Genomic DNA, 72089 nt, shown 5'->3' with positions numbered 1-72089 from the left:
AGTTTTGAAAATTAATTTTATAAGGTCACTTTCAGTCAACAACTCTCTATTTCAGTTGTGAAGTTAAATGTTTTTTCCATGAAACTAATGCCAAAAGTTTGACTCACTGGAAATAAAACATTACTTTAAAGAGCCACTCATTATCATTTGTTTTACAGTAAAAAATAAATTTCATGAATTAAGATATAAACCATTTTGTCACATAACAACATGCTGGGAAAGACACTGAAGGTGACCTGTACACAAATAGTTCTTCCATCATTGCCAAGTTCCCAACTACTGTTACACTTGCACAATTCACATGAAAAGCCATTGGCTTTTCATATGCTCAGACTTTGGATTTCTATAAAATTTCCCCATCTCCAAAACAGAAGCAATCATCACTGGAAAATTTGGGTCAAGAAAAAGGCCATTGTGGGTTTTCATGTTTATTGCCCCTCAATGATTTCCGTAGTAAAAGTGCTCAATTGAGAAGTAGCAATCTGCTTTCTCTAACTGCCAGTACTCTCAGTTTGGATGCTTTGTGGGCTCCTGCCCATCATCACTAGCAATTATGGTAGTATTAGTCCCTCACCATTATACCTCTGAAACCGCACATTCTATGCTCTCAAGCTCCAATTCAGCACAGCACTTAAGCACATCCTTAACTATAAGCAGTGCACAAATTAAACATATGCTTAAGTGCTTTCCTGATTAGGTGTGCTTTCCTGAATTAGAGCATCTGGCTGGAACATTTCTGCTGATAATGCACAAGGAGGATTTGAATCCAGTTCATGCAATCCTAGCTGTGTTAGCTTTGCCAGGAATAAAAATGCAGAAAAAATATTGTTCTAAATAGAGTTAGCAAATATGACTCTGAATACACAGAAACAGGCCTGTTGAGCAAGATGGTATAGTTTTTACATCATCACTTTTCACAGTAGAACCACACTTTAAAGGAAAAAAATAATTGAGGAAATTCAATACTAAGGATAAACTTAGAAGAAGCCCACTGGGGGCTGATAGGGATTATAATATTTTGTTATGTTACTTCTGATGTCATAATACCATGCACAACAATCAGCTAAGCAGTTGGTAGGGCAACAGCAGATGACTGGCACAGAGGTCCCAGATACCGAGGATAGTTTAATTGATGAGGGTGTAAGCAAGAGAGAAAGATCACTGCCTAGTACTCAGTCTACAGAGAGGACAGGAAATCTAGTATTTGTCTCAGTCGGAAAGATCTCATCTAAGTTTTACAAGCTTTTGTTTTTTAATTGAAGAACCAATCATCTAATCCAGATCCACATCTTTGTGGATTATCTAATAATTGTGTCTGCAATCTACAGCACTTGGGTTCATTACAGATTGATTGGATTTGAACTCTGGGGAAACCACAGATGAGTGTGTATGTGAGAGTGTGATCATTTGCCTATTATTATAGTGGCTTGCCCACAGAGCAGATAAGGGATCTTACTAGTAGTGTGAGCTGTGTTGTGTCCTCGAGTGGTAGAGACTTTGGCTGGTTTGAGGACCAACACCTCCAGAGTGCACCTTTATAGAGCCCAAATGCTGTGGGTTTACCAGGGTTGAGTGTATTTTGCCCACCGACTGCATTATTCACTTTCATATTCAATTAAGTAAAAACTTCTGTTGTTAAATTTACATGAAGATGCTGCCGGATTGCCAGTCTGCTGCAGAGTCCAGGGAGTCTTTGTTCTCTGTTTGCCACAGAGAATAGAGGGCCTTCATGGAACCTAGTTTGCAATAGACTGATTTTATAAATGTGTGTTTGTTTGTGTAGTTATATGTGTGAATTAAATATATAGTACATCAGAGAACCTAATTAAATTGTTGCAGACCGTTATCCTTTGCATTCATCAAACCTTGAAAGCTTGTTGTTATGTTTGCATTCTATAATAAACGCCAACTGATTCTAATAAACAACAGTATAATGATTAATAACTAAAATAATCTGGCTTTTATTTTAGCAATAGCTTTTATTTGGGAAGTTTAACAAACCCACTCATCAGACAACTGAAATCTTAACTTCTCACTTTGTCAGGTCACCTACAAAGCACCAAAGATTTATGTGGGCAAGAAATGTTGTTGCTATTTTAGGTGGTGGCGGTTTTTTAAGCAGTGTATTTCTATTAGAAATTTAGTCTCATAGTGCATACAAAGGGCTTTTGCTTTGAGAGTGTTTGGTATGAACTGGGTCAAAAAGGCAATTAAAAGTTGTAAACCAGATGTATCATGTCTGTCCAATCCCTTTTATTTGTGTCAGAGGGTGAAATCGTCGCCTGGCATGCACTGGTGCATTTTGTAATTCTAAAACTGGAAGCGATGTAAACCCCCAAAAAGCAGCTCTCTCTGATTTTGTAATAGTGGAATGGAAAAGATATTTATTCATATACATTCATCTCCTTGAGGTGGGTTTTCATGTTTCCATCAGTATAATCAGTGAGTATCCATTTATTTAAAACACATAATTTTACTTTAACGTGAGCAGGATTGGGCTCCAAATAGATATTTTCTGCTTCAATGGACGATCAATTTTAACAAATAGGAATAAATGAACCATTTATGTGGATTACACACTAATAAGCAACTCAAGTCAATTATAATTCTGTTGCTTTTGGCAAATATCTAGTGCTGCAATATTTACTCTACTGTAATAATTTGGTGAGAGCTCTAACCCTCTTTTGAATCACACTTACTATGCATAGTTCAAAAATTATAAACATATTGGAGTGAGGTTCTTGGATTCCATAGAAGGTTTATTAGCTACTTTGCCAACTGCAACAGAGGAGAGTGAAGGTTCCCAAAATCCCATACATGCCCCAAATTTCTGCAATAGAAGTATTTAATTGTAACATAGCTATCTACACCAGTTGAGGAAGGGTCAGGATGTGGGACTATAAACAGCATTTGTACAGCAACCAGAGAGGGCTTCTTAGTAAAATAGCCTGCCTCTTTCCAACCCAGGATTGGTGGTAGGGACTCTTGTTGCTCCTTGAATCTGCAAGGGGACTGCAAATGGAGGAGTGACTCTGTAGGGCCATTCTTCACTCCCATGTTCACATGTGGGGCTTCTTCCACATGTGAGTGATATAGTCATGGTTGTTTTATGGTGAAAATAACATGTGATCTCTATGCAAGTTACTTTCTTTGAACATCCACACACATGCAGCAGATATGCTTTTACTTCACCATGTTAGTATTTTTATCAGAGGAAACTGTTAGGGCATTGAAAGTTATTTATTTTCTCCTCTACTTTATTGGGTTATTTCCTGTTTTTCTTCCTGTTCCCTCACTCTGTCTGATTTGGCAGATTGATTTTCTTCTTGCACTTTTCTCCCTTTCTGGCTTGTTCTCCCTGATCTACTCATTTCTCTCTCTCTCTCACACACACACACACTTTGAAATTTTCATGTTTGAGGTTAAAACTTAAAAAATAGAGCTGATCAAAATGTTCAAATGTTATCATTTTGAGGTTTTTCAGCTCACTTCAAGCTTTAAAAGTTTTGCAGAAAGTAGGTGTAGTTTTTCAACCTGATCTATTAAGAAGTAATTTCCTTTATTTTTGCATATTTGTTATTTAACATTTTCTTTAGATTTTGTTTCTCCAGCACCTACACTACCCACTTCCTTACCTTTTTCCTGCTCCCACTGAACTTAAAAGGAATAAGATTGGCCCAGTCTAATGCCCATTTTATCTACTTTAGGAACATATATGGACTTCATTACCATAGGATCTGAATGCTTCACAATCTTTATCCTCACCACACCCATGTGAGGCAGGGAAGTGCTATTATACCCATTTTATAGATGGGGAACACAGAGCCTAAGCAATTTGCCCAAGATCATAGTAAATCTGGGGTACAACAGGGAATTGAACCTTCATCTCCTGTATCCTTGGCTAGCAGCCTAACTGCTGGCTGGATCATCTCTTCTTTCTCCATCAATTTCAGTAAGCATGCCCTATCTGAATAATATTCATTTTCAGCCCAATTGACACAAACTTCAGCTTTGACTTCTAGCTCCCTCCTCTCTGCTAGATGTTGCAGATTTTATAATGATGGTAGGAAGTGAAAACTGCTCATTATATTGAGGAAATGAGCCAGTTTCTCCAATCAAAAGATGAGTTTCCCAACCTGCTCTCAATAAACCTTATTTCACCAGTTTCTAATGAAATACAACATGTTTCAGGGAAATAGTCACTCTGAGCAGTAGTATCCCTTTGGATTGAGATACATTGAACAATGTCAACTGGATCTACTCCATCACCTCAGGGAGAGAGACCATTAAGCTCAGCTCATAAAGGAAAAGCCCCAAAGTGCTTGATCCTGGAGTACTTATTCAGGCTAAGCACAGACACAGCACAGCAAAAAATCCTAAATTTGGCATACTCAGACTATTGTTTTGAATTCCCAGATGGCCCTCAGATGTACTGTTTTGGAACCCAGAAGCTATGTATTCTGTGGTTAATCTCACTCATCAGCTATATTAATAAATCTTCCAGGAAAGGGGGTGCATTACTTTAATCCAAGGACTTTGTTAAAAAAAATCAGGTATGGATTGTTCTAACTCTCACAATCAAAACAAAAAAAATTGATTAGTTCTAATAATACAGAAACCAACAAATATATGAAACAGGCTTACCAAAACATTATCACTCCAAACCCCAAAATGAGGAAAATTGATTTATTTTAAAGAAATATTTAGTACTAATTATATTCTGTTCACCAAAACTGGAGCGGAAAACTCCTAACATAGTGTTTTAAACTGATTAAAAAAGCAGTATCTAAATTTCAACATTTATTCTAAGTAACTAAGCAAAAATGTAATATAGTTTGATAGGAAGAAATAGATTACAGAGACAAAAATATGCTGATATTAAAAGCAATGAAAAAAATATATTTTTCATGCCAAAAAAGAAAAAAATCCTTGGAGTATGACCTGGAAGTTTGAACACTTGAAGAACAAGGGTTCAGCATATATTTATTTTTTTGGCACACTCTCTGTTCACTCCAATTTACTGCTCATGTGTTTGGACACAGACTTCAACTGTCTCTTGTATCCAAGGATAATGACCTAGCACTCCAGTGATTTAGTAAAGCTCAACTCTGTGTAGCCACTCGATCAATGATGGGCTAATCCCTTAATGGCCATTCATGTCCTTCCAATGCCTCTCAAAGAATTCTGCAACACTCCAAATTGTGCTACGTGGAATTACGTGCATGTCTTCCACCCTCGTTATCTTATCTGGTAGCTAATTCCCACAAATTATCATGCAGTTTCAAGTAAAAATAAAATTGCTGTTGAATCATAAATTTGTCACTCTTCAGACAGCTGCTAAATCAGTAAAATCTTGATCAAGTGGGGATTAGTCACTGGATTGAACAATTAAGACCGGTAAGTGTATTTGGCGTTCTGTCAAAGAAATGTTTATTGATAAAAAATAGTTTATGTAGAGGTTTAAAGTGTTATTAATTCTTAAGTGGGGCATAATCCTTTATCTGGTATATTGTGACTCATAGCATGCTATCCCACTAAAGTCTAGTTCAACTCAGTGACTGTTTTAAACAGAGTCTTTTGAAATAACAATGTTTGAGTCTTTATAATTTACCAGAGCATAATGCAGAGATGTCATTTACTGAAATTGTTTGGTTCAGCTTTTAATGTGTAAAAGGAAACTTGATTCCACATCATCATTTAGCTGTATTTCTTAATATAGTTCTTGTACATATTGGGTGAAAGACTTCCTGCACAAAGAAAATGAGTTATACAGTGAACTCTCTCTCTCTCCCCAACACCCGTCAGACCTATTTTAAAAATATGTTAGGGTACAAGGTGCTATTGAAATATCACTTTATAGTGATTTTTATTTTATAGAAACAGCTAAAGGAGGTAACCCCTTTTCTTCAAATTAGCAATCTCTGCTCAAAGCTTTGTTACTTAAAAGATTTTTTTTTGCCATTTTTTATCATATCTGAATAAGGTATATCTGAATAAGGGTTTGTATACTTATATATTACTGTAATTATTGAGGTTTGTGATGTGAACATTTGTCTATTGAGAAAAATGACTTAGACCACCAAGCATATTTCACACATATACCTTGTGGCAACTTGTTGCTAGAGTAATAATAATTGCATTGCACCCTAGATGAAACTTCCACCTTGTGCCCTCCCCCCCCCACCCATGCCCCGAGGTGCCCCCCCACCCCACCCCATGGCAGCTCTCCCCCTCCACCCTGAGGCACCCCCCCGTGACAGCTCCCCCCCTGCCCTGAGGCACCCCCCGCCCCAGCTCACCCCTGCTCTGCGCACAACTTTTGATTACTGTTGTCCAGGGCTGGATTTGAGCCAACAACCTAAAGTTAAAATGATCCAGAGTACAGCCTATTACCAAACCAGAGCACCATTCAAAGCCGTGTTTAAATAGCACCTTAGTAGATTCATGCACATGTTCTGGAGAATGCTTTTTTCCCCTATTGTAGTTGGCATCAGCTGACTAATTAGACTCTTCCAATATAACTGATACCTTTTTCTGGTTTGCATGGTGTAAGGGAAATAGCATGGTGTGATTATCTTTTTGGGTTAATGTCTGGTTTAATCAATTTCTTGAAATGTCTGTAGTATTCAATGATTTTGAAAATGATTCTTTAGAACTACCTTAGAAATGTTATTTATGTTACAGCCAAGTGTGTTTTCTTAATAAAAATAGTGTTGAAACAGCTCAAAAGCCACATTAATTTAACACTTAACCTCCCACACCAGATAAATGGCTTAGTATGTGCTAGGGAGGGAATTTACATCTGTTATATTAAGACATTAACAATATTTTTCTTCTTGGTTCTGTACAGCACCAAACACACAGTCACGTGCAATAAATAATAATAATAATGTTTAGCCATATAAATCATCCAGAGCATTTAGATGGAATTAAAGGCATGTATAATTTGGGCTGTTCATAATTATGTAATGTATCTTTAAAATACTATCTGCCTGGGCATTTAATATAGACTTGTTTATGGCCGATGCAAGCTTGAAATTAAGGAAGAAGAGAAAAAGAAGAATTAAATTTTTTTTAAAGGATCTATAACTCTGGAGAAATATTTTTAGTCTGACAAACAAACACTTAAATATAATACAAATAAATAGTCTAGCAGAACTGTGAATGTGATAGAAAAATGGAGGCCCCAGCTCAAACATAATAACCCTCTTATATAAAGTGCCTCTCGGCCCAAAAGATCCCAAGGCATGTCACAAACATAAACCCCTCTTCTGCAACCTCTGCCAATGCAAGTAATCCTTACCCTTTAATTTCACTGGGCCCACACACACGAGTAAGGGTTGGAGAATTATGCCCTTAACAAACTAAGCTGCAGAATTTACAAAGGGCTCCTAAACTGAAACGCCTATTTTACATCCAACAGTGAGATACAGTCACCTTTAGGGTGAAATTCAATAATTGTTTAGGATAGGTAGAAAGAGTACCATGCCTGACCAACTGAACCTACAAAGGTACGTGGGTTCATCTGAACTAATTATTATTACTCTAGCAACAAGATAGATACTTCTGTTATCATTTATGCACTAAGCAGGAGTCTGCAGACCTCGTATATTTTTAATGCACAGATTGCAGCAAGGATGTTTTGCACCCTAGACGAAACTTCCACCTTGTGCCCTCCCCCCCCATGCCCCGAGGTGCCCCCCCACCCCACCCCATGGCAGCTCTCCCCCTCCACCCTGAGGCACCCCCCCGTGACAGCTCCCCCCCTGCCCTGAGGCACCCCCCGCCCCAGCTCACCCCTGCTCTGCGCACAAGCATGAGCACCCCGAGCACATCGTGGCTGCTTCACTTCTCCCGCCTCCCAGGCTTGCGGCACCTAAGCTGATTGGCGTCGCAAGCCTGGGAGGTGGGAGAAGTGAAGCAGCCACGGTGTGCTCGGGGAGGAGGCGGAGCAGGAGTGAGCTGGGGTGGGGAGTTCCCCTGCATGCCGTCCCCTCCCTTACTTGCTGCAGGCAGCCCTCCCCGCGCTCCCCTGCCCAGCTCCCTCCGCCTAAATGCCAGCGGAGACTGGGGCGGTCAAAGATCCGGCCGCCGCGGTCACTGCCGAAGAAAATGGTGCCCCCCAAATCCTAGCACCCTAGGTGAACGCCTAGGTCACCTAAATGGTTGCACCGGCCCTGGAGCAACCCCTTTTTTATGCTCACTGTTAAGAGCTGTATGTAAAGAGTGATGCACAAGCAGCCTTCTGCAGTGTACAATAAGAAGTTTTATTGGTCCAACAAAATCAAGGAACAATGCTGTATGTTTTTGAGTGCCATCTACAGAAATGGTATCTATTAGCAAACTATTAAATCTCTTACAGAACTCTGCTGTAACAGTTGTCAGCAGCTTTCTATTAAACTCAGGTAAGTTCCAGTCTTTTTTTTTACCTTCCTCCCTTTAATTTATATATCTTATATGGCCCCATCACTGTCGTAGCCAACATGGGTGATTTTATTGCACATCTCATGCTAGCTGGTGTTTTTCTTCAAGCCACCAGCTCTTGGAATCTTCCGTTTTCAAAAGAATCATCAATGTAATTGTTTTAAAAGTGTATTTCTAGTCCTTGTGCTCATGGTGAAAAGCTTGAAAATGTGATCCACATGAACCGAAAAGCCTCAAAATCAATAGGCAATAAAAAGAACTTAACATTTATTATTTCAAATTATCCTGATTGTTAAACCAATAGCATGATTTTGGGGGGCTTGACTGATGATTATTGACTTCTTGGGGCTGGTGATACTGAAGGTGTATGTGCGGATTTTAACATAATTTCTTTGGGCTAAAAATATTTCCTTGCAGGTCTCAAGTAGGACAAACACAAGCAGCTTTTATTGGGCTTTATCCACATCATATGCACCTTTTACAAACAACAGTGGTTTTGTTGGTTTGTCATACTAATAATTATATTTTAACTTTCTTTTGTAATTGTTGTGGTCTTTTGGACCCTCCCTATCAGATACTACTGTTTCTTCTTCTGGCTACCCATGTTTCTTTTATATGAAGGGGGAAAACAATATAGCACAGCACAGTTGTTGCCACCCTCTGTCCAAATGGAAGAATTGTGTGAGTGTGGATGTGGGAGATAACTACCGTAATCACACACACAGGTAGTTCACTATGGATTTCTTCACAAATCAGAATGAAAATGCCTGAGTCCAGCCATTGCCTAAGAACATAACATAAGAACGGCCGTACCGGGTCAGACCAAAGGTCCATCTAGCCCAGTATCCTGTCTACCGCCAGTGGCCAATGCCAGGTGCCCCAGAGGAAGTGAACCTAACAGGCAATGATCAAGTGATCTCTCTCCTGCCATCCATCTCCATCCTCTGACAGAGGCTAGGGACACCATTCCTTACCCATCCTGGCTAATAGCCATTAATGGACGTAACCTCCATGAATTTATCCAGTTCTCTTTTAAACGCTGTTATAGTCCCAGCCTTCATAACCTCCTCAGGTAAGGAGTTTCACAAGCTGACTGTGTGCTGTGTGAAGAAGAACTTCCTTTTATTTGTTTTAAATCTGCTGCCCATTAATTTCATTTGGTGACCCCTAGTTCTTGTATTATGGGAATAAGTAAATAACTTTTCCTTATCCACTTTCTCCACATCACTCATGATTTTATATACCTCTATCATATCCCCTCTCAGTGCTATTCAAATAACATCCAGAAGCATAATTTAATAAGTACTTAAAATGCTACATTAATGGGTCATGATAAATTCTTGCTTGCCTTGTCTACAACTGATTAATGCGAATTAAATTTCATGCTAATCAGCCCAAGCAGTTTGCATGCTGTTCAGATAACCACTATTTTACCTAGAGTGCAAAAATATTTTCACTGTTATTATTAATGATTTCAAAAAGGTCAGAATATTAAGGGCACTGGTTTCAAAAAAGAGGATGTGGAAAAAATGAAATCATGCTAACCCTATATCTGAAAATATGATTTAAAAAAATATACTGAGTTACTAATTAATTTTCCTGAATTTAGTGTGTGTCAGAGCAATGATATTTAACAAGCATAAAAATAATTGACCCTCATGAAGATGGGTTTTCTAGGGGAAAAAAAAAAGCCAGGAATGCAGTTAGCTATATCCAGCAAATGGTTAAGTTAAACATGCCATGACAAAGGTTTCAGTCAATTAAAAAAAAATAGTGGTACATTTCATACTCATTCCAAGTAGGGGGAAAAAAAGAGTTCTTTTTTTCTGTTGCCTGACTTTTTAGTAGCAACGAAAGTACTTCATGAGATATATTCAAGCATATATCAAAGGGAGTAGTATCCTTCTAAATTGAATGACTCATAGCCTATAGAGACAATGTGAAACCACTTCCCTATTCCTAGTAACTCATCCACAAACTATTTTATGGTTCATCCTCTAAAGCTGGTACTAATCCATACGCTTTGGGTCAAATTCTGCAAGTTCTTAGGCAAAATTCACATTGATCTTGGCTGCAGGGAAATGGGGCGCTTTGCCCACTTCTCAGCACAGGGATGTAGCTAGCAAGGCCTATTACTAAAATTGTACTACGTTTAAACTACAGTACAATACATTTATTAACACACTGATACCTCATCATAAATGGCTAAAATGACAGTTCTCAAAATAAATTCACATGGTTCTTTCTGTAATGCGTAGTCTTTGCTTTTAGTGTTTGTTAACTCACAAAATTTACTGATTTGCAGTGATTCTCCCAATTACCATCAATACAAAGTTCCAACAAATAATATGCCCAAAGGTGTGTAGTTTTCTAACTCCCATTGATTTCAATGGGACATGGGCACCTAAATACCTTTGGGGATCTAGGCTTGTGTAGTCATTATGAGGGTCTGTTGTCCAGGTTATAGGCACTTATTAAATATAAATGATGCATCTCATGTTAATCATTTTTAAGTTTTCAGCACAATCAACTTTGAATCTGAGTGTGGCATATTTCAGTTTAAATAATCATCACTGGGGTACTAAATGTTTCAAGAATTACATTGGACTATGGAGTATTTCACTTTTAGGATCACTGTGTTTGAGTTAGCCCAGGCTAATAGTAAAAGAACTTTGGTACCATTTGATGGATGATCAGCGATTTATGTGCAGTAAGTATTGTGGTTTCAGTCCAGCTCCTAGTGGACACATGATCAGCACATACAACCACTGCATCTGCAGATTACACCTTGTTGGCAGCCTAAGCACGGAGGCCAAAGACTGGCCTACTATCTCTCCCCACTAAAAATGAACTTTCCAGAACAGAGTTGAGGCACATCAGTAAAGCACTGCAGTGAAACTTACACTGTTACAACCTGTTTCCTACTTGTGCTATGGATAAATAAAGGGCCCCATTCCTGCAGGCTGGCATCTTTCAAGAGCACTAATTTAACTCAAAACTTTTTCCATGTGTTTAGATTGCATAGAAAAAACTCTCCTGTAGTTTATTCAGCTTTAGAAAACTGGAAATTTCAGAAGACATAACTATTAGACAGCTCTGGCTCAAGTGAGAACCAAGAGGTTAACAAAACTCTAATCACGTGTTGCCATCAAGCAGCAGAGAGTAGCAAATGTACTGGACATAAATAGGTGATAAAAGCTGATAAGAAAGATGACAAAATTAAGAAAATAAAGAACGCTGTTCTAAAGATTTATAGGTCAGCTAAAGCAGAGCAAAATAAATGATAAACACTGATAAAAAGAAACGGGGCATCAGCCATATAAACACACAGGAAACTTCAATACTTCTGTATAGTACTATGACACTGATTTGTTTACATCAGTATTGACCTTTTGCTCCCAAAGAAGTTTATTAACCATCTTGGCCTTCTTTTGTATTGCTTTACTCATCAAGAGAAAGTTGTACAGGGTTGATTCTGATGAATGGCTTTTTCAGAAAGTCAAGTTATCCTTGACTAGATGCAGATGGCCCAGTAAAAAATGAATACTGCCAGCAGACATTGTCTTTATCAGTTGTAAAAGTTCAGCAGGGACTAGACTTCCTCATCTCTGGCTAGAGAAACATAGCCTTCTGTTTCAGCACCATATCACATATTGTCCTAATGAATTCTTGTAACACACTGCAGCCCAGATAAATATGCTTATATTAATGTTTTTGGCAGTCTGGGGCATGGTACAGAATTGACACAAGTGTTTGGATTCTGCCTAAAGCAGACATCAGGAATTTATACAGCTTAAGAATATTAGACTGTTAGATTGTTTGTCCTGTGTGATGACCCTCAGTATCATAAAATGTGGTTCATGCTCCCCAAAGTGTCTTCATATGGGGGAAGTCTGCATCACACTTGTGCTGAACTCCCATAGCTCAATCACAAGAGGGTGAGAAATCAAATCAGTCACTAGGAGGTTCCATTCATTCCAAGGACAGCACAAAAGATTAGAGATATGTTTTCAAAGAGGTGCACAGGGATTTAATGGGTTGTATTCCATTTCAGTCAGTGCAAATCACGATGCTAAGCCACTCTAAAGTGCTTTGAAATGGTCACATGGCCCCATACCTCATATTGTTCCTTCTAAAAGAAGCAAAACTAATCTTCATCTCTTTCCATCTCAGAATAACTGAAGGATTGCAAGACATACTTAGAATGTAAACTCCTTGGGGAAGGGATTTTTTTTTTTTTTTTTTTTTTGTATATGCATGCAGCATCTAGCACAATGGGGCCTACCCAGATCCTTGCTTTCGGCTTCTAGGCAACACCAAATATCAATAAACAACCAACATATTTAAAATTTGGTCTGTGTAACTACCAAATAAATTCCAATTTTATAATATTTCATTATTAATTAATAATAAGCATTCAAGCTCCGGCTGCTGAATGTGTTATACAATATCATGCAGCTCTGATTCTTCCATTGTAAGAGGCATAATTTTCTGTTTCAAGTTAGTAAATTCCTCCATGTGTTAAGAGTTAATTGAGTTTCCTGTATGTACATTGTATTCCCAGTAATGTGTAATAGTTCATAAAGTGAATAAGTCATCTAGGTTGAGCCATCTAGTAGCTAAAAGGTTTTTATACATAAGTAAGAACATTTTAACTTTTTGCTAGTCTAAAATTAGTTCTTTGCTAGGCTGGGTTACTTACCTTTTGATGGATTAAAATCCTCCATTGGTGCATTATATGATATACTTTTAGCATGCAGCCAGGCCTATCATTTAATTTACAGGCTTCAGTGATTTAAAAGAGACTTTCACAGGCAGAAATACACTGAAACTTGTGCAATTATTATAGTACTAGTAGTTGCCCAAGGGCATATTTAGTTTTTCCAGGGAGACCTGAGGCAGAAATTTTTGAGGAAGAGAATTTAGTGTCATGCTTTTTTAAATGTTATATCTCAACATTTCATTCATATTGTGCACAATGAAAATAAGTCAATGAGAAATAGCCTAAACATTTAAACAAAACAAAACAAACCAGTACTCTCTCTCTCATTTTATTCTTGGGTACTTCTTTGGCTCCATTATAACAATATCTGGGCACCTCACCATATTTAATGCATTTTCCCCTCACAATGGCTCCTGGGAGGTAGGGAAGTTCTTCTTTTCAATCCTCTAGTACTATATCAAGCACTATTATGACCCAGGGGAATGACAGGCAGATTTGTATTAGATTTATCTGGAAACTTACTCTCTTAACACATTCTGTTTAGTCAGTGACATTAGTGAGTATTGTCTGTCTAGTACTGCTTCAGCGTGTTGTGTAGTGTAGTGATTACTGCTGTGCAAAACTTCAGTTAATCAAATGTCAACAACATGTTACAGATTTGTGTACAGTAATGTGTACAGATTACTGTTACATCAGATGAAAAACAATGATGTAACAGTATTAAGATATTTGGCATTCTGTTACCAGAAATGAAAAATCTCTCTTTGAAGCTATATTTTTAATCAAGTATTTCAGTTCCTTTAAAAAACAAACAAACAAACTCTTTGCATACCACAGTTAAAAAGAAATATTAGCTTATCTTTCCTTGAGAGTCAGTGAAGTCCAGCACACTGAGTACAGAACTGGGGAGAAGGGGGTCAGCTCTGCCACTGATTTGCTGTGTGACCTTTGTCTAGTCATTTAATCTCTCTGTGCTTCACTTTCCTCACTGGTATAACAGGGAGAATACCTACCTTTATAAAGTCCTTTGAAAAATACAAAGGAGAATTATATTTTTGAATATTCACCTTTGTTATTACATTGTAATAATATTACACTTTTAGAAGATTTCTTCATTCTGTTTAAACAAATTAGCTGTGATAAACTCAGAATAGCTATACTGCTGATATTTTGTAGCAACAGATTGATAGCTATGATGTGAAAATTGGAACTGCAAATGATGAGAGGAAAGATGGCTTTGAGGTGATGACATGGGACTGGAAATCAAAAGATATGGGTCCAATTCTGGATGACACTCTTCCAGTATGAATTTAGGCAAGTCATTAAAGGCCAGATTTTCCAGTGGGATATTGAGCATTTTTAAAAGTCTGGCCATTAAACACTGTGAAAAACAAAAATAATCTTTTCATTCTCCAATGTTTTGTCTGTCTTGTCTATTCTGACTGTAAGCTCTTAGGGGCAAGGATTGTCTCTTACTAGGTTTATTTGTACAGTGCTTACCTTGTGAATGAGGCCCTGATAGTAATTCTAGGTGAAACTGTAATACAAATAACAAATAAGTTCAAAATTAAATAGATGTCACGTTAACAGAGGCCCTGAGTACTCACGGTCTTTTTTTTTTTTGGGGGGGGGGGTGTTGTTGTCTTCTTTTTTGAAGGAGTAAATTACTATTTCTGCTTTGGTCAAATTTCAATTCCAAATTCCAATATTTGGTAAAATTCAAATACTGCATTCTGCTTAACTAAATGTACTAACCCATAACAACTGGATGTGCTATTCCTGATGTAAACCATTTTAGAGTGCTGCTGTCTCTGAGAGACTGTTGCTGCACTTAATGATCAGTCCATTAACACCAGGCTTAACTATGCCCCCACTTACGTCAATGGGAGTTTTGCCATAATTTCTAGTGGGAGCAGCTACAGACTCTGTTTACAATGTGGTTTGGGACCCTTTGGATTGAATTATGTTATGAAGATGATAATCTTATATAAAGGTGTATTTTCTTGTACTTTGAAACATGTAATGGGCATCTTCTAGTTCAGGAGTAGGTAACCTATGGCATGCATGCCAAAGGCAGCACGTGAGCTGATTTTCAGTGGCACTCACGCTGCCCGGGTCCTGGCCACCAGTCCGGGGGGCTCTGCATTTTAATTTAATTTTAAATGAAGCTTCTTAAACATTTAAAAAACCGTATTTACTTTACGTACAATAATAATTTAGTTATATATTATAGATTTATAGAAAGAGACCTTCTAAAAACATTAAAATGTATTACTGGCACTTGAAACCTTAAATTAGAGTGAATAAATGGAGACTCGGCACACCACTTCTGAAAGGCTGCTGACCCCTGTTCTAGTTCATAGTGCTCTTTCCTGTCCTGCAGACATTCTTAGTCATTTAAGAAAAGTTGATATGCTAAAATAAGAGGGTATTTCTATCCGCTCCCCACATCATGGACGAAGAAGCTAACAAAGACCCACTTGCATGGGTAGAAATTCTTCACCAAGTTTGTGCTTTCATGCTAACTTCTTGTAGTGAGTCTGCCATAAGCATCGCATTAACGAGGCTGCAGGCAGCAATAATGAGCAGGGCTGCTGATAGCATACAAATTCCTGTCTGTGAGACTCATCTTCCCTTCAAACCATTCTGGCATTTTACTTTCAGTCTTCACATTTTTTGACATGTATGTGAGGCTCCTCCAGAGATCCGATAGCCTTCTCAGCTACTTTACAGAACTCCTGCAACTCACAGGCACACTATGAATTATAGAGCCACTTGGCCCACCAAGCCTGTCCTCCAAGTTTATCTCAATTCTTCCCCGTTTTGTCACCATATCCTTCAATCCCCTCTCTCCCCATTAAAGTGTCTTGCTGTCTCAAACTCACTTTCCCATTTGCTTCTTTGACCTCACTTGGCAACTTATCCTTGTATTTATTATTTGGGGTGGAATAGTTCTGGCTGCATTCCTGGTTTTCCTCTTAATTGTCTAATTTTTAGATGGTCTTATTGTGGTTGGGATTTTTCTTAATTTTATTATTTACTCATCACTATTGTGACCAGTTCCATATTAACAAACTCCTTGCCAGTTCTAACTTTCTTCTATCTTGAAAAGTTCTTTCTTTTATAAAACTAAGGTCAATCCCCTGGGTCTTGATAAATATATATATATTCATAGGGCCAGATTCTCTGACCTACTAATGCCATTTTGCGCTGCATAAGCAATGCAAAGTTGCCTTAAGCGAGCAGGAAATGACCAGTGGAAAATTCCCACTGTGCAGGAGAATTCCCCACAAGTAGAACACTGGAGGAGTCAGCTCCACTACATCCTGAGCCAGCATCTTCTCTCGCCTCTGCCCTCCCCCCCCAGGACCCGTGACATAATGGGAAGAAGGCAGCACATTGGGGCAGGCATGGCCAGGTTAGGGAGGAGTGAACTACTCCCAGTCCTCCACTGGCAATTTCCCTGAGGGTTGTTCTTTGCAGCCCTAATTTGTACCAGGCTCAGGCACCCCTGAATCTGGGAGCTGCAACCAGCTCCTGTGTGCCCCCCGCTCCACTCTGCCCATGTGCAGCTTGACTAGCCTGTTGAACAAGAGTCTAATATGTTTGACCCAGCCCAGCAGCCCTCTTTGACACACTCACATTGGTTCCTGTTTGAAAGGCAGTATGCTGAATATAGTTGGCAAGATGAGGTTTAACTAATGCCTATTCAAGAGGAAAAAACCTTTGTTCAAAGTACAGACCTCTATCTCCAGGCCTCAGTTGTCTTTTTAAGGCTGGTTGGTAGAGGAATGAAGTCAGTGCTAGTGGCATCCTGAAACAGATAGAGATGATTGTAGGACCATCTAAAAATACACACACTTTACCTGGCCCAAAGTGAGACATGCAAATAGCTATAAACTCATTCCTCACTACTGTCTCTTCTCAGATGGATGTAACTAGGACTACAGGCTAGATTATTCAGAATTGTACTCTAGTCCCAGCAAAATAAAAACTTCTTTGTACCTCATCTTGATTTACCATAGCCCATAGCCTGAAAGAATAAGATGCTACCCAAAAATATGATAGTGTGATTAAATACAGGACATTTTAAGTTATTTCTTGTCAAAAAAGAAAGGCACTTTTAGCTGTATTCAGCTGTCTTCAAAAAAGATTTAAGTGATCCCCTGGATCTCAGCAAATGAAATAAGAAATAGGAGAGACTAGGCTGTTTACCACTATCTGTATAGAGTTTGCATCATAATGCAACCAAATAAATGGAATGGCAGTGAATTGTGAATCTATTTTATGTAAGGGAGATATTACCTCACCCACCTTGTCTCTCTCCAATATCCTGGGACCAACATGGCTACAACAACACTGCATACCTTATGTAAGTAACACGCTACTATATGGTGGATGGCTACTTTTTCTTCCAGGAGTTACTGAAGCTACATAGCAGGAATGCTAAACTAAGTACAGTAAAATTCATAGAAAATGGTCAAAATAATACAACTCAGTGTTTTCAGTTTAAGAACACAAGGCAGACGCATACAAGATTTTCTCAATTAATTGTTGCACTGACAAGTTTTCCAGAGACCTCAGGCCACGTATTACATGCCTAAAATATAGACTACAGCCTCCCTGCTGCCCATCTTTCCTATAGAGGGCTGACCTGCAGACATTTACCATTGAACAGTTTCTGTGTGGCTCAGGAGGTAGCACTGCATGCTTTAAGTAGCCGTGTTTGTGGACTACATTTGTACAATTCAATTAGTAAAGCACCTCAGTAAAATAATCTGACATAATCTTTAGAACAAGAATGCAATAAGAGGAAAGGACATAAAAGTCCTCTTTTGACAAAGACTGTAAGAAGACTAGAAATAAAAAACAGTGCGAAATTTAAACACTATTCTCATTGCAGTCTGAATGTTGCGGATATGGTGAACGTCATAGGTTACTGTACCAAGGGGCACTTTCATAGAAAAAGTGGCTACAGTCAAAACACAAAGGAACAGATATTCAGCCCCCCATCAACCCAGCCTTCATTTTTTGCTTATGCAGTTATGTATCCTTCTATTATTATTTTCCCTGCAATTCACTACAGGAGGGAAGCTGTGGACACACCTCTTTTCTGGACACTGAAAGTCTGGGCCATGTTGTACTGTAGTTTTGGTTACATTTCAGGGATATAGTTTTATTTATGTTTGACTAATGCAGGCATAACTTGAGGTTGGATTTTTTGTTTTGTTTATAGCATAAACACATCTGGCAGATCTCTCTTTTGGGTGCAGACTGAAAAACAACCTGTTTTGTACTCAGAGAACACTATTGGGTAAATCAAAGAACATTCTTTCTAATGCTTAATGTTGCCAAAGGACAAGGCGGGGCTGTTTTATTTATTTAATACCGCATAGTTTTACACCCACCATTCGCTCCAAATATTTGATGTTTGCCACACATGTTATGGGTTTCTCCAGAGAGATGTGGTCTTTTAGCAGCAAAAGATAAAAACTGACTGATATAAACTAGTCACAGTACCTTAACAGTAATTAACTATGACAGGGCCGCCCAGAGGATTCAGGGGGCCTGGGGCAACGTGGGGGAGCTATGGCACTTGTACTCACCTGGCAGCGGTCCAGGTCTTTTGGAGCATTTTGGCAGCAGTGGGCCCTTCAGTGCTGCCGAAGTCCTGGAGCTACTGAAGGTCCCCCTGCCTCCGAAATGTCGGCCGAAGACCCGAACCGCCGCCAGGCCAGGGCTCACAGGGCCCCTGTGGGGTCCAAGGCCTGGGGCAAATTGCCCCACTTGCCCCCCCCAGGCAGCCCTGAACAATGATGCAATATCCACGTGAAAAAGAAAACTTAAAAAATTAACTTAAGTTTTCTTGAGGATGCAGCTGCCAAAAGCTTAACCTAACATAGCTAGAGTGCCATTGTGTTGCATTAAAGAGAGAAAAAAAATCTTGGAAAGATTAAAAAATAGTTAATGTAAAGGGAAGTAGGATACAATAATTTTACAAGGTCAAAATCTGAGCCTGATGGCACCAAATCAGGTTGTATTTATTTACAAAATAAAAATCATACCAGATGACAAAGTAACCATTATTTTTGTCCTCATTTTCACACTCCACCTTCTAGAAAAAATGAGTGTTTTTTTTCAACCTGCTCAACTGATTTAGTGCACCACAGTTGTAATTTAAGTCTTACTTGGTATCCAGCCTATGACCTCCTAAGCTAAAAAGGTATGCATGCAAACTACTACATGTGATTCTATAGAAGGCAATATTTTCTGTTTCAAAGATTTTTTACTAAGCTGTAGTGTTTTCACTCATATTGTGTTGGTCTAACCCACTAAAAGACAAACTATTGTAAGAAGAAAAAAAATAAAGATTGAAGCAACTGTTTTATAACATATGAAACCTGATACTGTTTTCTGTTTCCAGTACAATTCCCCAGTGAGATGGATAAATTGTGGTCAAGACCTGGACAGGTTAACTAGTGGTCATCAATGCTGGTGGTACCTTTATATACAAAAAATGGAAACTATTGGACATGGCATGTGAAATCTAATACCAGCCATGAAACAAGACAGCTGTTGGACTCATTTTTTTTCTCTTTGAAGGGGCTTTAATTGAAAGCTTGGTGAAAAATGCAGGTTACATTCTTAGTGTTATTGATAATTTGTAACAGCAACAACATCAGAACAGTGATGCATCTAATATTTATACACATTCTAATTTTAATTGTCTAAGAGCAATACATTATCAGATATATACACACACACACACACACACACACACAATTTCAAGCAATTAATAGGAAATAATAAACCCCTCCTCCCAAAACCCTGAAACAATATATTTCCTCACACTAATGTCTCTTTTCACATATACTTGACGAAGAGTCTTTTTAAGTTACTTATCTTAGGAGTAATCTGTTAATGGAGATCCTGGACCAGCCCCATTTAAGTTCAGTTTTAAGTTTATACAGCTTGCTAACCACATAACCAGTGTGGTTTACATTGTAAACAAATCCCAAATGTCTACAATGACTGGAATCTGCTTGGGGTAAGAAGAAGATCTGTGCATCTCATGATGGAATAAATTTAAACCAGTACAAAACAAAAGATTTAAACAGAGAAAATACAGTTTGGGGGGGATCAATGCTATAATGTTAAAAGCAAGTTAACGTAATTGTAAGATTCTCATTTTCTGCACAAAGTGGTACTGCTTCATCTAACTTTAGCAGCTCTAGAAACTGTGTGGGGGGGTTAAAGTTGATTTTTGAAATTCAAATCAGACCTTACATTTTTAAAAATTGCCTTTAGGCAGTAGAAGTACAAAGCTTACCAGAAATGTCTCAGGTGTGTTTTTTTGGAGTGTGTGGTTGTATTAGAAATTGGAAACTTAATCATATGCACATATGCAGTAAGCACAGAGCTTACCTTAGCAGACATGCACACATGCCCTACGCATGGTTTGACTGAATGAGGTACAATGAATTTGCACCTGGAAAAGTTCAAGTAGAAATAAAAATTGAAAGCTTTTTAGAGGAAAACCCATCAAAAGTAACTATAGTTCATAGTAATATTTGAACTATAACAGTCTTTGTAATTCCATAACAACGTTACAAAAAAACCCACTTAACATTGACTGAGATTTTTTTTTTAAAGTCCAAATGGATGACAAAACTGAACAGAATCCTACGGTTTAGTTAACTTGTCTCAACTTGGTAGCGAAGACAGCCGTAGCTTTCCTAAAGAGGTGGTCAAGGATGATGGAAAAGTTTGCAGTAGTTCATATTGTCCCATCTGGTTTATTCATTTGTTTGAATTGTCTAAAGGGCCAACTGAAGTTTAGTCATGTTCCTCTGGTGCATGTTGTGATGACGGACTAATTCATCGGATCTGGCAAATTTTTTTTGACAGCTGGGCCATCTACAGCTGAATGGTTTTTCACCTGTTAACAAAAACACCCCATTGTTTAACTGGCATAGAGATGGATCGAAACATTTACCATTTATTCTGTTTCTTTATAACTCCTTTCAATAGGAAACTAACTATGGGCCCAGATCTATAAGGTACTGAATGCCCTCAACTCCCATTCACTTCAGTGCTCAGTGCTTTGCAAGACCAGGCCCTAAATGAGGGCATTTCTCACTCGACCCACATTTTAAAGATGCCCTTTTAAGATTAAGCTGAACATTTGCAACAGCACATTCCTGAAGGAAGCACATGGGCCTGGCACACCAGTGGTTATTCTTTAAAGCCTGATCCAATGCCCATGGAAGTCACTCATTTCCAGTGACTTCAATAGGCTCTGTCAAGCCATCAGTCATTTCCAGTGACTTCAATAGGCTCTATCAAGCCATCTCAGTGAAAACCTAATGAGCTGGGTAAGAACAGGTCTATGGAGCTTAGCCTCATGCTTAGCGAACAGGTTCAAAAAGCTCCTCACTGCTCTCCAAGCCAAGCAGACTTCACATAGCCCACTGAGAAGAAAGAATGGGAAATTATTGGAGGCCCAGAATACTCCATATTTTCCTAGCACTCCCCTAAGTAAATCAATAATCAAAAAACCAAACAGACACCACATAGAAAAATATCCTTTCTGCACTTTTAGTAATTCTTCAATGTACCACAGCATGCAAATGCAGTAGCAAGTCACATTTCTGACAGCGCAGGAGTGCTGGAGGAATGTCCTCAGCAGCTCAGAGCAGGGCATAGGTCAGAACAGAAATGGAAATTTTATTCTTCTAGATTTGTATCATTAGTAGTATAAACTTGGATTTCCTATTTGTTTATTTGTCTTTCTAAGTACGTACAGGTCTGTTTCTGGAGCCTGAAGTCATCTGTGCTTGGCTGGCTAGAGGTTCAGCATTCTCCAATTCAATATATTCTGGGGTTGGCATGAGCTTTCCTAACTACCACTACCCCACCTGCCTCCATGGCTCACTTTTTGTGCAGATCATTTCAAAACTTCCAGATTCACACTCAGGGAAATTTGGATTGAGGTGCAGTTTTGTTTGTGTAGGTTTGTGGTTTTGTTTTTTGGTTTTTTTCCTCAAAAAAGCAGTGAAATATATACATAAAGGGGTTCTGAAGTCTAATTAGCTTAACAAATACTTTGACAACCTCTGATTATTACAAAAAGGTATCAAATGGTTTAAACAGAGATGAACTTGTCAGAATTACTAATAAAATCATAAACTTATATAAGTGAGAGTCACTCCATCAGTTCTCAGCAGCACTGGCCAAATCATCCTCATTGATGTGAATTAATCATTATGGGCTAGATTGTAGCTTTGCCACAAACCCTGCATAAAAGCAGCATGTAATTGTGCTGCCTCAGAAACAAATCTGCTTCTCCCATTGCTTCAGCCCTATACTGGATGCAGATTATTTTCCCTTTCAATGCTGGATCAGCTGCACTATCCTGCACCCTGGGGAGACAGTCAAAGCTCTGCCCACTCCTGCCTGTCTGCTCAAGAGGAGGACTAGCAGTCATGTGGGGAAATACAGGAAGTAAGGTGGTGCTTCCTCATTCACCTGTGCAGATATTACAGGCTGTCTTCCCTGCCAAAACAATTGTGCTTTTTAGAGTCAGATGGCTAACTCAATTTAGCCACCTCACCATAAAATGCCTGGAGAGACAAGGCACTGTAATTTCTGCCTTGATGTAGCTAGTCAAGGTCAACTCCAAGTAGGGTGCTATAGTACTGACCTCAGCTAGCTACATGGAAGGAATAAACTACCTGTGCACCGTAGCTCTGCTGATATAGATCCCTGGGGAGACATCTTGAGTTATCTATCTTGCTGTAAAAACCCTCCTATTTTGGCAGTGAAGACACAGGTCCAGCTCACATTGTGGTTATACGATGGTAGGGCCACAGGCTCTAGTACTTGCTTGAGTCATGTGACTTAGTCCTCTCTGGCACAGAACAGAGCTTGTGGCCTTGTCTTCACTAGGGGAAAAAAAGGCGTTTTCTTAACTTGAGTTAGCTAACATGAGGTAAAATCCTAGTGAAAATAGGCAGTTCGTAGTTTTCATATGTTGACAGTTTGAGGTAAAACCTACACACTCCCCCATGGCCTTTAATGCAATCTACTAATTTGTGTGAAAACGACACACTGCCTTGTCTTCACTAGGAATTTACTTCATTTTAAGTCATGTTAACTATGAATACACCTTTTTTCCTAGAGAAGATGCACCCAATTTCAGGCCAAGTTCACACTGTATCAGCGGGCATATACCAGGGGTTAAAACTGTGCCCTTTACCATTTGCAGACAATAAAAGTGTAGACAACGAAAGACACAGCACATTGTCTTAAGCCTTCTTTTGGATGCAGCCTGGAAAGTGCCAGTATTCTACAGGCGAATAGTTCTGATTTTTGTAAATTATTTTTTTAAATCTTAAATATGAAAATTTTGTGGGAGGGAAGGGAAGAGAAAAAGTCCTTATCTTAGTTGGGAGAGTAGGACTTTCTACAAGTCCTTGTCTCGCAGTGTGGAGGCATATTTCAAAGCTTGAGACCATTATGAATAGCACTAAGGTATCTAATAATATTGAACTCTAGAAAGGCAGTTGTTTATTGGCAAGATATCCTGATTTTCATATAATAAGTTAGTAGATCAAATTGTTCAGCTAAGAACGGTGCAAATATAATTCTAAAATTATTCCCAGAACATGAGGTTCAAGTTAAAATGCTATGAAAAGGATCTATTGTAATTTCATTGTTATGTTTCCTGAAATGTTCCTTGGACATTTTGGCATGTTTTTATTTTAAGTTTTGTGCACGTGGCTCTTTAGTGTTGGTGAAAGCTGCTGTCTTTATCCTCAGGAGAGATTACAGTGATGCCAGCTTCCCCAAGATACCTTACATTAGGCCTCAGCCCTGACCTAGAGGGGCCATGAGTAGAGATTAGAAGATCCTTTAACTCCACAGCCCCTCTGCTGAGGCTGGCACTAAATGGCCTCTTTGTGGGCAGTTGTGGGGATGATAGTTTATGCACAGTGGATGTTTGTGGACTGAGATCACTAAAGCCATTTCACAAAAGCTGACAAAATACATTATGCCGAACTGATATGTCCTAAAAGTATGAAGTACCCAAGAGTAACATTTTCCAAAGCACCTAAGTAACACAGAGCCTACGTTCTATTTTGAAAAGTGATTTGGGCATTTAGGAGCCAAGTCACACTGAAAGTCAATGGGACTTAGGCTCCTAAGTCACTTGGGCACTTCTGAAAAATGTAGCCCAGGTTTAAAGACTCCTGCTAAACATTTAAATCACAGTAAAATTTATTTAGTTAAAATAAATAATGAAATATAAATGTGAAGAAAAGTTTACGCACTTGTTTTACCTGTATGAGTCCTGGTATGAGTCTTCAGATGATCAGATCTGGAGAACTTTCTCTGACAGGTTTTACACTGGAAGGGTTTCACACCTAAACAGATAAAACAAATCTATTCCTGTATTCCAACAACTTTTGGGAAGGATCAGGGAGATCAATTATTTCTGAATTATCAAAATACTTGAATTTTTTAAAATAGTTCCTGTAACTACTCCTCCCCAGCTGCCCGCCTACAGGTCTCAAAGATCATTAATCAGGCTTCTGCACAACTTACCCTTTCATAACCCTATCTTTCGCCTACAGACCAGTTAACACTTTCAGGTATAAAGCGTCCCAGCTGCAGCCAGTGTAAGCAAGCACTAATCATAGGATTCAAAATATGAAAAGTCATGATCAAGAAAAGCTCTGCAAAGTTATTAATTTGTTGGTTCCTGTGGTTTGGTACCTCTGGCATTCCACCTCAAGCTTTATGTACTTGGATTCAATTTGGTAAAACCAGATTGAAAAAAATCCACCTGACAAGTTTTATTAAACAATGTATATCGTACATGGGTTCTTAAGGATTTGTTTAACTCAGAAAACCTACCATGGGATTGTCAAAAATGTATATATAGTAGGGGAAAAAATTAAGTGAAGCCATATAACAATCTCAAAAACATCCCTCCTCACCCTAAAAGAGCCACTACTGAGCATTCTGATTAAAGGTTTGCAAGACCCAAAGCAAGTTTACATGAACTGCTAGTTTTTATGAAAGATTCCTCTCATTTCAGGTTTCATTATAGAAAGTTTCACACAGCTGAAGTCCATCATATTTCTCCTATTACCTCTTAAGGGCCAAACTGTCTTCCTTAGGATAAAAACTGAACAAACAGACTTTGTATAAGGAACCTTGTAATATTCTGCAATCCAGAGTCAGGCCACGGAGCCATTCATAATTGCTACAACATTCTCCACCCTGTAGCAAAGGAGTGCTTCCTGTGCAGAGTTTTTGGCCAGTGTAGTGACATGCTTAAAGTCAATAGGATTTAAGCACATGTTCACAGTTAAGCACATGCCTAAGTGTGGGATTGGGATCCGGATGCAAAGCAGTGCTCTGTAGAATGCAGTGGGTGTGGTGTACACTTCATCATGTGCTCCTCCTTTCTGCACAGCAAACACATGGTAGTTCCATTGTCTTTTGAGCCTCACACATGGGTGAGTGCAGGTTTTTCCCTTACATATTTAAATCATAAGCATCACTGCAGTATTAACTGCATTAATTGTTTTTAAATTATTACTTTTGTCAGATTACTAGGAGATGGTTTTATTTCGTTTAATCATTCCTTGTTCAAGAGAGATAATATTTCCCACCCCATGCACGTCACTCCAGAGAGCAGAATGTTTCATTCTGAGAGTTTTGTTACAAGTTTGCAGAATCCAAAAGCTCAATTATTGAGGCATAAATTTGTGATTCTGAAATGCTAGTAAAAATCATCACCCTGGAGTCCAACTAAGGATGAATCTTCTTGCTAAGACAAATGTTAGAGAGGAGAGAGCTACAGCCAACAAACCTGTGTGTCGTCTTTGGTGTCGTTTGAGTTGGTCTGAACGAGAGAACCTTCGCTCACAGTCCTTAAAGTCGCATTGGTACGGTTTCTCACCTTAATAGGACAAAGATTTCATTAGAAAGGTATTGCTGAATTCGAAAACATGTCAGCTTCATGTTTAATGAGTCTCTTCATTTATAAAATGTGCTATTCTAAAAGGCTAGGGCTTCTTCTCACATATTTTTTAAAGTTAATGGGCCAGATTCTCAGCTGATTCAAATTAATATAGCTTGAAGTCAATGGAGCTATGCAGTTTTACACCAGCTGAGGATCTAGCACAATTCATTTACCTTAGTTAAATTTGATCTTGAATCAGTTTGTTCTAAAAAGGGGTAAAAATAGATTAAAATTACAAAAACTGAACCCAAGTTGCATGAACATTTATTCCAATATTTGACATTATTCTATTATTTGACAATAAAAACAGCAATGTGTCTTTTCCCCCTGAAGACCATATTCCAACCCCTTTTACAATTTTCACAAGGAAGTAATTAACACAAAGTGAAAGATTTACAAATTGCTGTAAACTGTATTTGAAGGGGAAAAAATTAAACCCAAAACATTAAAGATTGGCAAATTTTTATCTGGTGTAAGTGTGTAAAAATTGGCAACATTCAATCCTGGAATAAAGCACATTTCTCCTCCAAAATGTCTATTCCTTCACTTCCCTTAAGCACCATGAAAAGCAGTATTTCACATGCAAACACCTCCCTCACCCAAGTCTATGAAATCCTTGAGAGCCTCATACAAAAATTATCTCAACTTTTTCTATGTGTTTTGTGCATCTCTATTCAGAACCCTAGAACTCAGCCTGCCTGGGACCAACGGTGATATGCTGGCCTTAAAAATAAAATAAATAATAAATGTCTCACATTCATACAGCACCTTTCATCACAAAGAGCTTGACAATGCATCTAAGCATACAAACAATATAGAAATGCAGCTATTTCAGGAGAGGAGAGTGGAAACCAATTGGAATACAGCACACTGTGTAATAGTGGGGTGAGTTAAAATTGTGACCAGCACAGAAGGGCTAACTTAATCTTACTGACATAGGATTTTTAAGGCCTGATTCTCATTTACACTAAGGCCTTTTTACACCACTCTGGCATGCTAGAAGGGTACAAAATACATACATTATATTTACACCCACTATAAGGCCCTTTTACAATGCCAGAATGGAGCCATTTAATGTGTATGCAGAGCAGGACGACACTGGTTTTTAAATACTTCATATGAAAGTTCTACACACAGTAAACTGCATGGAACTTGTTTTTTTCTGCTTTGGAAGGATGAAGTGTACAACAAAGACCCAAAATGAAGGCATTAAAGAAATAAGGAGTTTGAAATGAAGTGAGGTAGATTTTTTAAAAATGTATGAAGTTCCCAAACACCTGAATTTCTAGATTCAGTATTTGTGATGTTAGTTCATAATAATAGCAGAGAAATAGGTTTCTGTTAGCCACATTTGAATCTAGAATGAGTGCTGTATATTCTGAGGCACAGAGGAGGCATATGCTAAGATATTATGTTTATGTTGCATGTGATCTACGAAAGTGAATTGACCCCTTTAAAGAAGACATTTTATTGCAATTACAGTGTTAGGACAGTTAGAAATGGTCTATGATTTACGGGGACATAGCAATTTCTACTTGAAAATATTTATCTTTGTAGCTTATCCTTACTCTTTTTAAAAATTACAGAGTTAATACTTTCCTATCATTTTTGTATTATGAACTTATGATTTGGGCTTAAAACATAAATGTGACTCATTCTAGGAGGAGTCACATTCTGATCTCAGCAAAATTTTTGCAAATGTGTAACTTTGTTTATATTAACAATGAGGAGTCCGGTGGCACCTTCAAGGTTAACAGATTTATTTGGGCATAAGCTTTCATGCATCTGAAGAAGTGGGTTTTTACCCATGAAAGCTTATGCCCAAATAAATCTGTTAGCTTTTAAGGTACCACCGGAATCCTCGTTGTTTTTGTAGGTACAGACTAACATAGCTACCACTCTGATATTTGTTTATATTAATGAAGATTTACAGTGGTGTAGCAAAGATCAGAATTTTCACCACATTTAACATCTGTATAAAAACCTTTATAACTTCCTGTGGCAGGTACCCAAAGGAGTTTACTACTCTTAAACCTAGGCATAAGCTATTCCATATCTGTTCAGTTTAATTTATTTATGTAAATTATTATATTTGCCACAAGTGTTTAAAATGGTTCCTTATACTTTGACCACAAGAACTTCCGCAGAAATGCCTACTTCTAGGAAACCACTTACTTTCAAGAGATTCAGCCATTTGACAGATTTAAGAGACTGAATGTCAGTGGAACAGAATGCAGTGACAGGATGATTGTCTCCTAATTGCAATATAAATGCAGAAGATTTTTAATTAGACATTTGAATAGAACAGTGTAACAGGCTTGAAGGCATCTACTTTGAAAACAAAAGGACCTTTATTTTTGTTTTACAAAATGATCTACTCGCCTGAGAACTCTAATGCCTTTTTCAGACTACCTTATCAGCAACCTTCTTCTGCTGGAGCCAGAGTTGCTCATTTGCATTCAGATTTGTTTGGACACAATTGTTATGCAATTTAACCATTAGAAGCCAGTTTGTAGATTAAAGCCATTTTTAAAAAATTAATTAAAAACTATTTTTGATTAGAATAAGGAAAATGTCAACCAAAGCACACATGGGGGTCAGCCAATCCAGCAAACTGACACAAAACAGTGTGTTGAAATTGAGTGTAAAAGGAAGGGGAGTGAGATTTGGAGAGGATCCAGAATTTCTCTCTCTTCCATTCTTCTTGGGCTTCAGCAGGAGCCTAATTAAATGCCCACTGAAGTCAGTGGAGATACATATTGACTTGAATAAGCATCAGAACAAGCATCCGATTAGTAAAAGTGTACTGGGTGTTCAACACTAACACTCAGTGGATTCTCTAAACCAGTGGTTCTCAAACTTTACCCAAGGACCTCTATTTTGATTTAAAAATTTTCACAGACCCCCTAAGTCCCTCATTCAGCCTGAGGCCTGCCCCCACTCCTCCCCTTCCGTGAAGGCCCTACCTCTGCCCCACCTCTTCCCGCTTCTCCCCCTCCCTCCCAGCACCTCCTACACATTGCTGAACAGCTGTTCCCTGGTGTGCAGGAGGAGTTAAGAGAGGGAGGGGAAGGAGTTGATCAGCATGGCCAGCAGACCCCTGGAGTGCCCTCATGGACCCCCGGGCATCCACAGACCCCAGTTTGAGAAACACTGCTCTAAACTGCTTAGCAAAAAGCTTGTTTGTGATTTCTTCTTTCCCAGGGCTCATTGGGGGCATCCCAGGTTAGAGCTAAAGCTTCCAGGTTTGAGGAACACTCAAACAATATTTCCTATATGACAAAAACAAAACAGAAAGGAGCTGAAGATCAAACTGCACCTGCCCTTTGCCCTTTCCTTGCTCAGTTTTTCGCTATCATTTCCACTTCAGTACTAACAAGAACATAAAGGCTGACCATAATGCAAGATAAAGCTTTAGACATGGGGGAGCAGAAAGAGAGTTCACTATGAAACCATTTCTTCTTTTACAATTAAAAACTCAAATTGCACTTTAACTTTAGGTTTAAAGCACTGCAAACATAAGACAAATCTGAGCTGGCATGGTTCTGGATTGTGCTTTTTTTTTTCCTTGGAGTCTTAAATATATGTCAGTGTACTTATTCAAAATGGGCCAAATTACACCATTGTAAATGTAAGGCAACTTCTTTGAAACCAATGCAGTTACTCCAGATTTACCCAAATATATGCAAGAGCAGAATTTAGACCCACTTTCCTATAAGTGCACAATATTGACCATAATACTTTCATTCGAGTAGACTTTTGGTGGAGGAGTTCTGGAATGGGGACGTGGGCTAGTGCTAAGACTAAAACATTGAGTAGCTGAAGTTTTGCCTTCCACTCAGAGACAGCAAGTTTTACAGAGAAAGAATCTGAGGCAGGTCTATTCCCAGTTTTGTGCCAATCTAATTAAATGAATTTTTATACTGATTCTGTTAAACTGGTGCAACCCGCTTGTGTGGATGCAGTTCAATGTCAATGCAAAAGTGTTTATACCATTCTAACATGTTTCAGTAAACTTTTTTTTACATATTTTTCTTTTGAAGGTAAGCTTTAAAGATAACGTTTACACATTTTTTAAAATTTTTTTTGCACAAGCCAGATTGACGCAGGGGGATGGTGATAAAAGAAAAACCATCTATGCTGCACATTGTCCCGTGAGAATGAATCTTACAAGGTCTGCCTTCAAGGAATATTAATAGACAAAAAGACAGTCTAGGGCATTGGCCTGGGACTCAGACATGGGTTTGATTCCCCGCTCAACCACAGACCTCATGTGTGAGCTTAAACAAGTCATTTAATCTTACCCTTAGTTCCCCATTTGTAGGACAGGGATAATATTTCTCTACCTCTCAATGATTTAGGAGGATAAAATCCATTAATGATTGAAAGGTGCCTAGATACTGTGGTGAGGAAGGTCATATAAGTAACTAGATAAAGGAAGGAGACACAGAAGGGATGTCAAGATGATACACTCCATTCTGAGTGGGTTTTGGTGGCAGTGTATAATCAATAAGATAGAGTCATTGTGAAATACATCACCTATACTTATCTAGTACTATAAAATTTAAGGTGTAGCAAACCCATGTGTGACACCATGGCACTCCAGTATTCACCATTGTCATGTAATTAGGATATGTTTTGTACAAAGTATGCCTTGTGTGGTATCATTCTAAAAGTCTTGATGTGCTAGACAGTAATATCTCGTTGGATTGTATGAGCTATCGTCATATGTGAAGTTATGAAGTTTGCTATGTATGTGTTACAGAAACGTGTTATGAGGTTGAAAACACCCACAAGCAGCCTTTCAGGTACAACACTAAAAAGGCCAAACAATGTTAATGGCTTCTTGAGGAAATTCACACAAGCACAAAGATTACTGCAAGAACTGTGTACCATGGAAAACTCTCAGAGAGAGCAAGACACAATGGGAACTGTTTGACCCAGGCTACAGCAAAAGAGCTTTCCAGCAAGTGGGAAGAAGATATAAAGGGGGACAGTGACATCATGATGGGTCCTCACTCTCCCTACAACACCACACCTGGAAATGCCTGAGGAGCAAGTACTGGACTGTGGGAAGTGATGATCTCAGACTAGAGGGATTTTTAGCTTATGTATGAAAACCTGGGAAAGCCAAGGCAACTTGTGCCTTAAGAATCTCCCAGCCTGTTTATCACTCACAGTGAGAACTTGTTAATTTGTATCTTACGTGTCTAGTATGTTAAGCTCAGTTTGCGGTTTTGTTTATTTATTAAAGTAATCTGCTTTGATCTGTTTGCTATCACTTATAATCACTTAAAATCCATCTTTTGTAGTTAATAAACTTGTTTTTGTTTTGTCTAAAACAGTGGGTTTCAAACTTTTTTTCTGGTGACACAGTTGAAGAAAATTGTTGATCCTCGTGACCCGATGGAGCTAGGGATGAGGGGTTTGGGGTATGGGAGGGGCTCAGGGCTGGGGCAGAGGGTTGGGGTGTTGGAGGGGGTCAGGGATCTGGGCTGGGGGGGTGCAGGCTCTGGAGTGCTACTGGGGATGAGGGGTTTGGGGTGCAGGAAGGACTCCGGATTGCAGGGGGGGGGCTCAGGGTTGGGTCAGGGGACTGGGGCACGGGCTTACCTCGAGCGGCTCCCAGTCAGCAGTGCAGCAGGGGTGCTAAGGCAGGCTTCCTGCCTCTCCTGGCACCACAGACCGTGCTGCGCCCCAGAAGTGGCCAGCAGCAGGTCTGGCTCCTAGGCAGAGGTGTGAAAGAGGCTCTCACCTGCAGGCACAGCCCCAGCCCCCAGATCCCATTGGCTGGCAGAGCCGGTGCTTGGGGTGGGCACAGCACACAGAGCTCTGTGGCCCCTCCACCTAGGAGCCAGTCCTGCTGCTGGCCACTTCTGGGGCGCAGCGTGGTGTCAGAACAGTTAGGGACTAGCCTGCCTTAGCCGGGCAGCACCGCCAACGGGACTTTTAATGGCTCGGTCAGCAGCGCTGACCAGAGCTGCTGCAAACCAGTGTCTTACATTCTAGGTCGCAACCCGCAGTTTGAAAACCACTGGTCTAAAACCAGGGAGTGGAAATTATAACTTGGGGCAGAAAGTTGTTGCACATCTCTCTCTCCACATTGAGGGAGGGGGCGAATTTTATGAGTTTACACTGTACAGTTCTCTGTGCAGCACAAGACAGTATAATTTGGGTTTACAGTCGGGGAGGGGGGGCTTTAACAACTAGGAGGTGCCTTAGCTGAGCCATCCCAGGCAGAGCTAATCTCAGCATCTGTGTGAAGCTGCAGCTGGGTGCGTCCCTATACTGTGTGTATGCTGGTGAAAAAGCAAGCTTGGAAACTTATCACAGCACTACAGTGTGAAAGAGAGCCCAGGCTGGTGGGTCAGGAGGGCTGAGTGGTACCCCAGTTATAAGTGGCACCCCAGTGGAAACCAGTCACACCATGGCTATACTCTTTCAAACACAACCTTGGACTTTCAACACCATAAACTGAACCCCTAACACTTGAACTAAAAGGATCAGCTCCACTAATTGCAGGCGCTCAGGCGTCACTGAGGGCAGCTATTAGACAGAATCACCACCACACACACTTACCCTCTATATTACAAATTCCTTAAAAAGCACAATTATTGACAATTACTGCTTTCTCACTCTCTTTTTTTAAATGAACGGTAGTTTTTAGAGACAGAAGGTCCAAAAAGTTATTTTCTGTATAAGATGACTAGTGAATTCATAACTTTACCAGGAATTGGAATATTACCAGACAAAATCCGGAAAGAATTATGATGTTTCTGCCATAGATCAAGTTCATGAAGGGGTGTGTGTGTGTGTGTGTGTGTGCGCGCGCGCGTGTATAAAATAATATTTTACACACACACACACACACACACACACACACACACACACACGTATTTATGTATAATCAGTTTCACAAAGCAATCCCTGAAACCTACTCACCACATTATTTGCATTATTGTTTTCAATTTACATTTATTTTTGCATTTCTTTAGGAGCTCAATCTACTACAGTGGAATATTCCAGATAACAAGTGCGCTTTTATGGTTATATGTGTTTCAATAATGGCATTGTTAACAGTGGATAAGCAATCTTCGAGGTTACAAAATGTCAATGTATTTTCTACAATATCTTTGTTGAAACATTAGTAAAAACTGATTAGAGATTCCAATATTTTGTTTCAGAGCTCTGCTTGATTTTGCAGTATAGCAGTTGGTAACATTATCTGAAAGAAAAGGGCATAAGTAGAGGAACTAATGAGTCAGTCATATAAATATCTAGTAGGTGATGGGAAGAAATACATCAAGGGCCAAAATTATTTTGTAACAGCACTAACAGATAGTTTAAGTTTACATATTAATATTTCATCCTGTTTCAAATCAAGTGTCCATTATTGCAAAACCTGATCTATTACTATATTAAGAAAGGTGGAAGGGCTTCTAACTGCATGTGTGTATTCTAATACCCCATTACACCAGGAATAGTACAATTGTATATTGGTTACAGAAGGACAGGCCTGATACAGTCAAAAGTAACCTCTATAGCAACTGGCCCCTGGAGGCTCTCCAAGACTTGTAGAACTGACGGACCCAGTCATTGGCAGGCAGGATCAAATCTGGGGCCTCTGGAGCTTAGTGCATGAGCCTCTACTGCACGAGCTAAAAGCCATGTGGCCTTTAGCTAAGGCTGTAGAACAGACTCCTTAATCTCTCTCTAGTCTCGGTGCCACTAGATGGGAAAGAGCACTACACCCAGGAGGTGTGTGGGTTACACAGCCAAAAGTAGCCTCTATAGTAGCTGGCCCCTGGAAGCTCTCCAGCTTTCCTGCAACTATCGATAGTACTGTCTACACAAAGGTGTAGGTGTTAGTGGAAGAAGAGGAGGAATATCCCTCTTTTTGTGAGTGCAGAACACCATGCTAGACATTCTACTGCTATTCCCTTTCTAGTTGTCTGACTCCACTCAGTCTAACTGGCATATTTAGCACTGAACCCTAAGTTTACAATGCTCAGGTGTTGCTCAGCTGCCTGTTTAGTCTCAGATTAAGAAACAGTTTAAAGCGCTGTGGCTTTACTTTACCAGGTGGTCCCTAGCTGGCAGCTCCATTATATTCAGACTGGCCTGATGATGGTCCCTTATAGATTTCTCTAAGACAATGCCTTGCACCTAAAAAAAGCAAGTGGGGTGTGGAAGGCAAGGAGTAGTAAAGAAGCTATCACTCAGTAAGCACCACCACCAGGAAAAGAGACACTCCACAGCAGTGATTCCAAAAGGATAACTCCTCCATTAAAGATAGATTGGTTTCCAAAGCTTTCCACAAAATGGCTGCACAACCTCCATGCTGGGAAACAGGGGAAAGACAAAGATACAAAGAGACTAGAAATGGGCCTCTCCACAAAGTTCACATCTGAATATTAGATACCACTGAATATGGATCTGTTCACATCTGGGGTGGGGGTGCGGGGGATGGACCTGCCCTTTTATAAAGCTAAGAGACATTTGCAAAATTCAAAACTATATCTAGATTTGAATTTAAAATATCTCAAAGTTCAGGGATGTACAGATTTAGGGCCACATCTGAAAGAGAGAGATCATTCTGGGGGAAAAGCCCCTCTGGGTTTGTGAAGCATGGAATGCAATGAAGCATTTATTGTGAGCATTTATCTCCTCTCTCTGGCACCTCTACAACTCACTCTGGAGGAATAAGGGTATTTATGCCCTTCAAAGGCAGTCAGATAACTCCCTCTGGAGAGGATAGCCAGCTACAGTCCCAGCATCTACAGCTTCCTGGAACATTTTTGTCTCCAAATATTATAGAGCAGGCACTAAATAGCATGTGGTATAATGCAATACATCTCTTGCAGTTAAAGAAAAAAAAGATTCAGGAGTAACCTTTGTGAGGCATCCAGAAATAATATGATATAAACCAAGCATCTATGTGTAATAAAAGAAGAGCTGAATAATTAACAATTTTCAAATTATGGAAAATCAAGATCTGGAGCAAATAAGTTTAGCGATGAAGGAAACAGGAGTGATTGTGAGGACAACTCAAAACTGTTTAGACATTTTCAAGCAAAATACTGGCATAAGCAGCTGTTAGAGGCTCCCAAGTGCCTACAAAACTGTATTTTAAAACTGTTTATGGAGACTAGAGAACTGTTTGTGTACAGCTTGAGCTGTGAAGCCTAAATTGCAGTTGCAATCTAAAGTATCTTGAATTTGTAGTCTGAGCAACACTGAAGATGTCCAGCTGAGTATTCCATGTGTTGTGCAGTCCTGTGCATTATTAAATTAAAAACGCATTGCACTGATTATCCTTAACATCTTTACAATTGCTGTGCACAATTAACATTACCATAGTATTCAAAGTATTCCACAGGCCTGGGGTTTGCAATCTCTCTTTTATAGTGTGAGCCACATTTTAACAGAGATAGTGTATGATAGACCATATGACTGTTTACAATGGACCACCTCTCGACAGTCTAGTTCATCCCTATGATAATGACAGCAATTGCTGATGTGGCAGAGCAGTAACAGGAAAATTTGTATCTTTTAGCACAGTTGTGATCCTAAGAGCATCCCAACACAAAAGGACAAGAGGCTCAGAGATACCTCTTAATAAGTTTCAGATGGCCTGACCATTCCAGTGTACCTCAACTCACTAAGGTCATAACTTGTAACTAAAAGGTGTCATGTAAGGTGTCAGTAGGAAGCTAACAACATACTGATCATTAATATGTTTATGTAATGTATGTACAGAGGACAAATTCAAAGTTAAAAACTTATTGGAAATTATGTTATCAAAGTGTGTCTGCCAGGCAGTGCTGAAGTTACCCTACCCTAGACAAAGGACTGTGATTCTGCCACCTTGAAGATATTTCCAAAGTACATTAAGAGACAATTGGAATGCAATCTACATAGAAAGTAAACAGATTCATCAAGCCAGCAAGGGGAAGTATTAACTACTGAGCATCATAGCAGGGGGAGGAAATTGCAGGAAACAGATTAATTTGCATTTTAGCAAATACCAGTGGGGAAAGAAACCAACATGGAATTTCCTTCACCGCTCGACTCCATGTCTCCTTCCTCACAACTTGAATGAACTTCACTTTGGGGGGAAACCTTCAGAAGAATCTATTTCAAAGGTTCACTGGACTATATAAGAGACGGGCAAAGAACCCCAAGTTATCTTTCACCTAGGAACTGAGCACCTTGGACTCTATCAGAAATTGTGATCAGATGGGTAGTCAGCCATCTTGCTGGAAGGTAGAGGGGTAAGGAAACTACCTTGGACAAGAACTGTAGCTTGTTGTGTTAAGTCTTAGCCTCTAGAAAGCATATTTCATTTTTATTTGCTTTTAGCCATTTCTAACTCTATCCTTTATACTGGAACTCACTTAATAATATCCTAGCTCCTTTTGTGAATAAACTTCTTTTACTTGTAATCTAAACCAGTCCAGTGCTGTGTTGGATTTAAAGTGAATGTTAACTAGAGTTAATGTGGCAAGTTACTGAGTATGGTATCTTTAAAGGAACAGACAAACCTTAATATCTCTCAATGGTCCAGGCGAGGACACAGACACGCAATCATCATCATACAGCTCTCCTCTGTACACGGAGTTATGGGTTGCCTCTTCTGCCCGATCTTGATTTTAAAACCACCCCCTTTATATGGCATCTTGCTTAGACAATGCAGGCACTTACCGGTGTGCTTTCTGCTGTGCATCTGTAAATGGGACAGCTTAAAGTATCGTTTGTTACAGCCAGGGTACGCACACATGAAGGGACGTTTTTCATTCGTCTCACTAGCTGATCGGACAATAGTTGGAGCGACTCCTGGCACTCGCCGAACATCCTACAATGGCAGAAACAGCAGTGTGCATAGCTAATGTGAGCACATATAGTCACATACCTGCTCCCATGTAATCAGTAGAAACACTCAAATAAACTTCAACATGAATATGATCCTCGGATGTACCTACCATATTAAAAATGACCATTTTTGTAGTCTATTATAATGTATAACAGTGTTCCTTCACCTTTTCCATGTACAGCATTACAAATATGTGAAGGTAAATGCTACATGCTAAATTTCCTCTAATATTTATATCTTACAATAAATGGGCCAAATTCCATACTAATTACCAACAGCATAGATGTGGAGTAACCCCCTTTAACATCAATGGACTAGCTTCAGAATTACAACAGTGTAACAGAGATCAGGACCTGACCCAGAGTAATGTTTTTATAGCTTAACTTCTAGCTTGTAAAATTAAGTAAGGTCCAAGGAAGTCAAATGTAAGAAAAAATGTTACTATTAGATACTGCTGTAGATTGCAACCTTGACTATACAATGGTACTGCCACAGTGTTCCAACCAAGATAGACTTTCTTCTGGAATAACTGAGTGTTAACTTCTCAGTTCTGTTCACTGCATGTAAAGTTTAATCATTTAACTTTTGTCTAAGAGCTGTGTCACTAAGTGATGAATTTTTAAACTATAAAAAACGGACCAAGTACTATTAATATAATCTAAAGATCGTCCCGTTGATACATGAACAACACCGAAACAGTGCAGAAAAGACAGAATACATTTTAAATTTCTTTAAAAGCTTTGTGACCGGTCTATTCAGTTTACAGAACATATGCATTTATTGTGCCTTAAGTCAAGGCACCTCAAGCATAATATACAGCATGGGATCCATTAGTATTAATTCTATAACCAGTTAGAAATGGATGGGAATCAACCCTACTGGATTTTATGGCCCCTTTCAAGTGTTTAACTGGTGATTTAGCCATTAGGAATGTGATCACTTAGTGTACTTCTGTCTTCAGGGAATGGCATTCAAATTGTTACAATTTCACAAATCCACACATTCAGAACTTCATCTGACACCTCATTTTTGCTCAACTTTATATACAATGCCAGGTCTAATCTACTATAACTACAGAAAAATTTATGTGGCCAAAGTTACTAAATACCTAACTTTCAAGTCAGATGAGAGGCCTCTAATATTTGGCCATCCTAAAGTTAGTGAATAATGCAGCTCCAAAGATGTGTTTTAGAAGGAAAAATACATGATTTTTTCATACTCCAACATGGTGATCTTATTTTGTTCTTCAGTGAAATTGGAAGTCAACTTATCTCAGGGATTTCTTAATGACACAGGGAAACCTAAAGTTAGCAATGGAATTATGAATACCCATCAAATCAATAAGTAACAGAAACCCTATAAAAACAGAAATTCTTCTTCCCTGTGTAGAATGTCCTAATATACTTACTTGTATTCCTCTAAAGACTCCATGGGTGTGTATTCTATATTGGGCCCCACAGCTGTATAACATAGGACCAGTGTGGTTGTCACTCTCATATCCTGTTGCATGGCTGCAGATAAGAGGGGAACAATGCATACAGTTAGATAATATTTTAGTGCACAGCTCTAAGCAAGAGGATTTGTTTCTTAATATGGTGATAAATTGTTTAAGTTTTGATTTTGTAGTCAGGAGATCCATCCTCAAGTGAAAATTACTGGAGAAAGTTCTCTCTTTCATTGCATGGGTCAGATCATGATTATCACTTTTCCAGCACAATTCATTGACTCAATAATATAGTTGCATTTATTATTGCCCAATAAATACTGTCCAGAAAAAAAGGAGTATTGTCATGATTTAAACTGTGATGCATTACCACAAAGATGTTAAGGAAAAAAAAAGACACAGAGGAACAAACTTATGTGCATATGTTAAAGTTATTTATCAGCTAAATGCTGAGCTGGCTATTGCTAATATCTTTGGAATGAGCAAAATGCCTCAAGTTTCACATTAAGTACAGTGGATTTTGTCAGCACCTCATGACTCAGATATTACCAGATAGTACTGAGAAAGTGATGACATTTATAAGAATAGCAGTCATGTACTCATAAGTACAGATTACATATCAGCGTCCTAACTTTTTAACCCACATATCAGCTTGCAAGATGCACTGTAGTTTAACTCTTTGTAAAAATCAACCTATGCTAAACACAAAGGGGATGATCTTCAGTTGATGTAAATCATCAAGATTCCCCAGGCAGCAGCACAGTAACATTCAAAACAATTTTTCTCCCCACAATTTTGATGTATCCTGCAAAATGTTATGTTTTGGTGTGTAGAAAGGCAGGAACACTAATGGATTTTTCCACTTTAATAACAGAGATGTTCAAGTGATATATGTACACTGCAATGTTTAGTTCTGAATTAATAGTCATTTGTTTTAATAAATTAAGAGCTGTAGGTGTTTAAATTTCAGTATCATGAACATTCAAAAACTCCAGGAGTAGAGTCCATGGAGACTCAATGGGGGGACAATACAGATGGATGAAAAGTGGGATTCTGAAGCAAAGCCTAGAATAACCAGGTCTATTGCCATCACGATTAGAGGCCGCTGAGGCTCCAGACCTCTGACTGAAAAGGAAAGCAGGGCCCACTGAAAGAAAGCAGTCTATGTGAAGGTCCAGTCTTTCGAATGATTTACAACAACAAACAATGGAATTGCAGGCTGGAAAGAGTCTGAAAGTTTCATGAATTTGACCAAAGGGGAGAGAGACCTTTTGTGACTATGTAATATTTGTAAAATATGTGTGTTGCATTCTTCTTTAGCAAGTCCACATCGAGACTAGCAGTCTGCTTCTGACGCCTAACAGAGGTGTTCCTTTGCGTCATGTGGTACAGTTCTGTGGGTTCAAACACTGCTAATGGCACCCTCTTCTACTAATTACACTAAACCCAAAGGAAAGCTTCCAGCACACATGCAAAACCTCTGCTGGGGAGATTGCCATCATCTATATGTTTACCTTCATATTCTGAAGGCTTCTCTCCCCAAAATTCATCATGGGGTATCCCAATAACAGCCTTTTTTATCCAACTCTTCAGGATGGCACTGCATGACAGCTACCTGCCTAGAAGCCACAACTAGCTTGAAAGAAAGATAGATTTTTAGTTCAATTGGTTTTTTCAGAGCCAAATCTACAAAGCTCTGCCATCACATCCTTGGCTGGGCAAGTTAGCGGATCAAAGTGACACAGCAAGCATGTGTTCCATTTCTTCACAAATTCTATGTCAGCTGTGATTTTCCTGGTTAGGAAAGGCTAGTTTTTTTCAAGAACAACTAACCCTGGCAGAAGCAAAGAGTCAAAGACTAGGCCTCATAGGAAAGTGGAGGCTTTTTTAAAGTTCACAATGAAACAGGCTAAAAGAGGGTTGCAAGGTGAATAAAATATTTTAATAGTGGCATTACCATTAGTTATAGGGAAAGGACAATGCTGGCACCTGTTCACGGAAGGAATCCTCTTTTATCTATGTATCAATGCCTATCACAATGGGACCCCAATCCCAATTAAGGCCTTAAGTGCTACCAGAATACAAACAATAAATAATCATTTTCTCAGCTACAGCATCCACCAATATCAGAGAGCCACAAACAACCCCATCAGTGTTGAATTTTCCTCTCAATTCAAAGGACAGCAGCAATTAAATCTGCTACTTGTGTAAAAGCCTGTCAAAGGGAAAAAGCATATACCACATGGCAACATCTGTTTTAATCACAGCGGGGAAGGATGTTATGTTATAGTAAGGGAGAGGCATCTGTGCAATTCACAGCAGAAGCAGTTGCTGATCTGTAGTGCCATAGGAAGACAAGGGCAAATGTAAACTTTATCATTATTAGTCACCTGTCTGAGTAGCCTGGTTTAGCTTTATAATCCTTTACCTATCAGATCCACACCCCTGATGGCAGCCTAGGCAGTTCAAGGGACAAGATAGTTTGTAGGAAGATGCTCTAAACATATGGTGAACTTTACCCCGGAAGAAACCTCCAAAGGTACAGCGAATTACAGCAGAAATCGTGTATCAGAGTGGTAGCCGTGTTAGTCTGTATCCACAGAAACAACAAGGAGTCCGGTGGCACCTTAAAGACTAACAGATTTATTTGGGCATAAGCTTTTGTGGGCAAAAACCTCACTTCTTCAGATGCATGGAGTAGAAATCATGCTACAAAACACAGACTAACTTGCACTCTACCCTGTCTGAAATACAAGAAACTTGCAAGGTTTTCATTTGTAGGTGCCAAGGATTTTCTGAAGGACTATTCAGTTCTGTAATGGAAAGTAGTCAGCAGAACCCACTTATCCTAGGAATTAGAAATGGAAGGAAGATATATGAGATCCCCTGGAATGCTCTTCATGGTATTTTCTCCAGTCTACTTTTAAAATATCTTCATGGATGGGGCTTCTACCAAATCGCTCTGTATGCCCCAAGCTTAAATTTCACTGACAGGAAGTTTTCTCTAACATTCCTCACATTTTTTTATTTCATCCCATTACTCCTGGTCATATGCCCTCTTTGCTTTGGTGAGCAGAACTGTAGTGAAAGGCTTGATCACATTAGAAATTGTTTTCAAAGCCACCTGACCACTCACATATTAACTAGTTAGCAAACTACCCATTTAACAGTTCCCCCGAAAAGGCATCTTAGTAAGAAACAACCATAGTTCCAGTTCCTTAAAACCCACCATCATTGTCAGGGACTTATCATATATGGCCCTGTTATACTAACTTTTTTCATGCTGAGTAGGAAGGTACAACTCAATAATGAGTAAGGGTAGAGTAATCTGACCCTAAACAATCGTAATATTCTCACATTGGGGGCACTTACTGGAAGTCAATGGGACTGTTGGTACAGCAATGTAAGAATTTCACAAATTGGGCCTGTGGCTGCTGCTTTGAATTGAAATCTCACTCTGCATTGATAGACACTGTCACACAGTTTGTGAAATAGACTGGATTTTTCATCTCTCCCTCTCGCTATCTCCTTTTTGTTAAGAGCAAACATGATGCATGACAAGCTATGTGAATTTTGTGATACACCTGTAGTTTATTTAGCATACACACTAGAATGTGGAAGACTCAACGGAAGAACTAGGGTAAGTCTGGCAGCTCCTCTACAGCTTCAGACTTTCCAAAAATGACAGAATCACAACCACTGGTTTTATTTTACACAGGAGATAGCAACCAGAGGAAAGTCCAACCTCTATGAGCAATACAAGTTATCAGTGAGTTCATGCATGTAGTACACTAAAATAATTACAAATACACATCTTTCAGCTGGAGATCTTTAAAAAAAAAAAAAAAAGAAAGTGGGAAATTCTTTGACTTTAAGCTCTTTGGAGTAGGGACTATATTTACCGAGGTGAGCAGGCAGTGCCTAGTACATTGTGACCACTAATGGCAAGTAAAAATATTAATACATATATAAAATAAAATAAATGTGTCCTGCTTGTTTACCAAGGGATCAATTGTCCTACATCTCTACAAATACATTGTAATCTATATAATTTTGAACCTTTGCATCTGAGCTAAATAAGAATGAACAAAACTTATGGTTGAAAATAAAAAAGTTGCAACTGAAGCCAACGTGTTAATTGTATAGCGGAAATTTGGAATCATCAAGAAGTCCAAGCAGAAAAAAATGGGAGAAATAACTGTTTCCTCTGTTTAATGTTTAAAGTCATATTTATGACTGATAGGGGGAAAAAATGCTGAAAAGAGTCAAGGCTAAGCAAAGCCAGATGCAATTAAACCTGTTGTCAGGACAGTACTATTTTACTGATGCAGGCAAAACTCTACAGAAGTTCTTGATTGAGTAAAAACTGCAAGACTTGGCCCTTAAGGGTCCCGATTCTGCCTTCATTGGTAAATACAGAATTCCCTTGGATTTCAATGGAAGTTGCACAGATCTATCCAAAGGCAGAACTGGACTGTAAATATTTACAGTTCATCAAGTTGGTTGCTGAGATGACCCCATATATATATTGTCATTTGGTTCTAGGCAGCCAGCTGCAGACCTGGAAAAAATGTAGCTCCACATTTCTGCAAAACAAAGATTGATACTTAAGCAACATAAAATGCTAAGCAAGTGCTATATACTGTAGAGCATTTAGAAACATTTGTCTTTAGCATTAGGCCAGAAAATCCTTAACACTTTGAGAGTAGCTCTTTTAAAATGATTAATCTCAACGCTGTACAGATTGTACAGAGATTAATAAAAATGAAGGTTTTACAGATGAGAATGTGTGATGAAAAACAGAGCAGCTTTAGAGAGTTGTACCAATCTAAGACGTTATAAAAAAATCTCATAAAAGATTACTTTCTAATCTGAATATATAAAAAAAGCCCTACAACCTGCAATTTCTCTCTCACACCAAGTTTACTCTGTTACACTAGAACTGTCTCATTAGTTTACAACTAGCCTCAACTTAAATCTGTAGAGTCAAGCTTGATTTTTTATTATTATTATTTCGTAAGACAAAAAAGGAATGCTATAGGGCATATTGAGAAGAGTGAGCAAATATCAGCTTGAAAGATGAATGCACATTGACTCATAAAATGGAAGAATTAAAAAATTCAGAAGAAAAGATTACAAAGGCACCACATTAAGATGCAATTGACTAGTGTTTCAAGGCAGGAACTGGAATATTTGGGTGTAGAAACAGAGCCAAAAATAAGGCAGAACAAGGGTACAGGCAGTTTGTGTGATAGCACAGAAGAGAAATAAAGCTAATTTCCTTTAATAAAATATTTACCACACAATATTATGGGAAATATATGCCACCACTGAGGCAATAAAGAGAAGCCTGATTAATGATATAGGTGATGTTTCCTCCTGTTATACGTGGTAATGCTATTAGGCAGGAGGGAAGCATAAAGTTGCTGCTTTATCTGCATTCTCCAAGGCAACTGACCATCAGAGAAATGATTTCACTGATTAGGGCCCAGTGTGCAATCATTATGGAGAAAGAAAAGTTGGCTGTTGAGATTAAGGCACTGGACTAGTATTCAGAGACCTGGGCTCAATTCACAGCTCTGCTTGTGTACTTCTTTGGGCAGCTCACAATCTCTCTCAGTGAAATCCTTGTCCCACTGAAGTTAATGGGAATTTTGCCATTGACTTCAGTGGAACTAAGATATCACCTTCCATGCCTCAATTCCCCATCTGTACTTCCCTTCCTCACAGTGGAGAGGATAAATTCATGATTAGGAATTCTGATGTGAGAGAAAAGGAGAAAATATTTAACACCATGAAAAACATATAATTGCATGCTCCCATTCACACTGGCTGCAGATTTGAGCTCAGTGAGGGATGATATAGACTCCCAGAACTTACTAATGGTGTTTAACAAGAGAACCTTCATCATAGCCTTATAAATCTATTACAGAAAGCCTAAACCTTAAGGGCCTTGCATTAGAATGCAATTGTAATAGTGCTTTGCAAAAGACCTCTCCATTGTTCTTTCCAGTGAGACCAAGCAAATGGCAATACGTGCTAGTGTGCGTAGGAGCCCAGCCCACTGATTACATAGCTCAAGAATAAAGAAAAAAAAGGCACTGAGTCAAACTCTGCCAGTTTACATATGTGGGACTGTACACGTTAACTTCAATTTCCAGATAGAGAACTGAAGAAATAAGAGCAATGCTGTCTGCTCTGTGACAGAGCTCCTTGTTTGGTAGCTTATTTAGCTAGTCACAGGTTCAGGTCCCAAAGCAGGTTTTAGGCTTCTATCCAATATTGACAGGTTTATGCAATACCAGTGGGATGCTGCACTATAGTCTTTTTTCAGATCATGGCCCCAGTTCTTGGGCCCACTTGAGACTGCCAGGAACTAGATCAGACAGTTGAATAGGTAGCTAGTCAATATTTCTCTTTATTCTCATTATTCAGTGTGTGGCCATATTACTTATCAGACGCTATCCAAAACCTGTACTGAATAAAGAAATATTTATTTCCTCCTGGGCCTTCCAAGGTTCTCATCACCATAGTATGGAGGATTTAACATTCCCTAATGAAAGTATTTTCACATTACCCCCTATGAGGCCATATTATTTTCCCTATTTTACAGCTGTGAAACAAAGGCTCGGAAATTAAGGCCAAATTTACCAAGTGTCCACTAATTTTGAGTGTCCATCTTCAGATGTATAAAAGGCCTGATTTTTTCAGAGTAATTAGCATCTTTATAGCACTTTATATTTTCAAAGCACTGTGTCCATTGACTTCAGTTGCAGCTGTGAGCTCTCAGCACTAATACAAATCAGGCGCCAGTTGTCTCCTTGCACACCAGAAAATGAGGAACACAGTTAGCGAACACTTGTGAAAAATTCGAACAGACAGAATCCTGTTCTTCTGAGTGACATTTGACTGCCTTAGCCATGAGACCATCCTTTCTCCTCCTGCTATCCTGTGCTTCATTCACTCCACATCTTCCACTGTTTGCAACAAATCGGGGAGGGAGGGGTGGGCAAAACAGTTCTACCAACAACAGTCTCATTCACTATGCAAACCAGATCCATTTCCTGATTCCTGTCTATCCTGTGCACTAAGCAAGACAGGGGTCCTGGGGATAAAATAGCATGTATCACATAATCAAAGACTATATCATAATGCCTATGCCAAGGGGGCTGAGTAAGTTTACTAAATGGAAAGTGCCAGGCAACCTTAACTATAGGTGTCACTGCCAACCCTGCCTAGACTATATGGTAGTAGTTTCATTTTAGTACATTAAACTTAAATTGAATATAAACACAGGAAAAAAGGCTACTGAATTAAGTTCATATAAAATGATAGGGTTTAGAGAGTGATGTTATATCACTAACATATAATTTTAGATTTCCCAATTTCTTGCAAACTTGCAGTAATATTTCTTTATAATACAATACATAAAAGAAAGTTCAGCTGAGTCATAAGGAAGTGGTGGGGGGAAGAGGGGAATATCTATATAAGGATTGTCATCTTTGGAGAGAAATTAAGCTCTCCATTTCAACATAAAGATGCCAATATTCATAAAATACAACTTCAAGATTGAGAAAAGTATCTGAAACAGTAAACGCCTGGGAATCACTTATGAACAGTTCATATATTTTAAAGATGTAAATCTTAGGAAGAGTACCTTATGTTCACGGCAACTGAGTTTGGAGGTACTGTGTTTTGTAACTCTCAGCCAGAAAAGACAGATAACTATTTTGGCTCATATTACCAGTGATGAGGCCATGTCTAGCACTGATTTTCCACAGATTCTACAATCTTGGCCTACACCAAAAATTTCAGCTTTGTTTTACCATAGATCATTCATCTTGATTTCTTCTTTTTTCCTTTCAAGAATTCTAGGTCACAAACTTTATACTGCAAACAGTCTGCACTTTTGGACAAGTAAAACCATTTATTTTGTTCAGTACTCCTTTAATATTTCTATTGTGTCCCTTTTTTTTCCATTCAGTTCCCCAAAGAATAACCTCTTCCTTGTTTTAGTAACTTGGACCTCGGTCAAGGTTGATGTGTTTCTCCTTTTTGCAGGATATTTTCTTCAGAAGAGACAAAACAGTGTCTAATATTGCAATGAAGGGTTTTGTGTTTTTTTTTTAAAGAGGTGCAGCTTAAAGAGGAAATTACAAACAATTATGAACAAAGTAGGAAATAGCCTCAGCAGCAGAGGTGGTCGGCTTGATTTGTATACAATAGTTGGGTTTGAAGAGAAGGGACTACCCTTTCTCTCCAGTAAGGTATTCCAGGTGTATCACAGAAGACGACCACTTCAGACTCATGCTGCTTTGACTAGTTTGCTCTGACACACGTGGTTTACTACACTATTATCTAGTGCCTCTGGACTTCAAGTACCATTCACAAATGAGGGTTAGAAGCAGATCAGCAGTATTTCATACTATTGTGCTACACTGAAGCCAGCCTGCACAAACACCATACCAGATAGATCTGGATCAAGTCAGTTTCCTACATATTACTTTGGGAATCTCCTTTTTAAAAAATATATTCATATATATTTACTCAAAAAAGGATAAAGAACATCTGTAGTTTATCTTACAAAGTCAGGCAAACATTGGCTTTGTCCAGGCAAGGATCAAAAGGAGGTGCTTGAGAACATGTTAACTAGCATGTTATTAAACTCTACTCTGGACCAGGCAAGTTATAGGTTAGCAGAAGCTAGCTACTTGAGTTGAAGTCTAGGCTCCCCACAAGCCTTAAACTGGACCAGGTAGCACTTACTAAAGTACAACTTGCCTTGTCCACACTAGAGTTTTAGAATGGGTTAGTTACACTGTGCTACCAAAACATATTTTTAAAAATAAACCATGTTCGTATCCTAGTCCAGACAACCTTCTGATGTGCTCTATTCATTTCCTCCTAGCATATCCTCTTCCACGATCCCAAAGTGCTGTCCCATTTTGGAAGGGCAGGAGTGGTTAAATTTTACTGACAACCCCACAAGGGGATTTGGAAAACATCTTTGGAATCTCTCAATACAGTTACTGTCCTGCCTACAGGAAGGGAGGGACAGAAGCCCTGGCCCTGTAGGCACTACACCCTGTGTCTTTGCTATGCTACCAACATCTCTGATCTACAGCACCTCTGAGGCGGGCTTCCTGCTTGCAGAGTAACAGGAAACCCATATTGGACAAGCAGCAAACAGGCTAGAGTCCATTCCCTGCAAGGTGGGAGGGTGACAATGGTATAGAGGAAGGAAGCCAGAGAAGATGGAAAGGGCCAGGAAAGGCAGGGACAGAGGATATGGGGCCTGTAGAAGGGAAAGATAATAAAAAGGAGGGAGAGAAGAGCTGGCATGAGAGCAGAGTGAGGTTAGAACTAGAGAAAAAGGAGAAAGGAAAGGAATGGCGGGAAGGAGACACAGGAGGTAGCAGCAGTAGTCTAAGACTGGAACTCTTTCATTTGTTCTGGCTCTCACTGTGTTGTAGGAGAGTGGAGATCACTTTACACCCTGCAATCCTGGGCAGGACAGTTTGAGGCTGATTATGGCAGGGGTGGTGAGAGCAGCCAGGGCCTGATCATCCCAGCATTGATACCCAGGCAGATGATCAGCCCCCGCACACTTTCCACACCCAAAATGGTGTTCTCCCAGCTTTTCATGGCTCTTTCCCCTTCTGCTTTTTCGCTCAGGCCACCCCTGCATTGTGTCTCATTCCCCAGGCCCTCTCTAACAGCTACCATTGTTATTTCACACACACAACACAGGTCACGCACTGCCTTTGGCTATAAGCTAGGCCCAGCAGCCCACTGGCAGGCGTTCCAGATTCCGAGCACGCACAAGTCCAGGGCTGAATCCAGCACAAGATCTATTGGGCAGCCACTGTTTACAACAAGGGTCGGCAACCTTTCAGAAGTGGTGTGCCGAGTTTTCATTTATTCACTCTCATTTAAGGTTTCACATGCCAGTAATACATTTTAACGTTTTTAGAAGGTCTCTTTCTATAAGTCTATAATATATAACTAAACTATCGTTGTATGTAAAGTAAACAAGGTTTTTAAAATGTTTAAGAAGCTTCATTTAAAATTAAATTAAAATGCAGAGCCTCCCCAGACTGGTGGCCAGGACCCGGGCAGTGTGAGCGCCACTGAAAATCAGCTTGCGTGCCGCCTTCGGCACCCGTGCCATAGGTTGCCTACCCTGGTTTACAAGTTACAGAAAGCACATTTCTGAATTGACCTCTGACCCAACAGTAGTTATGATGGGGTCAAGAAGACAACATCTCACTGCAAGGAAGTCTGAACTAATCAGAGGAAAGAATCTTCAAAAAAAAATTTTTTTTTAATTATATTAATGGAAGTTAACAGAATGTACAAGCTTCACACTTAACTTCACCATTCAATTGCAGAGGTTTTTCCACTGTTTCCCATCCTTCATTCACAGGCTTATTTTGTTAGTGCTTTGGAGTAGAGATCTACCTTGTCTTCACACTCATTCACACAGTCCCTCCTATCACATACTGGTGCTGTATATATGGAATAATATGGCTGCTTAGAACTATCTATAATATAATTATACAGGTTTTCACATTCATGTTATCCCAACTTACATTCAAATATTACTAATCTATTACTGGAAAACACCTTGCTCACACAAATTGAAAGCTATTGCATTTACTTGGCACCTGAATTGTGTAACCTACAATGAAGACAGTTTGTTTAGACAGTAAAATGATTAAAAATCTACAACCAACATACTGTTCTCCAAGGCATATTGGTTTAAGTCAAAAGACAAAACACAAACAAACAAACAAAAAAAAATCCCACCAACAACTTAAGAAAATATTGCTAGTTCTTTTCCCATTGACTAACCTTAGACTAAAAAGTCTAAGAGAAAACTTGACCATAAAATTCTTATTAACTGTGAACTGACTAGTAGAATAAAACTTTTAATAGTTCAATAGGGCTATTTTTTAAAACTCATATTAAATTACAGACAAATAAAGACCTATTTTTGGACAGGTTAGCATTTTTCATGCCAGTAACCTTATTACATTCATAAAATAAAAAATAAAATGACGTTAACTACGCTAATGCGGAAGAAGATTACAAAATAATAAAACACCTTACCCCTTTAATGTAGATCCCAAGTTCATTTGATTCCATGTCATGCATTCAAGCTGTGAGGTCATTTGGTATAAATTGTCACTGTTATGAAAATATCTAGAATTAGAACTAAATTACTTGACCAAAATTCAAGTAATACTTAAAAAAAGGAAGCAATAATTTTCATTTTTCTTTTTTAAAAAAGTGTTTTCAAAATACACATAGCAGTACCAAATGAATTTATATTATTTCAACTCTTTTATCTGTGACATTAATTTTAAAAGAAAAAGAAAGAATGATTATGTGGTAAAAGACAAGGTGTTCATTATGATCGAACTTGTAAATTTTAAATGGCTGAAAATTATACACAATAAGGCTCTTAAAGAAAAAAATACTGCAATTAGATTAATGGAACCAGTATACACAGATGTTTGAGTTAGCAATAAAGAAGATTTCTTATTTTTATAAAAAAGAAAGCAAGTGAATTAAATTTTAATAAAGCATGTAGCAGATCACATGGTTAATGGACTGAAAGCTATCAGGACTGGTGACCAATGTTACTACATATAGTGACTTGACAAGAAAAATGGAGTGAGTGAACCATAAATTAAACTCACAACTGGAATACTAGTCTTTTTTGGTTTTATTTTTTTTTGTAAAATGTTATCTTAGAACAATGAACTCAGCAGACAGCAATATTCTCAGAAACTGGTTGTCAGTTGCTTACTTTCTATTTTTAAAGAAAACACAAATGTTTTTTTTTATTTGAGATCAACTGTAACCAAAAGAAATTGAGATTACAGATCTACTGATATAATAATGCTTAACACTTATCACAGATAATTTAACCATAAAAAAGTGAACAGGTATGTGCTTCGAGGAGAGGAAAAACTGCTGCGGACTTGCAACACCAAAAGCAGTCCGTTTCCCTAGGGTTCTCTCAGTAAATTAGCCGTAAGAGGAGGTTCTCACTATACAGATGGGGCTGAACAAGCTGGTTTCCATCTACACAGCATGTTCGCTCAACACTTCTCCATGGAAAACCACCCTGTGATCTTTCTGAATCTTGGTTCTCCTGGAAATCCAGGTTCCCACTGCTACCCAACATTTCTCTGATCACCTGCAGAGACACTTAGTGAAACAACGTTTTGAGTCTCTAGTCTTTTCGAAACGATTTTCTGATTGATGGAGCAATTCTGATTGAAATAGCAAGTCACAATCAACATAAGACCCCTGGATGATTAATAATAGTTAAACTCACTAGACCAATGTAGTGATTGTATATAATTTTGTTGAGAGAGTTTTTTTCATGGCAGGTAAAAGTGAGCTAGAAAAGTCAGATTCCAGTGGGAAGCTTTTGCATATAAAAACAAGTTAAATTACTTCAATCTTAAAGTATGTGTAATATCATTTGTCAGTATCGCGGGACACTATCATTCATTAGAATGTCTGAACTGCTATTATGCTACTACAATGTCCTGCATATCAGCTCAGAAATTGTTAGACTCTCCTGCAGTTTCCCCATTTGCAACAGCAGTTCGTGCTGGTCTGTGCCACTACGTTTTGCAATTCCACGAATTCTTCCTGTAATGCTGCTGTAATTAATTCCTCCAGGGCCCTGATTTTTATTAGAAGTGCCCGCACGATGCATTTACAGCAGGAGATTTCCCTTTAACTTTCTTTCCCTTGACAGTTCATTTATAAGAGCCTCCTCCACAATATTTTCCCCCTCCCTCCTTTGCTTTTTCATCAAGCAGTACACATTCATCTTGTCACTAAGCAGCAGCCACTGTATTCCGTACTGGGTTTGGTGACAGTGCACAAAACAAATCGCTTAGGAACCAGGACAATGTTCAGAGACACGTTAAAGGTAGTCTCGGGCTCCATTTCAGTACAGTTGGAAGCTTGGCTGGCTGCTCATGCACTCCATTCAATAGGATGTTTACAACTATGTGGCCCGGCTACAAAAGACAGCCTCGCCAGTGCAATCAGGGGAATTCTCCGCTTAAGGGATCCTGTGTTTACACTTGTCATCAGATAAACTCAAAGATGGTCTGTCCTTTGCAACAAGTACAGAGGCAAATTCTGCTGTCATGGAAACTCCCACAGGACTGTATCAAGCCCCTCAAACTGGTCATTCCAATGACGTTAGCCCGGACCCCCATTTACGCCGGTGTAATAGAGCAGAATTTGGCCCAGAGAAGTGGCTTGAGCGAAGACAGACCCACTAGTCACTTATGTATTTGCCGAGAAAAAAGGACACAATAGTAACACGGGGCCATCCCAGAGGCCACCTACTAACAATCAAGGTACCACGGGGGACAGTGGCTGGAGCTGCGGGCACTGGAGGGGAGCGATTTGTGAAAGTTAAAGTATTAAGCTCCAAGCAGAAGTTGCAGCCCGACCCTGCTCCCGCTGGAACGGGCAGCAAAGTAACTGCTGGTTACTTCCAAGGGGGCCCGGTGGAAGCGCTCACCTGGTCTGCGGAGAACATAGGGACAGGCAGGAGCATCCCACCCACCCAGGAAACCCAAGAGTGACTAACCGAGCAGTCTGAGAGCATAGCCCTTCAAAGGCCCCCCGGCACTGGGACCTCCACTCCGGACCCCGCTCTCTGCCTTTGGCTGGAGCCCGGGGTATCACGGTCCCGGCCGGGCCTTCTCTAGGTGATGATACCTGCGTCCTTCTCACGAGAACATGAGGGCTGCGGGTGGGGTGATTTGAGCTACGAACCCACTGGAAGGGGAAAAGGCCTCGGCATTTCGCCGGCTTCCCCTGCAGAGCCCAGCTGGGTGAGTGGCCCTCTCTGCGCTCCGGCTGAAGGCGCCTCAACAGTTATTTCGGAGCCTTACTGCGAATGCCTCCATAGCTAGAACTGCGTTTCCATTTCTGCCGCAGCAGGGACTTCTGGTCGCCCGGGTCTCCCGACTGCCCAGCTCCGCGGAGAGGCCCCTGCCCACCCCCAAGAACGACCAACGTCCATGTTAACTCGGCTGAAAGCCCGTTCCCAGAGTCTAGCCTTGTAATGGGGGGTTAATACGCATGCAAAGGAGAAGCCATTTATACAGATGGCTCCCGATCTAAACACAGCTCTGCGTTTAAGTCGCCAGTATTTAATCACACCGGAAAAATAAGTGTTTAGCCTCATCGGCTCCTAAAAGCTTTGGAGACCACCATTGCCACTCAGGGTTGCTTACTGACCTCAGCCATTCATAACGACAGTCCGCAGAGAGTCCTAAGAGTCGGGTTTGTTTATCGGTTTAAATTCAGGCTCGTACGCGTTCTGGCTGGGGAAATCCCCCACGGGCCTTACCAGATACATACTGCACTCGTGAAACAGCTCCTGTTAAATACGCTGCTAAACATAAAACTCCTGTCTGTGCATGAGGCAATATTGTGCTTGAACACACATATTTGGCTGGAAGATTTTAAAGAGTGACTAGGTATCTAGGGCTGTGTGTGTGGCGGATTGTATTGAATTTTCTCCTTGTATTATTCCGAGCACCCTCGATTGAGCCACGTTTACTTGAGAGCAATTGCTTTGACAAGCAAACACAATTTTGCTTCAGGTGGGTGTGAGGGGGAGTGTTCATCGTCCCCATCTAAGATCAGACAGGACTGTAGACCCAGCGAATGATTCATAGGTAGTGGACATCAAGAGCCCAGTCCTGCTCCCACTGCAGTCAGCAGAGTTCTCTCCGTGACTTCAGTGGGATAATAAAGATGCAGCCGCCCCTGGCTAGAGCTACCGATCACATCACATCCTGCCTGGAAGAGTTTGAGAGTCTCAGCTCCAGTGGAAACACTCTCCCCTTCCGTGCTGCAAATAGAACACAGAGGTGAAAGTTGCTGCTGCTGGGGAGAGACTCCAAATGCCAAAACACAGCGAGCTGGAATGTACTGGGAGCTCCGGGCTCCACGGCTGATCACCCACCCCAGGCTGGAAGCAAGCGGGAGGCAGACAATGGCATGCTTGACCAAGTTTGCCAAGTGCACGCTCGGTCTTCTACAAAAAGAGTTAAGTATGGTGTAGCCAATAGAGGAAGTATAACAAGGTATCCATACATCCATTTAAATCTAAAATGGGTTATTACTGCTAGTGCTACAAGATAGTCTCAGAGTCAATAGTTATGTTCAAGTCTTAGCTTTAAATACGATTTGAATGGTGAGAAGGAAAACTGGAGTCTCTGGGGATTTGCTTGCACTAATTCCCATTTGAAGCACTAGTTCCCCCCAAATGAACACAGAAAACACTAAAAATAACTTAATTTTCATTACAGAGATGTTTTTTTAAATGAAACGGGGGGGGCTTTTCTACAACGAGGATTAATGTAAGTTGGAGTGAAATAAAAGGAAGTCAACCCTGAGCAAAAGAGGAACTTTAAAGGAAACCAGTAGTAGATCATATAGAGTTTGTTTTGGCCTGCACGGCAGTATTACTGAGTTCTTGACCTCTGCACAGAAAGAGCTATAATCTGAACTGAAACTCCTCCACTCTTAAAGTCTTTGCAAGTGTGACTCACAGTAAATTTTCAACATTAAACATGTTTACTATATTAAACAGCATGAGGTAGAAAAGTTCACATCACCATTTTAATGGAATCACAAATGCTGGCCTTTCAATACACGCTTGCAATCTGCATAGCTGTGCCATCAATAACGAGCCATCAACAACAGACACAGTATCTTTTGGCAGATGCGGTGCTTGTGTTATAAGAGAGAACAAGTAGTTGCCAAAACTGGAGATTTCAGAGATACTGTTGCTTCCATTATAAGAATTATGGGCTCTTGAATATTTATTTCAAGTCATCGCCTTTCTTACTGTCTCTTTTACCAGGGCAAAACAATGGAAAGGTCTTCAGTCTTAGACTTGCTTGCATATTTTTTCCTTACTTCCTTTCTTTATTAGGGACAAATTGGTTGCTACTAGCTAGCTAGACTTGGAAATCTCCTTAAGAGCAGTATTTGGTGAATTACTGCAGTGTCTGTAGAACTCTGGAGTTTTGTAAATGTATTGTTAACCTGTTAAAGGAATAGTTATGAATTTTACATCAAAATTTGTTATAGGATTCAGACCCTGATCAGAGCAATAAGAAGCTTGAGTGATTGCTGGTGGCTGTGAAATGATGGTTGATGCCTCTCTGCTTTCAGAGGTCAAAAACAGTTTAAAAGCCCTGCTTTCTTTTTTACAAACACAACATTTACAACTGTCCTGGGGAACTCATTGCCACAAGGATACCTTTGTATGGTTCTGAAAGGATTTGACATTTGTACAATAGTGAGAACAGTAAAGAGTTACATTAGACAAGATACAATAATAGCTAGAAGGAATATAAAAACCCCTTTTCTGAAAGCATAAAGCCATCTCTAAACTGATGGAGACCAGGAGGAAGCCTTTCCTTATGGGCAATTTATTGCATAAACGTCCTCTACAAGGTTTCTTACACATTCCTAGGAAGCATTTAGGACTGGCTACTGTCTGAGACAGGATTCTGAACTAGATGCACCCAGTATAGCAGACAACTCCTATGTCTCTAGTGCCACCAATTGGCTGTTGTGCTCGATTCCCCCTCCTTCCTCCACTTTTAAACAAACACAACAAAATACGAATATGTATATGCACACAATGAAACCTGTGTTAAGCAACCTCTAAACGGACTGAGGAAAAGAAGAGGATTAATAGGGCTGGCCTGCTAACAAAGGTGGAGTATTACTGTACTGCTCACCTTTGGGAATACTCTGTGGGCCATCTCCTAAGGCAAACCAATGCCTTGTATACACTGCAAAATTACATGTGTGTTAACGAATGTCAACACCTCTATGAAACAGCTACACAAATTTTGCCTGGCATCAATTGGCTGGGATTAGCCCTAGTCCAATGTAGGGCTACCCAAGACCAGATGTTAAACCCAGCAGTCCTGGTCTAAATTAAGTACTACGTGGTGCTTAACACTGTGTTAATACTTGTTTTAACACAATGTGATTTTAGATAGCCTTTATGGAGATTTCATAAACACTGAGAGAGAGAGAGAGAGAGAGACTGACTTTGTAGGAAATTCTCTTCTTTATCTCAGGATTTTGGTACCTTTTTGCCATTCTAGCTCGCCCCTTGTATCTTTACAAAGCTTTTCCTCCACGAACTACAGCTGCCTAGGAAGGTGCACATGAACATCTGAAAACATCCAGAGATAGAAATGCCTAAATTGATCTCCCAAAAAGAGTGTACCTAAATTTAGGCACCTAAATTATCAAACCTAAATTCCTAGCCTGATTTTCTGAGGGGAAGAAGTTGAAGTCTATGGAAGCTGGTGTAGCTTTAGTCCCTCCAATGGGACTGAGTGGTCAAATTCAGAGGTGATGTGTGCAAGGAAGGGACCATATTACTGACAGCAGGCTAAGTCAGTCTAAGCAGTCCAAGTTGGTGTAACATACAAAGGGAGAAGACCAGAAGAAGGCGTAAATTACACCAATGTGGATGCCCTTAGATTTTGTCAGTCTTGTTTTAATTATGCATGGGGGGGGGGAAAGTGAGAAGAAAGAAGAAAAAGAATAGGCTATCCAAACGGGGATGAAGACAATGGCTATCAAACTGTGGTCTGTGGGCCACCAAAAGTCTGTGATGTGGAGATGTGAAGAACTGAATATTTTGCAGAGTAGGTCCTGATGGCCCATGAGAGGATCTCTCAAAGAGCGATCCACAGAATGCCAAGTTAGAGAACCCCTGGGCCAAGAGTTAGTTTAATATCTTCCTTGCATCTGTACTAATCCCAACCATCCCTGTTCTCCCTAGCCACTCCTCTACCATCTTCCCTGGAGGAACTAAGAAACTAACATGAAAAATACTCTTGTTTCCTGAGGTATGTTCTTCATCAGTTCCACTCCATGTTTCCTACCCTCCGTACTGCCTATCGGGCCAACTGGCTCTGCCTCCAAACAAGGTATTCCTGCTTCTAGCGCTCAGAGAAAAAGAGATTATATGGATCTGACATACTCGCTGGGATGAACCTGGTGATCCGAAGGATACTTACAACCACATCAGCAAGTGAATTTTTGAGTTTATTCTGATCACCGCTGTATTGTAATTTTTCAGACAAGGGGTCTGGAACGCGTATTACAGCCAAAATTGTAGCTCAACTTTCTATCTAGGCTTCAAACATACAACTCGGTTCCGAGTGTCGTTGTACAATTGGTGCCTAAGTGGTGAGAGAATAGTCTCTATATATGCCTATTTACAGCAGATAGCTGCTAAGGACAAGAACTATATCCAGATGGATTAAGTCAAACTGTGGTTTCATTAGGAGGTTTTATCAGTGATTCCAAGGGCTAAAGGTACCGAAAGAAGACTAGCATAGCATCTCAACCTCTGTTTTAGGAGAGGCTCCTTATTATAATGAAATGCTGGAGAGCCGACACTTTATAGATCTGTCAGTATGCCCCTACAAAGTGTTGAGAAACTGGAGTACTAACGTTTTTGTTCTGACGTGTGTAAACGTTCTGGTAGAGCTATACATACCTATGCTGCTAGCTCCAAAAGGGTTTAAGGGATTAATCTTTATCCCACTGCAGTCAGTGTTACAACTTTCATTGGCTTCAATGGAAGACAGATCAAGCCGCAAGTCAGGGAGAAATTGACGCATGCTACAATGCCGAGCGGTAATAGGATGAATTAAGGACTGAGTTTCAGCTACCCAGGAATGAAAGGGTCTAATTCCAAATTCACAGCAAGAGATTTTAAGTTACTGGCGATGTGGTGTTTGTGCCCTATTCTGTTCATTAAGGAAAACGTCACCGAAGCTCATGGAAAGTGATCATACAGACATCGTTGGGAAGATGGAAGGTAGAGACCTTCGGTTGGAGTTTTAGAACAAGCAACAGTTCTTTACTTTCCTGCTGGAATGCGTATATCAAAGTGCTGGACTTGCTTCATTAAGCATAATTAAGTGCATCTGCCGTGGAATCGGTAGTACCATTCAGATTGTGCTTGCTCACATCCCATCGCGGGGCTTAAACAGAAGCATTGTATCTGCTGTTCCCAGAGTGAAGATTTCTTACTCAATGAAGTAGCTCTAGGAGTTAGTGTGTGTATTAAAATCTAGAATAATTTAGAGTGAGTCTCCAAAGAACAGACCTGCCAGGGTTACAATGACTGGGGAGACAGAAACACCAAAGGTACCGATCGTTTCTAAAGAACTGGTCTAGCTATTGGGGTTCTGGCGAGATAAAGTTTTACGGGGTTCTCCGGATTCAGCGACCAGGGTCTTGCCCTGTGGTCCATCAACAAAATTAAGTTTCCGTTAAAGTCTGGCCATTTGTGCATTTAACGTTATAGATATTAGTTCAAAATGGAACCGAGAGCGAGATGATTTCACTGAGCTGTCTGAAATCCAAGTGCAAAATGCAAGGGGATCTTATAAGGCACTGAAATATGAATAAACTGCTAAGAAAGAAAACACTGTGTCTTGAGCTGCACGCGAATCATGCAGAGCCACACATTTTTTTCCTTTTGAGGCCTCTCCACAAATCATATTTATAGATTTTCCTGAGAGATTAACAATCTTTGTCGGTTTCAGAGAAGGCATTCTGCCCGCCAATTATTCTACAACTAATCTATATGGATAGGCTTCTTTCCTTCCTTCATTACCTCATTCCCTCCTTCCCTTGACGTCAACTCAAGCTAACTGGAGAAGTGGCTTCTGGAAGTGACAGAATTTTGTTGTCCCATGTCCAGTGTTGATTAATCAAAGACGATATAACCAGCCTACGAGAAGAGTCAGTTGCAACTTCCTTTGCAAAGGCGTATTGTTTTGTGTGCTCAGGTTACTTAGCAACTCAGAGACATGGGACTAGCTCCAAGTTCACAAAAAGTTGAAGAATAAATTTTGGGTATCTTCTTTTCTAACTCCTAAACACATTGTAAAATTGAAGGAGACACAACTGGCCCCCATGCCAAACGAAGAAAATGGGAAATACTGTAGCTATTGAAAAGGGTCCATTATAGATGTACACCATTGAACACAAACAGAAAACGAGATCCATATTTTGGTGGCAAGCAAAGCGGGTATTAATTTTCTGATTCTGCTTTTTAAATGTATATTTAACCCATTCTTGCATCACATTGGGAGTCACAAGAAGGGCGGTTTAATTTTCGATACAAAGCCACATCGTGGGGAAATTTTTTTAAAATAACTGGTTTCTGAGTTAGATACTTATTTTCGTATGCACTGTCCACTGCTGTCATTCCTAAATGACCTGCTAGTCTTCCCTCACACCCATACACATACCCCTTTTAAGAACAGGCCGGACACACAGCACCGAAGGACTGCTCCAGAGCCCACTGAAATTAAGACGTTGAAAGCCTCTGGGTCTAGTTTGGAGCGTCCCACCTGCAGTAGATAGTGGGCAGGCGGACTACTCCATGGGTCAAAGACACTAGCGACTGGGACCTGTAATGGTCAACTCACGTGAAAGAGGGAATGGAATTGACAGTGGTGTATTAAAAAGAAACAAACCCCAGGAAACGCAGCTTTAGGAAATAAGCATTAACATTAATTTGGCATGTCTCAGTTCTTACCAGCTTCGCACAGCTGGTAAAAATCTACCATAGAATCACATTTATATAAATCCTTTTTGCAGCCGCCTTATAACGTGTTTGTCAGAAAATTCCAGGACACATGTCATATACCACACTCCCCCCCCCCCCAGTTTTCAAGCATTCATATTATGTCCTGTCACTCTGGTCCCTCCTAATCACGTCAATCTGATCACTCCTTTATCCGGGCCTAATTCTATTCCCACGTAATTCAATTGGCAAAAGTCTATCTCGTTGGATATCACTGGGAACAGAATCTGGCCCTCAGTTAAAACTGCCATCGAGTCACTGGTGGGTAGAGTATCAGGCCCTTCATTTAAAAGAAGAAAGCCCTTCGCATGGCTCCTATGGTACATACACCGGACTAGTAAATTCATTGCTAAACCGTTGCTCTCTGAACGTGTCTCTTTGTAAGGCAATATAGTCCACAAAATATAGTAGTATAGATCAGGAAGGAGAGCCAGGCTCCAAACACCATGAGGACTTCATTATTGTTCCCGCTCTAGTGAGAAGTAATCGAAGTAAAGCAGGTAGCTGGGACAGGCATGTTATGTACATCATAGAACCTTCATAACAGAGGAAAATATGTGCGCCAGACAACAGGAAATACCTCGTTAAAAAATTAGTGACCAGGGCAAAAACAGAAAAATGCATAAAAGCATGAGGTAAAACAAAAAAGAAAAGGAATTCTATTTCCCCTACACAAAGAGTTGTCTGCCAAGGAGCAAAAATACCACACACACCAGCCAAAAAACTTGTCAGTGCAACAAGCAAGGTTAAATGCAATCAAAGAGGAAGCGAACAGTAAGGCTTCCGCTTGGAGGTACCTGTTATAGGGGGTCCTCAAGAGCAGGGCCTGGCTGCCTGTGCAGCTGTCGGTGGGGGTGTGACAGCCGTACACGGGTGGAGGTACCGAGTACTGTTGATCTCCTGTAGACAAACCACAGAGAGTTAACCACAGCCCTTTTAGTAGAAATCTGGATGGGAAAGGGGGAGCGCTACTTTGAAAGTTAGAAAAAGTTCCAATACAAAATACTTGGCTGGTTGGCTTCAGGATTAAGCAGCTCTAGTCAGGTTGGGTGTTGGGCCTGCATAAAGCAAGTTTACTTGTGTTCACCGGCCAGATTTTGCTCTCCTTTGCCACCTGTGTAAATCCGGAGTAACTCCTGAGTAACTTCACTACGAGTCACTCTGGATTTACAGTGAGATCCCCACCATGTAACATCTTTAGCAGCAATAACCAAGTGGCATTGGAGTGCATTACATTTCAAGTATCTCCCATTGACGTGGAGGCCACAGGCTCAGATAATCAGTGTAATTAAATCGATAAGCTGTGCAGCAGCCAAGAGTAAATTAATAATGGGACCCCTAGCCTCGGGTACAGAGCGCCTTGGGTAACATTTGTAATTGCTTTGGGCATCCCATAGCGAGGCCATTTTTGCGCGGGAGGTGTTGGATGTTTCTCCCTCCTTTTCGGCTACATAAAGGTCTCTGACGTTACCTAGCGAGGTCTGTTGACTGATGGGGTCCTCATGTTTGAAGGAGTGGTTTGTAAACTGCGCTGCGTGGTGAGAGGGAGTGTGGCCGTAACTTGGAGTCCCATCAAACGCCACTGTGCTGTAACCTTCCAAAAGAACAACAGAAGAATCGGGAGTTAGTTGCCTAGCCTTGAACTTTCTCATGAAGCAGCTTCCTGCGAAGTGTCTCCAAGCAGGCGTCGAAAACTGAAGCCTACGCTCTTCCAAGGGCTTGAGCTCCCAATGGCTCCCTTCTGCCAAGATAGCCATCAAAGTGAACTCAGATAACCCGAAGAAAGGGTTACCAAAATAGTTCGCTCTATATTTATGGCTGTGGGGCTAGTTAAAGCCTCCCCCTTGGTACGGTTTGTGTCTCTTCTCGAATTGCTGCTCTACTCTGGTAGGGACCCCTCTGCATTTAACATCGGAAATGGTGGATTTTTGCCCCATAACTCACTCTCCCCATTGCAGCCATACAAGTGCCATTTCAAAGCAACCTAGAAGAGAGAGGCACTGAGGCCAGGACAATACATTATCTGACCGGGAGAGTTCAGTTTAAAAGAGACAAAACAAATCAAAAACCTTTGCTGAGAAGGTCAGCTCTGGAGAGGTACTGAAAAGGGGGGAACGGGCCAAAGAGGGTGCTGTGCCCGGGTGGGAGGGATACCCATTGGCATAGTGCAGCTGCGGGTCAGGAGCAAAGCCAGTCAGTGCGCTATGGAGAATGGAAAATCGGAAGTCTCGTTCCTGTTTAAAGAGGACAGATCGGTTTCAGTAATAAAAAGGATGTTTTCATTAATTGTTGCTCATATTAAAGAGGAAGATTCCCATCTGCTGTGTGTTCTCATCTGCCATTTCCAGATTTAAAGTTACCCTTTAATCTTTTTTTAAGAACAGCTTTCCGAAGAGTCTGCAATAAAAAGGTGGAATGTTAAATGAAAAATAAACTCCTACTTTAAAGCGAAAATTGCTGGCCAAAATAATAAACACCTTATATTTTTCACCGAGTAAATTCAGATGGAAAGGGATCACCTCTGCTGACCCGCGGCCGACACCCAATCGTAAATCAGGCGTTTGGACACCAACTTTCATTAATTACTTGGAGCCAGCTAAACAACTTCAGCTAAAAAAGTAATTACAAAGTAATATTATCTTTGAGGCTTCTCAGCTCATCAGCATTTACCCCAAGACCCAAAGATGTCAGCGCAGCTCTTTTGAGAGCAAACACAAACCTTAAATCTTCCTTGGCTCTGGAGCTCAGCTTCTTTATAAAGATCACATTTTCTTCTAACCCTTATTAGTCTAGCTTGGGCCTCCTTTGGGGAACCGTTTTGACCAAACACACAGTTGGATATTGGCGTTTACGAATCTCTTTATCCCCATTCTTACATGTATATTCCGCTAGCCTCCTGCCCCCGCCATCCCCCCAAAGCCTCACTCCAGATTGGAACCCCGTTGTGCTAGGCGCTGTACAGATACATCAGAAAACAATCCCTGCCCCGACAGTGCTGTGGTCACTTGTTATGACAGAGTTTTCAATGAGGTTATATTGCCTTTATTTTAAAGGGCTCGGGAAGACAGATCAGTGGGAGGCAGAAGGTGGAGATTACAGAAAACACTGTGGCGCTGGAGTAGCACTAGTCCCATGCCTCCATTTTATAATAAATCATCGGACTATAGAATTCCATCAGAGACGAAAGGGGGAAGCTACAAAATAGCAAAGATCTGGATGATTCTGGCCTCGAAGTAGTTCTGAACCAGTCCTTTGGCCCGGGCTTCGATTAAACACCGAGCCGCATTTCTCCAGACCAACCTAGTCTTTGCATCCCACCCCTATGGCTCTGCGGGTCCTCTCTCTTCCAGAGGATGATGGGCCCCTTTGGCAGCGATGACAGCACGGGTACCCCATCCACTTCCATGTTACAGCTGTTTCTCGCCCTCTTATCTCCTTCATAGACTGAAGGATTTTTTTCTTCCCCCTCCTTGTTGCTTGTTAGCGTTCTAAAACACTAACACTTTCTTAGTTACTTTTGGCCTGATGCAGACATTTGGTGACCTTCGAAACTCTGCTCTGAGCAGAATGATGTTTTGGCCACATTTTCCGGTGTTGCCTGACCCAAAGCTTCAGGAATGTGATAAGAGAGTTGAGTTCTGAACAAGCCTCCTGATAGCAAGGTCTCTTTAATTAGGACCTTATCAGAGGCAGGGCTGATTAAAATGTGCTGAAAATAATTGAAAGTTGTGCATCTGTTGGAGCATGCGATCTTCTGAAGGAATCCAATTGTTGGAGGACTCCAGCTGGATGAAAGGACAGGGGAGCCAGAAGAGAAAATGGGCAGAGGTTTCAAAGCCTTATTTTCCCCCCAACACTTGGCAAAAAAATGATTGCTGAGCCAAGGTAGCGTCTTTCCCACGGTCTGAAAAACGTCTGAAAAAGCAAAGTGCAACCTTGACTGATTCAAAGCAAGAACATTTTATTCAGCCCTAAAATACTGTTTGCGATCTTACCAAATTCCTTTCGGCCCAAAGGAAGCGTTGTGCGCTGCAAAATATTTTTACTTAGAGGAGAAGATGCTCTTACCCGTTACTATTTTGGGAATGTCACTGTACTGGGCGCTATAACGGGATGTGTATCAAAATATGGCACTGACGTGTGTCTTGAAATCAAATATTTACTGCCTGGGCGCCCCACCGGGGAATCTCGCCAGCAGTTTAGAGATCAGAGTCGATCTTCAGAAAGCCTTAATTTAGCGAAAGCTGGCAGGGAGCCATTTAAACCCGGAGAAAGAACAGGTAGGAGACGTTCAGAGGATTAGTAGATACCACTCATTTCCCCCACCCCCTAAGACCTAGGTTAACATGGCCATTCTGGAAGCTCTTTCAGTATTTGATCAGTCCGCGAGTCTTGCCTTCTCCCTTCAGAACAAAAGCAAGTGAGGGAATACGATGCGGTTGCAAAAATCTACATATGCAAACAACCGTCTGTGTGAAGCTCCATCGAAATGCTGGAGGTATCGCACACCTGCGTGTGTCATAAAGTGATGGTTTTAGCTGAGCCACTTACAGTGTGATAGGATCTGAGTCACTTCTAGTTTTGGACAACTTTGCTGTCTCTTTATTGATAGACAATTTGCTCCCAGAGCGAAATATATTTCGCCCTAGAGATAAGCTACCAGGTTTGCCTGCAGTAATACCCAGGTTCAGCCAAAGGACTAGTGAATACTGTTCTTTAAATGATAAAGATTGGTTTAACTCCCCCAAAGAATTTTTACTCTAGTTTTAATCCAAATGGCGAGGAAAATAAGTTTACTGTGGCTAATATTCTCTACGAATCGATTCGAGGGAAGCGATCTGACCAATTGCATTCGTTTCGCCACCCACACAAATGGGCTAACCTTTATTTTAATATTTAAAATTATCTTAATGTCGTTCGAACTAAAATTTCCTTCTTATCTGACACTGTTCTCCCCACGATGATCTACACATACTTTTTAGTATACAGATAGAAAATCTAACCGAGAATTACCGAATGTATAGTCTCAGAGCTCAGAAAAATATAAAAGGTAGCCATATCTGGTGTTGAGCTGCATTCTACATTTTGCTCAAAATAATAATTCATTTCTGATGGCCACTGCAAAATGATATTTAAAACAGTTACTATATATGCTGCCCATGTCTGTGTCTTAGAAGTGGTCTGCTTCTCCTAATCTTCGCTGTTTTTGTTTAATTTTTTCTGGAAGACCACAGAAATACTGCATATATAAATTTTAAACGTTTAAGCAAATATAGAACTTCTTTGGAGACATTAGGTTATTCGAGAGAAAAAAAGGCTAAACATTAGAAATCCAACATCAGCCCAGGCGCACAAACTGGAGGGGCAAAAACACAAAACAAAACACACAACACAGACTCAGAGCGGGTATTTGGAAAGGCAAATGCTCTCTAATTTGCAATCATGGAAGGCGTAAGTTTCCTATAGCGTTATTTTACCTAACACGTCAGAGAGTAAGATACCCTGATATCCCCAACTACTCCATTGCCAGTAATCTGTGCAGTAAAATAATAAAAATAAATTTTAAAATATCAGTAAGACATCCTCCGCGCGCACACACGCCCAAGTGTCAAATAAATCCGAAACATCTCCCCCTCCATACATAATTCCAATAGTGATCGCTTTTCAATAACAAGGTGTTTGAACTACTTTTGGAACCAAGTGACTGAACGCTGCTCAGAGATACTTTACATTTACTACGGCCCTAGAACCAAAGGAGCTTTCTTTGCCTTTTCGTTTCAGCGACTGCATTGCTGAAGTAATTGCTACAGTAACTAAATATTAAATAATGAAGCTCAAATGCTTTGTCCTATATATTCTTAGCTCTTCCTCCCCAATGCCTATTCTACAACCCACGGCACAATTCAAATAAATAATAATAATAAATAAAAGCCCAGTTTCTTTATCGGGATGGTGGGTTATCAATATGTATTACAATGAGGCACTTTAGAAGGTAAGCAATTCAGCTATGTGAATATTGCACAGAAGAAACCTTGCTCTTGAAGTTAACGTGTGTGTGTACATACACACCCCGAATTGTAACCGATCTGGTGTAAGGCAGTAAGAACATCTTTGTATAGAAAAGATTTGTTGCCCTCCTCTTAGAAAGAATAGTACATACCTTTGAGAAAAGATAATACAACCTGCCTGAAGGTCTCTTCCCATCCGATTGAAAACAAAACAAAACCCGATCAGGCCTCATTTAATTGATCTTAAAATGTCATATTCAATCAAGGGATGTTCTCAATAAATCTATAATTATATTTTTCCAGTTTTAGGTTTAAGATCTTTAAACCTTATATCTTAATGCATTTAAGATAATTAATTAGTAGTTGATTACATGAAGTATTTCTATACAGCAAACCCTTAACCAAGGAGCCATTGCAAGCTTTCAGATGCCCCAGGAAAGTGTTGCACATAGAATAAAAAAGACGCACTTATTTCTTTCAAGCTGGGTAAAAGCTGAACCTTAACCGCAGTGCTTCATTATATGTTGCTTGGTATTTTTCCCCTTCCCCGGTCACATCTGCAGATGTTTAAATTACAGCAAATGGAAGGAAAATGGTTAGATTATAACTACGCGTCCACACTTAGGGATTGCTGGATTTGTGCTAATAGATTTTCCTGTATCAGAGGCGTATATGTGTTAGTTTGGATCTGTAAAAGCAGCAAAGAGTCTTGTGGCACCTTATAAACTAACAGACGTTTAGGAGCATGAGCGTTCGTGGGTGAATACCCACTTCGTCGGATGCATGATTTTCCCGGTAATTTAATGGGTGTAAATTTAACTGCTGCTGAAAAGAGTAATTTCTCTGTTATTCCCTTCCTAGGAGATTACATTTTAACACCACATTGAGATTATCTAAATGTCATCCCATTGTTTGGCTAGTTCGGATTTTGTTTTTTAAATATCTTCCTACGGGAGACGCCACAATTACCCGTTTAGGGGAGAGGGAAAAGTGGGCGTGTTATTTCACAGCTTCTAAATGTTAATTTAACAACTAGAGGGCTTCAGATTAAAATATATTCTAACGGAAGTGATTTATTTACGATGATCCGTTAACAGTTTAAAGTAATTCCCCACATTATACCAGATATGTCGGAAGTTAACTCTGTAGATCACCTTGAGAGTAGCCTCACCAATCTTTGACTGTCTTGAAGCCAGTCCCACTTTGAAACAAAACTCTGCAAGGAGAAAGTTTCCTGGTCTCGCCAAACAAGAGTGAACCACCCACCTTCACTACAGAAGCTGAGTCAGAACTCAGTTTAAGAGCGAATAGACTAGCGATGCATATTCGTATATTATTTTAAAGAAAGCCTGAGTTAGTGGCCAGCCCAGCTGAACACCAGTGTGCAGTGGAACTCCCTGCAGAGCCACAAACTGGGTCTATATATGTCGGCCCAGTTTAAGAAGGGGGTTGTCTACTGAGTTGCACGGGGAAGAGGCTCGGGTATTATATTACCCAGCTGCTGCCTGGCGGGGAACAGCCAAGGCACAGTTCTGTTTACAAGCCTGTCGGGATTGTAGCACTAAGAGGGAGAGCCCCATAAACCATTCCCCGAGCCCGGCGGCGCTGGGCGCGAGCTGGCCTTACCCTGGTTGCGGATGGCTTGCTGGCTCTCCAAGCAGTTGGGCAGATAGGGGCCGCTGGGGAACATGCGAGCCTGGCTGGAGGGCGCCTGGCTGGGCGGGGGGGCTCCGAAGGGTCCGTAGCGGCAGGCGCCGGCGGTGCCGGTGAACTGGCCGGAGAAGTGGACGGTGAAGGCGCTCAGGCACTGCTCCTCGTGGGGGTCCGAGGCGTTCCAGCTGGGCTCCTGCTTGATGAAGGAGTGCGGGGCCAGCGAGCCGTAGGACGCCCCCGGGGGGAAGTCCAGGACCGGCGCCCACTGCGCGGCGCTGCTCACCGGCATGGTGCAGTTGCTGTTGCCCGGCAGGGAGGGCACAGAGGGGAGCAGGGCGTTGAGATCTCGCATGTCGGAGCCCATCTGGTCGCAAACTTTCCTCCTGCCGGGGAGCCAGTCCCCGCCCGGGCCGCACTTATTCCAGGCGACCTGCCCCCTGCCTGCCAAGCCAGAGCCCGGCTCCGGCTGCAGGCACCAGGCTGCCGAGCTCAGCCCCTTGGGGGAAGCTTGCTCCGGAACACCAGTCCCCGGGTCCAGCCCTGCGGGAGCCGGCAGCAGCGCCAGGGCAAGGTTGTTCTCCAGGTTCACCCCTTGCTCCGACAGCACCGGGAGAGCGGCCCGCGGCGGGCTGGGGAGAGCAGCAGGGTGAGCGAGCCGCCTCGAACTTCCAACCTCGAATGCTGCCTGGCCGCCCTCAAGTTCCCAAAGCTCAAATAGCGGGGCTTGCAGGGGAGGAGGAGTTAGGGGCTCTGATGCTCCATTCACACAACCTCAGCCTGCTCTGCTGCGCCAAGCCAGACCCAAAGCACCGGAGGGAGGGGGCTGACGGGGCGCTGGGAGACTCTCTCCCCCCCCTATACGTTACTCCCACCTCTTGGTGCAAACGCCGCTAACCCTAACAGACCTCGGATTTGCCTTTGCCTTGAGCGAGGGTCCGCAGCAGGCAGGTTATTAGATGGCTCCAGGTGGTCAGTAAGTACACGCTAAACGACTTCAGATACGAGCTGCTTGCATGTGGAACAGTTGGGATAGGGCACAATTGGGATAGGGGAGGGGGATCTATTACAGGTAATCCGGGGAAGGGAGGGGAAAAGCTTTTCCTTGCCAGAAGCACGAATGAAAGGCACCGATTTAAAGAGGCAGAAAATGTGTCTTTTCATTGCAAATCTTTCGTTACTAAAGGTCCCAACAGGTCCCTAGAGGAATTAAACACTTCTTTTGCGGGCACCTGCGGGCAAGTGGAAGCTGTAAGGACGGGCAGGAGGAATTCACTCCAGTAAGTGTGATGAAGAATAAGACTAATAAGATCATTCATTACCTGGCAGGGTAACGCCTAATTGGCCTGATCTTTTGTGGCCGTTTTGCGAGGCAGGGGTCGGAATTAATTGTCCGGACATTGGGGAGACATCAAGAGCTTCTCTCCTGGGACAGCCAGTGTGACAGGGCTCCCTGGGGTACCAGAGTACTGAGATCTCTGTACGAATCTCTCCAGAGTCTCAAACCGGAGAGGACCAGGGCTATGGAAGAGAATCAGAAAGAAGGCAAAGGGCAGAGTCACACAGGAAGGGATTTTAGTTGGCTGGCCAGTGATACTTCAGTGTGCTGAGATATGTGCGATTCAGACTCTTTAAAAAGATGTCCCCCATTCTACTCAGCGAACTGGTATTTAAATGAAACATACAGTCCCATTGACAGGACTCACCCAGCAGAGCCGTACACAATAACAGGGACTGATGGAGTCTTTGCTTCCAAAGGATTCGCCTGGCACTCCCCCCCTCGGGAAGCCCGGCCTCAACAGCCCTTCGTCCACGCGGAGCTAGCACAGGGGGCAGGACCGTGTCTCCCCGGGAGACCAGCATCCCCTGCAAAGCAGGGCCAGGGGACAGCTTATATTCGTGATCCCATTAAAACTCAGCGCACCTGCCCTTTCCTTTGGCAATGTTACCCGCTGACATTGTCCCACGGCTGGCAGAGAGGTGAGCCACGTTAGCGCACGCCCTGGGCTAGCGCAAAGGGCCTGGCTGGGCGTTGAGGTTAGCACTTGCACTGGCCAGGTGTCCCCAGCCGCTTGCTCTCCTATCCCCTGCTCTAGCTCCCGGTTAGATGTTCATCATGGCAATGAAACGCGCGGAATGGAAGCCAAACAAACTGCAGGGCGATGAGCAATTAAAGCCTGAGCCACAGCCCACTCCAATCAATGGGGAGCATCACCATTGACTTCTAGGGGCTTTGGATCAGGTCCTTACAGCGGAGGGGGGTCATTAGAAAGCCTTGGCTGGAAACACCCAGTGACTCTGGTCCGTGTGAAATTTCCTTCCAACCCTCTCCCTCTAGAGATCGAGCTCCCGACACAAGCGACACTTTCTCCCACGGGATTGGATTTTGCCTGCAGACAACAGACACTGCAGGGAAAGAGACCGATACAAACCCATCTTCAGCTCTCACAGCAGTTCGTCTTGTTGGTGCTCTCTGCCCTAGTCAACCAATAAAGTGGTGGTCGTTTGTTCGGTTTTTTAAACACGAACTACGGGCTCCTGTTCGGTTACTTCCTTTTTTCAAAGTTACTAATAAATCATCCGCTTCTGAAACACGCTTCCAACGGTTCTCGATGGTATATTTTGATATTACACGCATATTAGAGATCTTTACATTTTGATATTTCATGCATATTGCACGAGAAGCGAAACATTCCAAATCAATCGGTCTGTGTACTTTGTATTTTTTCCCCACTAGGCATAATTCAACATGCATAACATAAAATTCTCTACGGGACATGTAGAATATTAAACAAAATGCAGCAGTCACTCTCGAACCCACCCTGCAACCTTCTGCTTTGGGTATGTAAAGATAAAGATTTCCTTTCAATCTCAACGAACTGCAATTAGCATTTATCTGTAAAACCGAACTTGTCATAGTCTACATAGAAATTTTCACTGTAATCCTTTCCCCCCACAGCACCAGAAGTTAGCACACTGTATTATCACCTCCGATTTTATGTTTTAAAATAATAAAAGAATCAATACAAATAACCGTATTTAAGTATCAGGGTCTGAATTTGTTTTCTCCCTTAAGTAATTAACACAACTAAATGTTTTGTAGTTAAGTGATTAAACTACACGATTTTGAGAAATAACGTTTAAGCAAATATCTTTTAAATCACGGGTTGAATATGTAAATTGGTCTTACTTCTCCTAAAAGGAAACAGATATTAACCCAAAGGCAATCAGCGAAATGTTGCTGTTGCAATAATCAAAGATCTCTCAGGTTTGAGGATTTATTGTTAAGTGAGGATTAAACTAAAGAGAAATCTGTTTGTTATAGCTTCCAGAAAATTGCTTGTGAAATTAGAACACTTTCTTTCAAGAAAATGGAGGTGATTCAACCTTCGATTACATTGATTGGTTTGCATTTTTATTTCTGTTTCCTCTCCTACTTCCTAATGTGGTACAAATTAACCTAGTACTGACAAAGCTATAGGCATCTGTTTTTGTTCCTATAGCTCGTTTAGCGTTCTTGAGCCATTGAAAGATATATATTCTGCTAGCTACAGTTGTTATGGAATTTGTTTGTTTCAGTGGTTTATAATATAAGTGCTTTATAATCTAATTAACCTCCAGTACTGAACACTACAGATACATATGTGGAAATGAACATCTTTGAACTGTTTATACCAAGTATTTTAGGGCTCTCTTAGCACAAAGGCAAAGTCTTCCTAAAAGTGGACTATCGTATTCTTTAGTAAGCTATTTGCTTTGTTTAAGTAACAAGAAGTCTTACTGAACAGAAAAAGGTAATTTCCTCATTAGGGAGGACTGCATTATTCATACTGTCAGGAAGACTTAGGAAAGCACTTCCAAAGCTTCCCCCCTCTCAGATGAGAGCAAAGTGGATAGAATCAAACAAACAACAAACTTTAAACCAAAACAAGGAGCAAATAAATTCCATCAGGTTCTGTGTTTATACACAATACACCCGCTCCAGCTGAGAATAAGGACTGACAAGGTGAGGGAAGGGAAACAAGTCATTTTATTCCTCCTCCCCCCCAAAAAACCCTCAAGTTTAATTTGTTAAAACTGTGCCTTATTACAGATAGATGTGGAGTTGGGTGAGATAGGTGTTGAAATGTTCCTTGCTCGTGTGTGATCGTTGCTGTAACTGGCACAGGTTACATACAGTCCTTAGGAGAGTTTCACCTGACCCTAGCTGGAATGCTAAGTATACATAGGCTGGCTATAGGCTAGGAGGACACATACGGTCCTGAATCGATCAATCCATCGCTTTTAACAGTTTTTTTAAAGAGCCAGATTCAGGTGCATGTACTTCCCAACAGCGATGCTCAGCGACTGCCACCCGAAGAGATCTCATTGCAAAGCCATAAAGAAATATCAAATTGGAGACTTCTATATTTATCTATACTACTGGGTTGAGCAAGGAAATCAATGAAAGATTGGGTGGAAGTCTATTTACCGGTCAACTAGACCTCCCTTGCCAGTTATCAAGGGGAAAAGTCAGAAGGGAGATCACAGAGAGCCCTTGGTAATTGGCCATCCCCACTTTTTACAGCCATTTCCTCGCATTCAACAGGGCACCAGGTTAAAAATACTCCTGCAATAGATGCAGTTTATTGTTGGAGTTGTTTTCAAATAAGAGCTAAATGTCAAGGTCAGGCGCGTGTCCGATAACTCAGGAAGGGGTTAGTACATGCATCCAAATCCACTGAGCTCAGAGCCCTCTTCTTCCAGAGTTAAAGCGATTCCATTGCGTATGTATGTGTGTTGAAGGAAACGAGCCCTTCCCAAGTTCATTTTCAGATCTAAGGAGCAAACCCAGGGACCTTCCCTAGTTCAAAAGAACCTTTAAATATAGCTGTATCTACATCTGTCCTATTTTTTAAATATTGGTCGGAGGCCCGAGTCTAATCTCAGACCAGTGTAAATCAAGAGCAACTCCACTATGCGTCTGACGAAGTGGGTATTCACCCACCAAAGCTCATGCTCCAATATATCTGTTAGTCTATAAGGTGCCACAGGACGCTTTGTTACTTAAATTACCCAACATTTAACAGTTCAGAATCTGGTCCCTTGGCCTCAACACAAAAGAGGAACATAGGAATTGCCAGCCCAGATTAGATTTGCGGCCATCCAGTGTCCTGTCTCTCTGACAGTGGCCATGAACAGATGTCTCAGAGGAAGGTGTGAGAGCCCCAACAGACCGATGTGG

General features: G+C 40.6%; 1 protein-coding gene across 5 annotated transcripts; it reads right to left on the bottom strand.

Annotated features, from left to right (window-relative positions):
* Positions 1–19759: 19759 nt before the first annotated feature.
* WT1 (WT1 transcription factor) lies at positions 19760–67232 on the bottom strand. 5 transcript variants are annotated; one of them, XM_050955132.1, is made up of 9 exons: positions 66842–67232; positions 60679–60801; positions 60005–60107; positions 49613–49690; positions 38465–38567; positions 36888–37038; positions 26031–26120; positions 24481–24573; positions 19760–21086 (listed from the first exon to the last, which is right to left on the bottom strand). In XM_050955132.1, exons 1-9 carry the CDS (start codon positions 67230–67232, stop codon positions 20965–20967), a joined length of 1254 nt encoding a protein of 417 aa, XP_050811089.1. In that variant the 3' UTR covers positions 19760–20964. The 5 variants fall into 5 exon arrangements, with proteins under 5 accessions (XP_050811089.1, XP_050811090.1, XP_050811093.1 ...); XM_050955133.1 differs by having other exon boundaries at positions 24490–24573; XM_050955136.1 differs by lacking the exon at positions 24481–24573.
* Positions 67233–72089: the final 4857 nt, after the last annotated feature.

This window comes from Gopherus flavomarginatus, chromosome 5 (assembly GCF_025201925.1).
Source record: "Gopherus flavomarginatus isolate rGopFla2 chromosome 5, rGopFla2.mat.asm, whole genome shotgun sequence".
Taxonomy (NCBI): domain Eukaryota; kingdom Metazoa; phylum Chordata; order Testudines; family Testudinidae; genus Gopherus; species Gopherus flavomarginatus.
This window is presented reverse-complemented; position numbering and strand designations above follow the sequence as displayed.

Coding starts and splice junctions, on each gene's coding strand:
- WT1 (XM_050955132.1), bottom strand. CDS start 67,232: ATGGGCTCCGACATGCGAGATCTCAACGCCCTGCTCCCCTCTGTGCCC. Junction 60,802..66,841: donor GCAAGCCATCCGCAACCAGG/GTAAGGCCAGCT, acceptor TTCTTTTGGAAG/GTTACAGCACAGTGGCGTTT. Junction 37,039..38,464: donor GAGTCTTTAGAGGAATACAA/GTAAGTATATTA, acceptor CTGCCATTGTAG/GATGTTCGGCGAGTGCCAGG.